Here is a 72,089-nt window from a genome sequence, read left to right on the forward strand (position 1 = left end):
TGATTGATTAAAACTAAAATTAACTAAATTAATTAACTACGATCGCGACAAAGAACAAATCAGGAAAATAACCGATTAACAACAAAGAAGCAAAACAATACCCAGGAAAGAATTCACCTTGACTCCATATGTTGTTATAAATCTAAATTACGCAATTTATTTTGTTAGTATCTTGATCTATAAAAATCCCTAAATTATGCTAATATCTCTTTCGAAAGTAAGAGCAACCGCCTCTAGGTTGATTAATTGAAATTCATTACTAATTAAAACCCCTATTATCGCATTAACTCGATTTATGGATTCCTCTATTAGATTTGACTATAATTCGGTAGATTTATGCCGTCCTATTTTTAGGATTGCATGCAACTTCCCTCAATTATGCAAGATCTATTCTTAAACAGGGTCTATTTCTCCTCTGATTTAAGCACATTAAATATGGATCAATAATCTAGAACTATTAAACCAAAAATTAGGCACACATAATTGAGAACAAGATCTAAGTATTTATTGTGTAAAATAAAAATCAAACAACAAAATCTATCATAGGGTTCATCTCCCTAGGTTTTTAGAAAATTAATTCATGCTTGAATATAAAAACTTCCAAAACACAGTATAACCGAAAGAAATAAAGAAACTTAATATAATGTACTAAAAATCAACTGGGAGTCTTTAATCTTGACGAAAATCTACTTCAGAATCAGCTTCAATGGTGTTTTCAAGTTATTTTCTCTAGTATTCTATGATGACTCTCTCATATCTCCTTATTTTTGTCATATATTCATCTTAGCATGCTTGAAAAACCTAAAAATCACGTTTTTTTTGCAGTTTAGAGTGCCAATTTACAAAATTGACACGACCTACCACATGGCTGTGTGGAATGGGTCAGCACATATAGTTCTTGTACCTTACTCTGATATTTTGGTTTTTGCTCATTTTTTTATTTCTTTTATGCTTAAATGCTCTCCTAAGTATAAAAACATGAATTTAAAGTATTATGAGTATAAAATTCACCATTAACATCGAATAATTACCCAAAAACACATTAAGAGTGAGATTAAAACATGTTACTTTTAGCACTTATTAGGGAAAAAGAGTTAAAAGAAAGCGTAAGTATGCAAAGTGGATAATGAGGAATCCGCCAAAAATGATGAAAGTGGTAAGGATAGATGTGAAATCCGACAAGGCATGGGCGAAGACCTGACAAAATGATTGATTAAGAACATGTGATATCTGAATATGTTAAATTGATTGGTACTCATTTTGATTTATAACCATGCATGTGACTTCATGGCAAATATGATATTATTTGTTAAGTTTTGATAAATCTGTTTATAACGCATGGACTCCTATGTCTATTGACTCTATTACTGTACGATAGCATGACTTACATGCTCATCACTCTGCTTTTATATATGCATGCCATGACACATTGCATGGGACTTGGGATGTTGTGAAAGAAGAAAGATTTTGACAATTTAATGGTCTGCATTATCAGGTGGTTTATCCACAGTTTTGTACTGGTAGCTTGGCTGCAAAATAGTGCCTTGACCACATATCTAATCTGGTAGTTTTAACTGCAAATATTCTGGTGGCATTGTCCACAATTATCTGTTGGTGTGATTTGGCTGGACGAGTTCTGGGGGAACTCTATTTTTGTGTGTAACAGAGTTGGGTAGGATGTTTTCTAATAAATCTGGATTCTGATCTATTTGAAAATTACCGCATCTGTATAAACATACATGCTCTACTTTGCTATGTTCTATTCTGTTATGTTCTACTTTGCCCTGTTCTGGTTTGTTTGTATTATTCTGTTATATTAGCATGATGGAAATCTCCACGATACCTTGGTCTGTTCCGTTTCGTTCTTATACTTGTTATTAAGTTCTCCGTGTTACTCTGATTTATGTATTATGTTTTGTTAATTGTAATTGATGTTGGTTATACACTGGGCTTTATAGCTCACCCATGGTTTATCTTTGTGTGTTCAGGTAAGTCTCTAACTTAGGACTGGACGGCGTGTGGGAGCTCAAATTATTTTGCAATAATGTAAAAATGTTCTTGATCTTTTGGGTTTGTAATCTATTTCTGAGCTTCTCTTAGTTTTTGCTAAATTTGTCAGTATTTAATAATTTTTAACGTGCAACTACAAAATCTCTCAAATCGACAAAACGAATTTTGATTGTCAACGTTAAACTCCGAAAAGATTTTCTGCCACAGATCAAGTAAAGTTTTGAATGTTTTCTGGATAAATACTGAATCAGTTTTTGATGTGTTGATGTAACCCCTCCAGATTTGGTCTTAACTTCTAGGCTGAGTTTGGGGTGTTACAGGCATGATTAGGCAAGATACTTATAACAATATATGGTTGTCGGATTTCCATTTTCAACTTTTTATATTAAAAATATATATTTTGTAAAAAATTATTTGAGATATCTAATAATAAAAAATGTATTGAATTTATTCTTATGACATAAGTAAATCTTTTTATTAAATTGCACCTCTTTAAAACAGTATAAATTTAGGTTGGTGAGTAAGGGTAAGCATTCGATCGAGTCGAGTGAAAAATTTTCTAATTAATTGAGTTAATGAGTCTTATTTTATCATCCTAATCCGATTTGATTTTTTTCGAATCGAGTCGAGTGAAATGAAATTTGAGTTAAGCTTAATCGAATCGAGTGAAATTGTTCAAGTTAAATTAAAAATTAAACGTGTCAAATTAAAATCTTGTTACAAAGATAAATAATTTCATATTAGAGCACATAAATTTGAAACCATATATATTTGAAAACTTTTCAAAGCAAAATAACAATAAAAAATAAGATACTTTAGTATGATAAACTTGAATCATTAATTAACTTATTTAGATCTCTAAAATTATTATTTTAGAAAAATTTTAAAATTTTAACTTTCTTTATATATTTTTCAAATTTTTTTAAAATTTAGAATTTTTGAAAAATATAAAATTTTAAATTTTCATAAATATTTTGAATTTTAAAAATATTATAATTTTTTAATTTTTGTTGAAAGAGATTAATTTGCTAATTTTTAAAATTGATGAAAGCAAATGAATATTTATACTAATCTATTATTTGAATTATTTGAATTGTAAAATTTAACTCAACTCAAACTTAAATTACTTCTTTAAGTTGACTCGAAGAAATTAATTCAATTAACTTAAAATTTTAATTTTTTAATTTTTTTAAATCAAATCTAAGTTTTATAGTAAGAGCCTTGAGGAGACCGCAAACGTGAAATGGACCGCTAGCATTCACATTTAGGACCCGCATTATTTTTCCGGTTTCCACACTACAGCCTATATAGCTGGAAACCCAAATTGATGATGATAAGGTGGTAGTTGGACTAAGTTTTAAGGCGCAGCATCGCAGCACTGCCTATGCCCACTAGCTTCAACATATGTTTTGACTATTTTGAGGTCATTGTTTGCGGCCATTATTCATTTCATAAATAACCCTAGTTCCAAAGTATGATTGACCATCCGAATGCTTATGAAAACCAGTCATGTAAACCAATCACAGAAAAAGCATATCTTTTTTTCCCTTGGACTTCGACCTTTTGGTGGCTGAAAATGAGGGTGAATTACTTTAAAGAGAACGGGTTTTTTCTAAATATCGGATTAGATCGATTTTGAAGAGAGAAGAAAATGCATTCAACTAGACGTATTTTCAACAGATTTAACTTGCTCAATTTGTAAACTTGTCACTCACCTGTTAGGTATTCGGAGAATCCCGGGATAATATTTTTTGAACATTTCGGGTCGACCTCCAGCTATCTTAAACTACGAGTGACCAAAACTCGATTTGATTTGAAAAAATTTGAAAAAAAATATGAATTTCGAGTTAATCAAATCAAGTAACTCGAGTTTCGATTTCGAATTGAGTTAAATTTTACAACTTGAATAACAAATTAGTATAAATATCTTTTTGGTACTTGTCAATTTTGAAAATTACCATTGGTCTAAAAATATTGACAAAATGTTTTGAATAATTTCAAAATTTTAAAATAATATTATTTTAAAACTCAAAATATTTATAACAATTCTAAAATTTATATTTTCCACCAAATATAAATATTATAAAAATTATAAAAATATTTAAAATTAAAAAAATTCCTTAAATAATAATTTGGGGACTTAAAACAAAAAACCTATACCCTAAACACCAAAAACCCTCACAAACCCTTAAAAGAACTCAAAACTCTAACCCTAAAAGAACCCTAAACAAAAACCCAAAAAATAGCTAAAAAAACCTTGGAGAGAGTGTGAAAACGCGTCCAGTTAAACGCACTTTGTTGACTAAGGAGGAAAGCACGTCTAGCCTACCAAATCCGTTTAAAATGCGTCCAACTCTATCCAAATCGGCCTGATCCGATAATTTTTGTAAAAAAAAATGTCCTTTTTAAGTAATTTACCTAAAAATGTAAAGAGTGAAACTGGAATTACTTAAGATAAAACTATTTGCTTAATAATATATATCAATAACTGACTTGAAACAAAATCTGAAGTAGATGAAAAATTCTGGTTTTTTTTTTATATAGATAATAAAAAGATAAATCTGAAAATGGTATGGAATAAAAATTAATTACGAAAATATGTTGTTTTGTTTGATTGGTTGGTGGCATCATTTACTTTTGGTGAATCATCATTCAATCATGTATTTTAAAAATGATTTTTAGTGGTGTCGTCTGACAAATTGACTGCACTAGTATAAATTTAAAAAATATTTATATTTTTGGTATATACTGAGAGAAAAATAAGAAAATAATAATTTTTTATTAGTGTTGTCTGAGACATCGATACTACAACACTTTTTTCTTTCCTTTTTCTTTTTCTTTTTCTATGCAGCAATTTTTTCTTTGTGTCAACCGATAATTTAAAAAAAAATTTAAAACGGTATCATTAATGTGTCAGGCGGCACCAAAAAAAATTATTTTTTTCCTCTTATGTACACCAGAAAATATGAGTATTTTTAAAAAAACGGTAGGCAACACCACTAAAATATTATTTTTAAACACATAAATGAATAATGGTTGGTAAAAAGTTAAGATGATACTGTGAATCAGTTAGGCTGATGAAAATATCCTCTTTTGGTAATTAATTTTTTTTTCATATATATATTGTAATATTTGGGGGAAATTACCAATAAAAGCCCCTTTATTTTTAAAATTACCGAAATAGGCCAAGTCCTAAATTAATTACTGGAATGGACCAATTTCCCCCAAAACACGTCCATGTCAGCGCGATGTTAGGGGATAAAGCAGGAAAACACTTCCTCAAAGAAGCGCTTTGTCCACGTGGACAGAAAATGCGTCCTTGAGGGCACGCTTTGTGTCTATATAGACAAAGCGCTTCCTTGAGGAAGCATTTTCCCCGTTTTTTAGGATTAGGGTTTTCTACAATTAGGGTTAGAGTTTTGAGGTTTTTGGATTTTTAGATTTTAGGGTTTTAAGGAAAAAATTAAATAAATAAGGGTTTAGGGTTTAGGTTAATTATAAATTTTAAAAAATTAGATTAGGGTTTAGTGTTTATGGTTTTAAGAAAAAATTAAATAAATTAGGGTTTAGGGTTACTTGAGTAAATTAATTATAAATTTTGAAAAAAAATTAGATTAGGGTTTAGTGTTTAGGGTTTTAAGAAAAAATCAAATAAATTAGGGTTTAGGGTTACTTGAGTAAATTAATTATAAATTTAAAAATAGATTAGGGTTTAGTGTTTAGGGTTTAGGGTTTTAAGGAAAAAATAAATAAATTAAGGTTTGTGATTACTTGAGTAAATTAATTATAAATTTAAAAAAAATTAGATTAGGGTTTAGGGTTTTAAAGAAAAATCAAATAAATTAGGGTTTGGGGTTTAGAGTTACTTAGTTAAATTATTTGTTAATTTAAAAAAACTCCCACGTGGACGCTCTTTTGCTACAGTAGTTCCTGAAAAATAATTTTGGGAAGAGGTTTATGAGAAATAGTGTCAAAAACGCTTTAAGTAGGATGCATTGTCAGCAAAAGTACTGAAAGAAACTCCCACGTGGATGCTCTTTTGCTACAGTAGTTTCTGAAAAAATAATTTTGAGAAGATGTGTCTAAGCAAATAGTGTAAAAAACGCTTTAAGCAGGATGCAATGTCAGCAAAAGTACTGAAAGAAGCTCCCATGTGGACGCTCTTTTACTATAGTAGTTCCTGAAAAAATAATTTTGATAAGATGTTTCTGAGCAAATAGTGTCAAAAACACTTCAAGCAGGATGCAATGTCAGCAAAAGTACTGAAAGAAGCTCTCACGTGGACGCTCTTTTGCTATAGTAGTTCCTATTTGGCCTGAGGCTATAAATGAGCCAAATTTATTTCTCAGGTTGTATAAGTTACAGCAAAAAAAATTAGAGAGGCTAAGAAGGATAGAAATTGAAGATGAGTGAACGTATTAGTGCTGTTTTTTACTATGATGGTGAAGTTCGTCACACCGAGAACGGTGTTGTTTTTTTATTAGAGAATACAGTGCGACTAGTTTTTAACTAGAACATAGATTTGACAGAACTTTGTAAAAGAATTAGGCGTAAAATATTCAGAACGATGCCAATGAAAGTTTTGTCTATTAGGTATCGATTTTGTGCTTCTGTTGATCCGGTGACATATGACTCGTTCGACATCAAAGGTGATCGTAGCTTGGAGGCAATGGTGTAGACTTATCTCACTAGTGAAGCACCCTATATTGAGTTATATGTACAATTTGCATCGCCAAATGACGCATTTGTGACTGTTGTTCAATAGGAATACACGACTCCTGCTCGACACTCCATTAGTGAGTTACAAAACACGAAACCGCCCGTGTTTGGTAGCGGTATAGAATACACAACCCTTGCACAACACTCCATCAGTGGATGAGACATGCACCTCGGTGGGTCGGTGTTTGATGCTGAAAATACGTACTGGGGAACGACATCAACTTCTAGTAGTTGGCAATCTACATCTAATTGGAGATGTTATGAAACGCCCAGAAGAAGGGATGATGTATTCCCTACAACGTCTACCGGTGAGGGGACCTCGTACGTTGCATATGATGGTGGGTTAGAATATGAGTCCGATGTGGATCCACCTCAAGAGCCCGAACCTGATGGTGCAGAAGTTACACAACACCTCGGTGGGTTGATGTTTGATGCTGAAAATACGTACTGGGGAACGACATCAACTTCTAGTGGTTGGCAATCTACGTCCAAATGGGGACGTTATGAAACGCCCAGAAGAAGGGATAATGTATTCCCTAGGACGTCCACCGGTGAGGGGACCTTGTACGTTACAGATGATGGTGGGTTAGAAGATGAGTTCGATGTGGATCCACCTCGAGAGCCCAGCCCCAATGGTGTAGAAGTTGCATTTTTTTGAACCGGAGTCTATTCCAACCGAACCTGAAGATGTTGAAGGGGGTTCAGATGAAGAAGAAGATCTACGATTCAGGGCATACTCGCCTTTAGCCCACATGTATAATGTCGATCTATATGCAGATGATGCGTTGGAGTTTCTAGATCTACCACATAGAATCTGTAATCGTACAAGTTCGTTATTGGATTCGGGTGAATTTGAGGTCGGTAAGGAGTATTCTAATAAGGATAGTTTTCTTGGTGCATTGAAACAACATAGCATCAATAATGGTGTTACCTACCACGTGGTTAAATCCAAATCTGATAAGTTTGAGGTGAAATGTGCAGTGCAAGACGGTACATGTTCATGGAAAATCTACGCCTCGTTGAGGAAAATGACAGGGTTGTGGGAGATAAAAAAGTACAAAGGTCCACATATATGTGCTGCATGTACAGTATTTAGGGTTTTTGAATAATACTGTTATTATGTAATGTTGCATTATTTAACGTACTTCATTGATAGGTATTTCACAAGATCATCCCAATATGGATTCAGCTATGTTAGCTAGCTTAATACTGCCCACGGTGAAGGCAGATCCCAGGACTTCAGTACCGGTCTTAATTGCCAATATTTGTAGCCAAACGGGGTACAGGCCCTCTTACCGTAAAGCTTAGATAGCTAAGCAAAAGGCATTGGAGAAGATGCATAGTGGGTGGGACGCTTCATATAATGAAATATGGCAGTGGTGTTAAGTGCTAGAGAGATACGTCACAGGTTGCATAACAAACCTTGAAACGAAACATGCGTACTACAACAACTGATTGATCTGTGGATGCCAAGTGTTCAAACGTCTATTCTGGACCTTTAAGCAATGCCGAGACATATTTCTATACTGCAAGCCATTGTTACAAATTGACCGTACCTTTATGTTTGGTAGATATACCCATCGGCTATTGCTAGCAGTGGCACAGGATGACAGTGGGAGAATTCTTCCAATTGCATTTGCAATAACACCGGGGGAGTCAGTTGATGATTGGGATTTCTTTCTATGCCCCTAACCTGATATCTGCGTTATTTTGGATCGGAGCACCGAAATACTAGCTGTAATTGAGCGACAGGGAAGCCTATAGCAGCGCACACACCATCGGTATTGCCTAAGGCATATTGCTTCCAACTACTATAGGCAATATCCATCTAAAAGTGAACGACGACAAGTGACCAACATGGGTATTTAGTCTCTATTAATATAATTTCGTTTGTCATTTTAAATTTATTATAAATAAAAGAGTGATATGTAATATTCGCTATGAACTTATATTGGCAGGGTATGAAATAAGTAAAGATCGTTTTCATGAGATGTTGGCAGTTTTGTGTTAAGTTAACGACAATGGCGCGGACTACCTCTGTAACATACCTTTCGAACAGTGGACACAAGCATACGACGGCCACCTACGATATGGTCATATGACCTCAAACCTGGCTGAATGCATAAATTCTGTTCTAAAAGGAATGCACCATTTACCGATAACATCGGTTATGTGAGAGACATGTTTTCGTTTAGTGGCACTATTTCCAAAGCGAGCAGTGAGTTATGCAGGCCAAATGTAGGGAGACCATGTATGGTGTAGGAAGGTATTGCAAAAAATTAACAAGGTGAAGGCGAGGGCGAACACCATGCACACAATGTGTCATGATCGAGACAATTTATGATTTCGTGTGATGATGTTTGACAGACCACACCAAAGGATTACTGGCGGACAATATCGTGTACACGTGAGAAATAAGACTTGGAACTATGGGATGTTTGACGCACTTCGTTATCCATACGCTCATGTAATTGCAGCTTGTCAGAATCTCTGCCTAGATCCCATGAGCTATGTCGAAGAAGTTTACAAATTAGAATACATGTACAACATTTGGAGACACGTATTCCCACCGGTCCTAGATGAACATAAGTGGTCGTTTGTATCGCTTGCTCCTTTTAAGCTGTTACCGGATAGAGAATTGCGTCGCAAACCAAAGGATCGACCTTGCTCGACTAGAATACGTAACAATATGGATATCCGAGAAACAGCCAATCAACAGAAGTTGTGCGGATGGTGTAGGAACTCAGGCCATACAAGTAAATCATGTCTAAATCGCACTAGTTGATAGTTGTTGTAAAAAACTATTTTGTATTATTTATATTTTATTAAATGAAATATTATAAAAATATTCAAAATATTACCTTTTATTTTATTACATGAAATAATATAAAAATATTTAAAATGTTTATACAAATATATTAAAATAAAAATCAATGTCTCTGGCCGCCGGATTCAGTGCCACATGGAGGTCGTTGACTGTTACGCACTGGATTCCTCTTTTGTCCAGCTTTCGATGAGGGTTGTGGTTGCTCCGGTGAGGATTCTGGTTCCTCCGGTAGGGGATTTGGTTATCAATGTTGAGAGGATGACCCGCTTTGATAGAATACTGACTGCGAAGGTATTTGCATCACCAATGACGAAGGTGTTTGAAACCCATAAGGTGATGGGGATTGGTAAAAAAGAAGAGCTCCCCAACGGCCCCTTGTGCGATCCCTCGTGCGACGGCAGCCTATTGATCGATGGTCCACTCAGAGTAATCGAAAATGAATATGAACCGGGCCATGCATTCTAACCAGCCATAGGACTAGAAAAAGGAAACATATAAGGGTTAGGATACATAAAAGGGATAGGATACGCACTTGGCATCATCTGAAAAGGCTGTGCTGTGGGTGTCATCGGTTGAAGTGTTGGGCCTTGTGACTGTGCGAGTGATGTTGCTGGGCCTAGTGATAGGCTGGATGATTGTGTGGGCACTATTGATGGGCCTACATCGTCATCCCTTTTTCTTAGATTTAAAAGGCCACGTCGTTCCCTTTGGGCACGCAATTGTCGCCGCCTCTCCTCTTCCGAAAGTAAATATGGCTTGCCATGGATCCTAAACCATGGCATATATTTCGGCACACACGCTAACTCTGGAACGATGATCAGTTCCCGAGTAAGTATATAATCATACCGATCTTCCCACATTTGGATATAGTGTAACCAGAATCTCAGCTAATCTGTATGCAATTGCCATAAGTCGATTCTATGGTGATCATCCAACACCTCAGGTGCCACGAAAATTGGTTGGTGAAATCTAAATTGCCGTAATACTCTGTCTGACTAGTGCATCTCCACGATAGCATAGTTGACCAATGGGACCTTCACATGTCAAATGTTCAAATTTTGAAAGAATTCATCTGGAATTACTGCCCGAATTGTTAGATTCTCGTATGGTGTCCATTGAAACTATATGAACATGATGGAAATATTAGTTATATACATAATACTAAATACTAAATACTAAATACTAAATACGAATCGACTATCTCATTATGTACATCTATCTTATTTAATATTTACTTGTGCTTCTGATCGTTGGTCTAATTAGAGCCGTATATCTTCAAGAGAGGTAGGTAATCCAACATAACTTGCCGAATGGCTCTACCTAATTAAAATAAATTTTTAGCATACGATTATATTTTAAATCTACATAATAATTGTAAAATCTAATATAAAATTTACCTCGTTATGTGTGGGAATGTATAAGGGTGGTTCATTCGATGACATAAAAATAGAAAGCGAAACCATGCCCATGATTGCAGTAATGATAGGCAACCTCCGATTTTCACTTTATTCAGTCGCGTCGCCCCGCACATCTCCCAGTACAATGTTGCCAACATGGCAGACCCCCAACTAAATTCACCAGCTGCTTTAAAATCAACGAGTTTCAGCAGCCATCTCAAATGTGCAAGGTTTCGTGACAAGTCTGGCATCAGATAACCTCCAATTATCTTAAGAATGTATGCCTGAGTATATCGTATTCTTTCTAGTTCGGTAGAATCATCATCCGACTCCGGGAATGTGTCTCGTAACCAGTCCATCTCGATCTGACCTTCGTTAATATTATCCGAAATAGCACCCAAAAGCTCGTAGCATGCCGCTCCTCAATCACCAGATTGAACGGACCCATTGACTGCGTACCCGTCCACCAGTAATCCTAATTGCAAATTCACGTTTTCCAAAGTGATAGTACATTCTCCACATGGAAGATGAAATGCGTGCGTCTTGGGTCTCCACCTCTCTATCAACGCACTAATGAGTTTCGGGTCCAACTTGCACCCTCCGGCCTATCGTCGCCACGTGCCAAAAACCCGCTTCCCACAGCTAATTCTCTATCAATAGTGATGGAGGACCAGACATATTACGGATATAGTATTGCAATATCCGATCTACAGACTTTTATAAGAAATAATAAAATAAAAATTATTTAAAATTGCATAAATGAAAAAAATCTTAAATAATATTTAAAAATTAAATCTAACACTTACTATTTTCATTTGTTCGACGAATATGTGTTTATTATCGAGACGAATTAATTCTTCGGTCATTGCTAACACGATCAATTTTTTTTATTTAAAAAATAAATTCAAAAAAAATAAAATTAGAGCTTTTTTTGAAAAAAATTAAAGAGAGCTTTGAGAGAATATTGAAAGATTGAAGATGGAAAGGATTTAAGTGTGAAAAAAATGAAAGGGGGGTTTTATAGTTTTTTTTTTTTTTACCGTTGGAGGGGTTACCAATGGTCAAAAAAATAGCCGTTGGTACCGTTCATACATGGGGAAAACGCTTCCTTATCCCCTGATATTGCGCTGATGTAGAAGCGTTTTGGGGGAAATTGGTCCATTTCGGTAATTAATTTAGGACCTGACCCATTTCGATAATTTTAAAAATAAAGGGGATTTTATTGGTAATTTGCCCTAATATTTGTATAAAAGGGGGAAAATTCTAGAGTGTTTTGCTTGTTGGTAAACCAAGGAAATGGTTGAATCCAAAGTAAACTGGAAAGCCGTGGCGAGTTGAACAAATTTAGGTAAAAAAAAGTGCATTGTCATTTCTGTTGTTTTAGTTTTTGTGTTTCTGATTTGAGAAAAGAAAGATGGATGAGTGGAAGCAGGATTTGAGGGATTGTGGATTAAAGTGAAAGGGTTGTAGTTGGGGATTTTGACTGCAAACAAAAACAGAAATTGATTAATTTTATGGCGGACACTTACCAAGGGCTGCTGGAACCTTATAGGCCAGCTTTGGGAATGCTGTTGAAATCGAAAGCGATCAACTAGGTTCAAACTACATCAAGTCGCACCTGGCAACATGTTATTTGATTCGCCTTGCGGTGATGTTCCATTTGAGTACGTTTTTAAACCTAATATCGTATCAATTAAGTTGTTTTGTGAGCCTACTCATCATCTTAAATATTGTGTACTTATAGTATACATCAATTGTATTAAACGTATAAAAAAGATTACTAAAGATATGAAATAGTTATTGTTTGAAACTTTAATTTCCCCTCTCATTTTGTGTTTGCTAGGTGTTGGTATATTTTATTTTTAATATTTGTTGATAGATTCATATATATCTTTATCCGAGGTTTATTTGAGTATTTTTAAGATAATTAATGACATAATTTCGAGAGTTGAAAGTTTATTAAAATATTGTTGAATGATGATTTGAAGAGGCCTATAAATAGGTTGTTGGTCCACTTCTACTTCTACTTCAGCTGTTTAGACTTTCTTTGTTTAAGGATTTTTTATGGAGTAATGTGAGGTATTTGAGAAGCTTTATTTGTAACAATAACCTTAATGAGGTTTAGTGTAAATATACTTACTCAATTGTTTAGAAAATACCCACTTTTCATTTTTGGATTTCAAGAATCTCATCAAACCCCTACATTAATTTGATTAGTGTGTTTTTTTGATAAATCATTGATATTTTTAATATTTAATTTTTTAAATTAATACAAAATTTTCAAAAAATGTTAAATAAGATAAGTAGGTAGATAATTATTTATTACTTAATGTTGAAATTAAAACCTATTTTCATCCCAATAACTGGACATCCAAGTTGGCATTTAGTCACTTTGTAACAAAACAATAAGACTAAAATGTAACATTTCAAACATAAGTGACTAAAATGTAATTTAAGATAAACAAAATAATTATTTTTATAATTTACCCTAAAAGAAATAATATCTCAAAATTAATATATAATTGAGTGAAAATTAATTTAAAAATACTTAACATGTATCTACACGAGAAATCATTAAAAAAATTAAAGAGGGACAAAAAGAAAATAAAAGGAAATATAGTTTTCACTCATAAGATGTTTTTTAAAAGAAAAGGCTTACATATATATATATATATAACATAAAATTTTAAAATTAAAGATATGTTGACATTGAAATATGGTATAATTTTTAATTAAAAGATGTTGAATAAAAAATGAAAATAATAATTAACTAATAAATATTATAAAATAAAAAAGACAGAAAGTAAGAAAGTAAAAGAGGGTGTCAATCCTTTAATTAATAAAAAAATGATAGTATTTTTTATTAAATATGAGCAGAGATATTAGTGGGGGTAAATGAGAAATGAAAAAGTATTGAATCAGATAAGGATGGTTAGGGTATTATCAGTAAATAATTCAAGTTTAATTGGGAGTCAGAAATGAAATGAAGAAGAACAATGACGTTTAACTGATGCTACAACACGCAATCTCTTCACCCCCATTTTCTTAGATTTTAAGTGATTCATTCATAAATAAAATCAGACTAATGTTTTTTTTCATGTGAAAAATAAAATAGGAAAAAATGGTGAGACGAAAACGTCGACGGTTCCAATGTCTAGGGCAGATAGCGATGCAAGTTATAGGTAAGGTCTTGCATCAAATCTCTCACCTTTCCTTTATGAATATCCATGCCCCTCTATCATTTTTCATTTCTTAAATTCCATCTAAACTTTAATCAATGTATGTGATTATGAGACATTTAATTTATTTTTATGATTAAGGTATGTTGTATAGTTTATAAAAATTAATCTTTTTAAGATTTATAGCTACCCTTTTCAATAATATCGTGTTCAAGATTTAAATTTATATTATTTTCTTACTCATCTAAAATGTCTCTAATCCTCATTCATCCAAAGGCTCTTTTTTTTTTTTAAATAATTCCAGCAAAGAAGTTAAGCAGTCCCCATTCTGAAATGAATTATAATGTGATAAAATCATAAGAACCAGGTGGGGTGTTATGGGAGTAATAATTGTAGGTCTTCTTTTTACCATTCATAAGATTTAAATTGTATCGATATTAAATGAAAAATATGTTAGTATTGTTAATTCATTTGCACTCCTACATATATGTAATGAGTGAAGAAAAATTTAGTCATTCATCCATTTTGAGATTTTTATCAAATTTAAACTATAAAACTATTGATATAATAAAATTTATTATTTTAAAAATGTAGGGAGGGTTTACTCTAAGATGATCCATAACAGCATTTTATTATATTCAAAAAAGTATTTTGACTTCTCTCAAACATTAAAAATACAATTTATCGCACAGCCCCGAAGAATAAATCCAATGTTTGGTTTTGAAATGACATGTGCACAAATTGGATACGCATGTTTATAAGAACCATATATACAAAATTATGTACTTCCAAATTTTTAGTATTAATTCCCCATATGGTTATGTATACATATATATGGATCTTAATAAGATTAACTCTTTTTTCTTAAAACAAGGTGAATTATTATTTCATGTTGCCACCTTTTTACTTATTTTCTTACAAGCCAAGTCTTTACTTTCACGTGCAAATCACAACATATTTATATTGAAAAAATAAATACATAAATAATTGAGCTAGCCAATCACCAATGTGCATGTGCATATACAATAAATATTATATATTTCCTACAAGAACATGCTCCAAAACCTGTATAAAACCCCCCTTAATATCTGACAAAAAAACTAGCATATTTTGTGAACACCCACACCCACATTTTCGTGTCTCTAAAACAAGCCATGGATTTTTCTTTGATACAAACCATGGAACCATTGCCTATGGCCCTTCTTTTCGTTATACCTTTCCTTCTCTTATTAGGCCTCATCTCTCGGCTCCGTCGAAAACCATTTCCTCCAGGACCCAAAGGGTTGCCAATTATCGGCAACATGATGATGATGGACCAGTTAACTCACCGTGGACTCGCCAAGCTCGCTCACAAATACGGCGGCATATTTCACCTCAAGATGGGGTTCCTACACATGGTGGCCATTTCAAACCCCGAGATGGCTCGCCAGGTCCTTCAGGTTCAGGACAATATATTCTCCAACAGGCCAGCCACCATAGCCATCAGTTACCTGACGTACGATAGAGCCGATATGGCTTTCGCTCATTACGGGCCGTTCTGGAGGCAGATGAGGAAGCTCAGCGTCATGAAGCTTTTCAGTAGGAAAAGAGCCGAGTCATGGGAGTCGATACGGGACGAAGTGGACTCGCTTGTGAAAGCTGTTGCAGCCAACACGGGGAAAGCCATTAATATGGGTGAGTTGATATTTAACCTTACGAAGAACATCATTTACAGGGCAGCTTTTGGTTCTATCTCCCAAGAAGGGCAAGACGAGTTCATTAGGATCTTGCAAGAGTTCTCCAAGCTCTTTGGTGCTTTCAATATCGCGGATTTTATTCCTTGGCTCGGTTGGGCTGATCCTCAAGGCCTCAACACACGGCTAGAGAATGCTCGTTGTGCATTGGACAAGTTCATTGACACCATCATAGACGATCACATCGAGAAGAAGAAAAGGAACGGTGACGGTCCCGATGATGGTGACACCGACATGGTTGATGATTTGCTCACTTTTTACAGTGAAGACGCCAAAGTAAACGAATCAGAAGATCTACAGAATTCAATCAAATTAACCAGGGACAACATCAAAGCCATTATCATGGTATATATGATTCCTTTGAATTTTATATTAGGGTATTAAATTACAACTTTACAATTTTGAAGGGATTAAAATATAATTTATTTTTTTGGGACCAAGGCTGCTGTCCCTTTGGTGCCCCCCTCCCCTGCTACGTAATATACATCAAAATGCATGTCATTGTCAGTTTCTTTATACGAATATAAACACATATACATATATGTATAGTTCTGAGTGAGGAGATGGATTTTCAGGATGTGATGTTCGGCGGGACAGAGACGGTGGCATCGGCGATCGAGTGGGCCTTGTCGGAGCTAATGAGAAACCCAGAAGAAATGAAGAGAGTCCAACAGGAGCTGGCGGAGGTGGTGGGGCTCGACCGCCTTGTGGAAGAATCCGATTTCGATAAACTAACCTACCTGAAGTGCACCCTGAAAGAAACCCTAAGGCTCCACCCTCCGATCCCCCTCTTGCTCCATGAAACGGCGGAGGACGCCGTGGTGGCGGGGTACCAAATCCCGGCGAAGTCACGCGTGATGATCAACGCTTGGGCCATTGGCAGGGACAGAAACTCATGGGAGGATCCTGATAGTTTCAAGCCATCCAGATTCTTGAGGGAAGGAGTCCCGGACTTCAAAGGCAGCAACTTCGAGTTCATCCCGTTCGGGTCGGGCCGCAGGTCGTGTCCGGGTATGCAACTCGGGTTATATGCTCTTGATATGGCGGTGGCTCATTTGCTCCACTGTTTTACGTGGGAATTGCCTGATGGAATGAAACCGAGTGAATTGGACATGAGCGATATTTTCGGACTCACTGCACCTCGGGCGAACCGACTGTATGCGGTGCCAAAGAAACGCCTCGTTGGTCCACTCTTTTAATGGAAAACTCTAAAAAATCAAAACAATTCCATTGAGTCTTGAATTGCAACTTATGCAGAGTAATCCCGAGGAATGCCGAAGAAGAAGGTGACAGAGGTGGCTTTTACAAGTTGGAATTTTGTTTTTCTTTTATCATCATCATATAATCAGTATTATTATTACTATGGGAAAGATTTTAGAAAAAGGAAAATGTCCTGTGGATAAGATTCTGCTGCTCATTTGAATTGTGTTGAAATTTGTCTATTATTTTTGTTCTCAATAAACAATGTGAAAAACCATTTGATTTGGATCAAAGCATGAGAAAAATGGAATGCTATTTGGACTAGTGTAGATATGCAAGCACAAGTGTTTCTTTTATCTTCTGTAGGAAAGCTTTCAGTTATTTATGTTGATGCAGGGGTTAGGTAAACAAATATTGTCACCACCTTTTTAATCTAAACATTTTCAACATTATTTTATGACTCTTTTAAATTGTATGTTTTTTTAAATTTTACATAAAAATATAAAATAATAAAAATCCCCTCATAATAATATCCATAAATCAATTGGGGAAAAAATATACGAATTTAGTAACCTAAAAGAGCAAGTACTTTAAAACCCAAGATTTAATTATTTGGTAATCCCAACATATTTTTATTCATATTCCTCGTAGTTCTTTTTTATGTAAGTTTATTTAATAGATAATAGATGATAGTTATGTGTATGTATTACATAAAAATCCTTTTAATTATTTATGGAATATAGGTAAAAACATGTGAAAACTCCATTAATTCAAAAGTTGAGAAGGCATGAAATTGATGGTAGGTAGGCTGGTAGATATTAAAACCAGGGTATCATCTACCAAAATTGGAGATGCCAAGCGGAATTCTGTTTCTTACGACTGGGACTCACCAATGCCTCCACCTTCATATTTTGCTCCTTCTTTGCTTTATATCCACACGATTGTACTATTTTTAGGTGACGCGGAAGTGGACGACGAAAATACTCTTATCTCTCACCATTTTCATCTTTTATATATTTTTTACAAAAGTATGGCATTTCTTTAGACGGGTTGATTACGTTGATTTTAAACAAAAATTAGGATTATAGGTCATTTTTGAAAAGAGAAGACAAAAACGCTCCAGCAAAAGGCGTGAGGTGGCAACATGGAGGCTGAAAGTGCGCCCTTATCAACTCCCAGATTGAATCATTATTGATTTTAGATCCCTCTTCGTTATCAACCACAGTTGCATGTCCATGATTGGATGTCCCTTCGTTTATGTAGGTTGTAGGGAGTACATCATTCGTTCTTGTAAATCCTACGTTAAAACTAATACTACTTGTGAATTGTTACCAATGTAATTTGATGGCATACCCACATAAGTGTTTCCAGCATAGAACATTGACGTTTGGAAGTTGAAATCAAAAGCACTCACGAAATGTCATGTCGGGATCTCCGAGTTCGGGCTACCAACTAACCCAACTGTACGCCAAAGTTGAAATCGATGGCTGAAACCGAGGAATGCCTTCCCATTGATGATTCCGGTATTTCTTGATAGAAGTTTTGTAACAACGATGTGAAACCACCACACAACCATGTGGTTGGACTTTTTGCTTCTTGTTCCCGAAACAAATGTACTGAAACTATTGTCGAACTCGGACCACTTTCCTCAACATCGACAAAGTGGGCATATAACTCTAGTATAACATTTCCACTAGAGCAACGCCTATCGAGTACCGCCTCGACATCCATGTCGTCTTTGACCTCAAATATATCATATCTAATAAGGTTTAGTGACATTAAATATCTATATTTCAATCTCGTAATTCTCATCTAGCTTGAAGTCGACACTTTCCTTCTAGTTCTTGACTAAAGCTCGTACAATTTTATGCTCCGGTTGAAAGTCAATTATGTAGATTGGGCTGATACAAAAATGACCCTAATAACGATGTCACAAATTTAACTATCGAAATAAATAACAACTTTAATTCGTTTACTAATCTTTGCCCAAATAATTTGTTTCACATGTTTAAAATAAAAATATTATACAGAAAAATAAATACTCATTGTCCAAATTAAAACAACGGCACTTACTTGAACTAATTTACTTTGTTGGGTCGATTTTTAAACTCTAGATTTTTAACATCAACAATGGTCTCCTTATGCAAACCTCCTTATGAAAATAATCTGCTCGAAATTTAACTATGAAAGCCTCTGCACAAAATATTTTTATTTTATAGGAAATTCTATCACTGAATATTAAACATAATTTCAAAATGTTGAAAAAATTTTGACATGACAAGTAAAAAAAAACGCTTCTAATAAGAAGTATTTTTTTTCTTTTTCATTTTTTTTGAAAAATTTTTAAAGATAACATTATTATCCGCCACGAAAAAGACTGGATGAGATATGTGAATTTTATCCTAGTTTTAAAATCTTAATTTTTATTTAAAATAAATATATTTACCTAATTAACCCATTTTTAGATTGTACACAAAAGTAAAATAAAATAAAAGTAAGACATGTAATAGTTGTCTAAATTATATTAAAAGAATTTATAGTGGACAATAGTTTATTTGTATTAATCAAAGAGGGTTAATATCTCACTTAGATCTCTTCACCATTATGAATCTCAAAACCACCTTTCTTTCTTTTTGTTATAAGACTATACCATATGGTTGGGAAGGGCTAGATCTAATCATTCATTTATTTGTTTTATTTTTCTTAGTATAATATTGATGTTATGGTTGGTAGGACATCATTAATTAACTTCAATTCATAATAATTTGTTTTCGATTAAGAGAAAGGACTTCTTTTTAAATGTTTTATTTTTTACTCATCATTTTAAATTTGTATTAATTATTTTTATTTTTTAACACATGTATTAATTAAATTTTTTCCTTATATTATTATATTAGTAATCAAACGAAACATTAACACTATATATAATAATACTCCAAAATTGCTATGTTCATCCGTAGCTTAACTCAAATTATCATATCAAGCTCAAAGATCCATTTAATATTTGAGAAAGTTTTAACATAAATATTAATTTTAAAAATGAGGTTGAGAAATAAAATTAAGCTCATTTAAGCTAGTATAATATTGCAATTTTAAAATCTAAATTGACTATTTTTCAAGTTTATAATATGATTTTTTCCTTTATTATTATGTGATTTGTATTATACGTGAATTACATATTAAAAACTATATTAAGTTGTTTATATTTATAAATTTAATAAAAATATAATGATAATAAAAGAAATATATTATATATATTACTAATTATTAAAAAATATAAATAGATTTTAATAAACTTAAATTAACCACAAAATAAAATTTGGAATTTGTATTCGGATTGAGCAACCATGTTTAATACTGATACAATACACGACCCTGCTCGACATAATCCATCCCATCAATCAAACTTAATGAAAAAGGACAAACTTGAGGCTACTAATGGCAGAGTGGAATGATTAAAATGCAGAATTGCAACACATTACAAGGGAAAATGACAGTTGAGCACAAAAGGTCTGCAGCTTCTTTTACCTTAAATTTATACCCAAAAAAAAAAAAAAAAGTAGATGAAGTTATAAAGATAGAAACACTGGATTTTGGCGTACAACTGCGATTTCTTACACTTCTGTTTCTACCGATATGCATTTGAAGGAATTTGGTATATAGATCCTTCTATTTAACCAAATTAATCACTGCATAATTTGTAATACAAGGGGTGGGGGGGACAAAACAGCTCATGTCTTGACAAATCAACAACTCCCTATTTCAGTGAAAGTAACTTGTGTGGGGTAAAGTTAAGTTAGCAAGAAATAGACACCTATGTGTTGCCCTTTCCCCTACTATCCCTTTGTACTTTAATTGATTGTACCGGAAAGAAAACAAATTACTTGAGTATTCAATATGAATATATGTGGTGTATGTGTCAAACATTGTTGTTTTATGAAAAATGAGAGTTTACATAAATGTTCTGTGTATACATATATATATATATAAGTGATCCTATTGATCATCATATCATATCATAATATAAAAGGAAGACTATAGTATTGAAGATGCTTGTTTTTTTTTGTTAATAGCGATTCTATCCATAGCAGTTCCAAGAAATATCATTCTCTACAAAAGTATTTTTAAGAATATCATCATATTAGAATAACATCATGTTGAGAATAACCTTGGAAGGTTAACAAGATTTTTGGGTTGTAATACTTTTAGGATGTCTTGAAGAGCATGACTTGGAGATTCAGAATATGGATAACTCTTACCTTGAAATACAAGTGCTTATCTTTCTGGTTAAACAGAAACAACCCTTGTATCCTAACATATAAGTAACACTTTGCTTACTAGAAATTCATTTTAACCGCACTCTAAAAACTTCCTACCTAAGACTTATAAATAAGGGTTTGAACGTTTCATTTGCAATTTTTTAAAATCTTTTGGTAAACTTGAGCACACTAAATCTCTCTACAACTTTTTCCTACAATCACAACAACCATTATAGTTCTCGCCTTTCTCATCCCCTATTGCTTCCATCACCACCATCTACCACCACACTTGTTTCTAAAGTTTGCTCCGATTTCCCTCTCCGCCATCTTTTTGCAACATTTCCGTTTACTAATTTGCAATATTTCCTCGCTTAACCGAAAGGACCTCTACAAGTAACTTAGTATCATCTATCTGCCTAAGTTGTGGAGCATGTGAAACTTCAATGCGGTTAGAAATCTAGAATTGGTAGGAAATATACCAGGAAGATTATATACTAAAGTGCAAGGAATTGTTTGAATTTCACTCAGAAAGTTGAAAATGCTCAAAGCATGCAACATGTTTCATAAGGTAATTGCATTATTTTCTTTCTGTGACACAACACAAATGTGCAAATTAACCAGGCTAAGATCACAGCAAATTAAGACTTCAAAGCAGCTAGTAATAAATCATGATTGAACTTTCCTTCATTTGCCTTTTCAAAAGTTTAAACAAACAACAACATCGGTGTATATATATACACATTTGTACAATATGAGAGCTTTAAGACCCAAACCCGAATCCTAGCTATACCAATCAATCGAGCTAATTAATAGCCAAAAGTCGCAGAAGCAATAGCTTCATAAAAAAAAACAGCGATTGTATATTAAAATAATAATAATAATAATAATAATAATAAAAGAGCTATTTCTTCCCTCTTTTGGGGTTATGTTGACATTATTACATGTTTACAACAGTACACGAACTACAGCAAGACCAACAGCAGATATGGAAACCAGTGTACCAATGCAGTATTTTATCAAGTCATATTTTGCAGCTTCCAAATGAGCCTTTAACGCATGAATTTCCTGAAAATTTGTAGAAAAGGATATGGAAGAGAACAAACGTCAGAATTTTAATCAACTAAAGCAAACCATTTCTCGTACTCTTATGATGCTAACCCGATCGAGTTTGTTAGTCAGGTTAGATGTTCCAGCACTCTGATTTGAAAGCTCATCTCTTATTCTCCTGCAAATTGTCATAAATCACACATTTATTTTACTGTTCCAAGGGAGGAGTATGGTGCAAAGAGCAAACAAGGAATTGCATACTTCAATTTCTTACCCTCTTTCAAGATTCAAATCTAATCGTTGCCCCGCTGTGACTTTGTCAATTTCATGTCTGCATCATAACAGATATCCTTAGAATAGCAAATCATAATAGAAAATATGGTTTTAGGGATGAATGATAACTCAGAATCCAGACCTTAATTCACTGCGCATCTTCTCTATATCATTTCGAAGTTTCTCATTCTCATGTTGCAGCACAGAAAAATGTAGCTCCTGCATAAGTTATAGTTTATAAAAATAACCCATTTGAACAAAAAACAGAGGCACAAACTGAGATCCAATTGTTAGTCTGCATCGTATTAACTGCGTGTTTAATATATTCAAAATCTGAGCTAGTAATTTTTCCTCTTTCCCTAAAATGCAGTAGTCCTGAGTTCTGATCAGCTGTATGCACAATCCTCTCCGTTAATCAACCTACTGAAGCAATTTCATCTAATCTAAAAGTAAATATCAAAGTCCATTGATGGTTTCTTGGATCATAGCCAATCATTCAATACTGTTTCCCTTGTCAAGCAATCAACTGTTATATTGTTTAAAAATAAGTTTAGGAGTCTCAAATCGACTTACTACAGCGTGAAGAAGGGCCTAGACATGTTCACACTGTCTCTATAGCAATTTGCAATGGGCCAAATGTTAAGCTTTCTTCCATTAATAAGAACAAACCCAACTAAAAGGGACTTCATTAATACCAAAAGTCGAAAACACATAAAAAGGAGACTAAAATCGATAAGTTCGCAAAGTCCATTTACAAAAAAGTAAATACCTGAGAGCTTTGAACTTCTGATTTGAGCTTCGACAGATTGGATTCTTGAGTCATTTCACTCTATCAAGACAAAAATTAAGTTTCCATAGTGAATACAACGTATGGAAGCATTAAAAAAAAAAAAAAGAGCTTACTTTCTGCATCTCAAACTTGGAAACAACTGAAAGAGACACATTTTCTAAGCTGTCATTCAAAACTTCAGTCATGGCTGCTGTTATTGCCTCGGCTTGCTTCGAAGGCAGACCTTCCGCCTCTAATCTCCTAACCTATAAGTATAATGCACCATGTCTTCAGATATTTTCAAGATTCCAAAACTCAAACAAAAATACAGTTTCTAAAACAAAAGAAGGAATCATTGTAATTTACCAAAGCTAAAGTGTCGATGAGAAACAGTCGCTTTCCATTAGATTTAACGAGCTGAGAACAGTGCCTCCACTGTGAAAATAGAGTGGGAGAAGCTAACAATCGAATCGCAGAGGGAGGAATGGTGGGGGACACAACAAGTCCTTCAAATCTGGAAACTCCTCCTCCTATCATCCAGGAATACGAATTGGGTCCAAATTGACCCACGCGTTTACAAGCGGCCATTACGGCCATTAAATACCAAAATTTGATTGAAAACAAAAAATTCAAATCGAAATACCAAAAGAACCCACCAATCTTCTACAAATCTGAAGAGAATGCTTTGAGAGGAAATAGAAAAGATTGGCTAGTCTGAAGAACATTTGAATTGTAATGAGTCAATGCTGCGTTGGAGAGAATAAAATGGATTTGATGGGGGGAATGAGCGTTGCAGAATGGGTAATGGGAAGGGCATTGGCAACAGCCTTTCTCTCGGGAAATGGAAGGAGAGTATTGTACGGTAATATTAGTAAATAACCAAAATTGGAACACAATATTTGTCTTGTACGCTAAAATGGCGGCTAAATGTTTTTTCTCAATTGTATTGTGATTGTCTTCTTAATTTCTTGAAAATATATTATAGCTTTGAATCAACACTTCATCCATAGTTCTGTTAATAAATAATTCTATTTATAATTTTTAAAATGCTTTTAATAAATTATTTAAAAGTTTCTAATATAAATAATAATATTATTACTTTCAAAAAATAAAATAATTATTATTTGTGTACTTATTTTATTTATTTATGACATAGTTGCTTCGTTTTTATTTTTAAAAAAGGATATATGTTTATTTATTTGTTGTTTGTTTATTAGTTATGAACATTGTTTCGTGAATATGTATGCGAATGTGTTCTTTTAATTTAAATATAAACAAATATAAACATACATAATATTAAATAAACGAACAAGAAAAAGAATTTTAAAATTCTTAAACAACACAAATAAGTTCAAAAATAAACAAACAAAGGTATGCTCTTCCAAGCTCTGTTCATTTACAGAGACTGGAATCAATATTCTTCAAACTCAAATTAATTGAGCACCAAGGGAAGAAATCTGAGCCTTGTTTTTTAACACAAAATCAACAAGAAGAAGGACCATTCTAAGATCAGAAAGCCTCCAATGCTACATAACAGTGCTTTTAAGTTCTGCGGTTCTTTCTTTATTTTATACCCATCTGGACTAAAACATGGGGACAAAGAATGAAATTTCAGACCAGAAATGGGGTGAGGGGTTGAATGTTCTAAGATTTAAAAAAATGACAACGATTCAGACAACTACAAGCTTGTTCTACCATGAACAAAATAAACTACCCTATTCTTTATGGATCACAGTTATGCATGAAAAACAACTCTTATCTCTCTCACAGTGAGACAACTATTTTTATTGCCAAAAGAATAGAAATAGTGACTTCTGAACAGTGTCGATTCTGAATGAAGTCCAAGCCCATTACTGTTTAGCTATTTGTTCCTCAGGAATTCAGGGAAGATAGATTACTTTGGTGGCCTTCTGCTTGAGAATAGAATATCCTCTACATTGTTTTTAATGTTGTTCCCCACTCTACACATGTCCCTAGCTACCCTCGAGGCAATGAGGTTCGCTTTCCTTGTAAACCTGCATTCAGAATTTAACAATTAGTCCATCATCATAAGATAATGTTGTTCTAACAAAACCCAAACAGAAAAGGCTTATCTATTAGCAAGTCAAATCATTGGCTTGCCTGTTCAAAAAGTCATCTTCTACTGCATAAGTGGATTTGCGAGTTTGATGCTGATGAACACCATGATCTTCAGAGAAAAGAAAAAGCCAGAAGTTAGTAAGTACAAATAAGGGAACAACTACAGGGAATTGACTTCTCAAAGGTTCGACGGTTCTTGACAATTAACCTTTTTGCATCAAGTTCATGAAAGTTGAAACTCATGAGTCATGACATCCGTGATCAATGTAAACAAACTTTCAAAAGCAATTTTATGGATGCAAGAAGGCAGTTGCAACTATACTTGCGAGTGCATCCGAACACTTTGTTCTATAGTTTAAGCATTCTTCCCCGTGCTCTCCAGTATAAAATTTTAAGAAAATACATAGTTGGGGACATGATGGATTTGTTATATAGTGGTAAGTGGTATCCGAAAAGGGCCAGAAGTAGCAGAAGTGGAGAGTTTCCAAATGAAGCCCAAAGCACATAGAGATGTACAATTTCGATTGCTACTTATTTCAATCACATGTTATATCCCTAATTTGTCAATAAATTCATTCACATGAATGAATAAAAGAATGATGACAACAGCCAGACCATTGCTAACATACATAAATTAATCAAGTAGGTATTTCCTAGAGACCTTGACTAATGAAAGTCATGACATAACAAGAACCTTACCGATAAATAATGCAACAAAAATTTTTACTCACCTCCTTTGCTATGAACATGAGCAGGAGCTGAAGCGGGATTGGGATTAGGAGGCGCTAAATGCTGCAGATACTGAAACCATTGTAATGTCAGTTTGTGCTAATCATAAAACAAATTGAATCAGAACCAGAATGAATAACAAGTTTATCAACAGTGCCCAAAGAGATGAATTTGTCACTTGGAATTGAAGCCACAACCAGATAACCCCATTACTTCATTTGCATCAAAGTTCATGATTTCTTTAAATAATTGTAACAAAATTTGATGCTTCAAATCAAGAAAACACTAGATACAAACATTTTTGGACCACCAACCCAAGCTTGCATAGCGAATCAAAACTACCTAAACTCCGGATGCATGAACAAAGAGGCATTGTGGATGAATTAAGTGCAAATTTCATTGAAAAGGGAGAAAGAGAGATTGCCACCGCTAGGCCACGACAATGAGGTAATTGAGGTTTGGTGCCATCCTTAGTAATTGAACCTTCATTCTTGCTCATAAACAAAGAGTATCCAGCGCAAACAAATGAAAAATCTTCAACAACAGCGGAATTTCTATTAGCTTTTACCTCAGCTAGTCCAACATTATGGCTTTTTACTGTTCAAAATCCAAAAATTAAAAGGGAAAAAAAAGTAATCACAATATTCAATAATAAGAATTGGGTCTTAGAATTTGATCAGAAATCACGGGAACAACAAATGAAGATTAACGAATCAAAGCACTGTAAATATATTCTTTTCGAGACACTATGTAAATATAAAACTGGAAAATAATGAAAGTAGAGAGAAAAAGAGACCTTGAGGAAGAGATCGAGGAATGCCGATGCAAAGAGGGTCGCGATTGTGGGATTTTAGAGCAGAAGAGTAAAACAGGAATCCTTTACATGATTTTACTGTTCCATTTTCATTTTCATTTCCTTCTTTATTTTCTTTTTCAAGATTTTGTTTCCTCTCCTCTTCTCTGTTTCTCTCCATTTTTTTTATTTTTTTTTTACACTCTAATCGGAATCGCTCAGCTTTTTCTTAACTTTTTTCACTCAAAGGATCAGCGAAATGCAAAGCAGAGCAGAGGAAGAAATGGTACCACGCAACGCCTCGTCGTTATGTGACGAATGGAATGATGAGCAAAATGCAGGCATTGAGAAACTCGATCATTATTATTATTATTATATACATTGGTGTTTGACTTAAACATGGGTCAACTTAGAGGTGCTCATGGGCCGGGCGGCCCGGCCCGACAGTCCGCCCGAAATATGGGAGGGTTTGGGTAAAAATATAGGCCCGAAATATGGGCTTGGGCAAAAAAAAGCCCGATTAAAAAGCGGGCGGGTCTCGCACCACTTTTTGGCCATTGCCTGCCCTTGCCCTACCGAATATAATAAATTTTTTAATTTTTTAATTTTAAAATACTTTTTTAATTTTTTAATTTTAAAATATTTTTAAAATACTTTTTTAATTTTTTTATTTTAAAATACTTTTTTTAATTTTTGTTTTAATTTTTAAAATAAATTTTTGGTATTTATTTAAAAAAGGGCCGGGCCGGGCTTATGATTTTTTTCCCGGGCCGGGCCTGAGCAAAATTCTAGGCCCATATTTCGGGCCAGGCCCGGGCCTAGGACCAGGGCCGAAATTTTTTTTCTGGGCCCGGCCCATGAGCACCTCTAGGTCAACTACACCATTAGTCATTAAATTATAAATATATTTTCATTTTGGTCACGTAATTAAAAAATGTTACAATTTGTGTCACTAAAGTTTTCGAAATTATTTTTTGGTCACTCCACTCTTAAGTGGCACCTTTTTAGTTGGTATAATAACAATTTTAATCTTTAGTTTTAAACTTCCCATCAATTTAACATTGATTATATATACAATGATAAAAAAATTAAAATTTTATAAAATTCTAAAATTAAAATTAAAATAAAAGTAGAAAAATTCAAAAATAGATAAAGTGAGAGAAAATGGAAGAATTTTTTAAACCCTCTAAAATTCTCTCTATGTTACCTATATGGAAATATCTAATGCTCATTCTTCACAAAATATATATAAAAACCATTAAGCGAAAATTATTGGTTCTTTGTTTTCATCTCTTCTATTTTTGGCATAGCTTTTTGTCATAAGAAAAAAATATAATATAATTTATAGCTTTTTCATTATAAAAAATATATATAATTTATTTTTATCATTTGGGTTTTCATAAATTAAATGAATTGAAATTTTGAATTAAGTTTGCAAAAGGAAATTGTGTGGTATATTTTGGTGAAAAATGGTATCAGAGTCGATTTCAGAAGCCTATATATCTTCTTCAAGGGCATGGAACTTGACTTGAAAATATTACTAATTTGGTTTTAAGAAACACTGAGGAAGCATGTAATTATCTAACTTTTTTTGTTTTTAATTTGTTATTAGATCCTATTGAATGATAATTTTGTTTATTTCACATGAATATTAGTTCTTCAACAACATTTTATTTTTTTGAATTTTATGTAGAATTTTCATTTTAGATAATTTTGAGGGTTTTTATAATTTTTTATATAGAATCAAGGTCAAATTAACATGAAATATAAAAGCTAAGGACTAAAATTGTTATTATACCAACTAAAACAATTGGGTGAGCAAAAATAATTTTGAAAACTTTAGTAACCAAATTATAATTTTTTTTAGTTAAGTGACCCAAACGAAAACTTACTCATAATTTAGTAACTAATATTTAAAAACTTGCTCATAGTTTCTTTTTCTTTTCATGTATCTATAAGAAGTTATAAAATAGTTACCTAACTAATTGAGTTTCTCATTTTTTTTGCCCGTAGTTGTAACACCCTTAACCCATATTCGTTGCTGGAATAGGGATTCGGAGCATTACCGAATAAACGTTACCTAAATTATTCATTTCAAAACATTTCAATAATCACAACATAATCCGTCATTAAGCATGCATATCGTCCCTTATTCAAGCCCTCGAGGCTTTAGAATCACTTTAAAAACGATTTGGGACTAAATTAGAAACATTTAAAAATTTTGAGGAAAAGTTAGAAAAATTCAGCTGCAAGGGTCATACTGCCGTGTGACTCACACGGCTGAGACACACGCCCGTGTCTTAGGCGTAACTTTTGAAATAGGGAGACATGGCCGTGTCCCAGCCCGTGTCCATGCTGGTGTAACTCACTGACTTGGGTTACACAGCCAAGCCACACGCCCGTGTGCCAGGCCATGTAACACTTGAAATGGCCTCACACACCCGGTGTGAACCTAAATTGTACTTTAAAAAATAAGTTTACCATTTCCTATTTGCTTGGGCATTAAGCAACTCAAAAAAACATTCATTTAAACCATTCAAAACACGATCAAACATACTCAAAACACGTCAAAACAATCATCCTAGGTGCCTAACCAATGTACCCTTATTGGTACCACATTTATATCATCAAAACCTATCAACAATGCATCATTCAAATCAAAGTTTAAAACATACCAAAATCACTCAATTTAGCCTAGCTTATAATCACCTAATCATCAAGTTTAAATTCACATACACCTAACAAGCCTTGGCTCAAAAAAAATGCCAAATTATGGCTTCAAACACAAACATAAGTTTATATATACCAAACCAACATTATACTTAAACTCAATTACATCTCATATACCAAATTCACTAACAACCAAACACATCATAGGTACATGTCATTACAAAAGGTAAACATCACCACATTTGAGATTGGGATCGTTGTTGGATGCTGAGTCGGCGATCAAAAGAGAAGTACCTAACCTGCGCACAGAAAACAAAATCGTATGCTGAGTAAAACTTAGCGATATTTCTATAATCCAAACAATTAAAGACATAATGATACAAGAATGCATAATTTGAATTATACGAACATACTATTTTCTAAGCTCACAACTATCATATACCATCATTTCAAATCCAAGCATATTACCATATCATTTGATACTATACTCAATTTTCACATGCTATCATACTTGATTTGTTTAACAAATATCTCAATTCATATCACTTGTTATATAAATAGCTTTTCACTTATCATTCCACATTTGTTTATACAATGGCATTATCCATTCTAATTTTCAATTCATGAGTACATAACTCATGTATTTCATTTAATCACAACATATCTCATTTTTCATATTTTAATTCACTATCTCATTTCCATTTCACATATCATGCCATTCAATATCAACCATAGAACTTTATTATTTAATTACCCCTATTAACATGACTCGGACTCGAACGGATACACGGATCCAACCAACACACCAGTTTGGCACCAGTGCCTCATCGGATAAATCCGAAGTAATAATTGCGTCCAGCGTTATATAAATTGACACTCAGTGTCTCATCAGTTAAATCGAAGCAAATTGGCACCCAGTGCCTCATCGACTCGAAGTCGAAGAAATCCTTGAACTTTTCCTATCCCATGGCATGCCATCTATATACGACTCAGCCTGGTACAGTTAATAGAGTTTCATTTCACTTTTCAATTACAACCAATATCCAATTCTCATATTTGCACATTATCACATTTACACATATATTCATTTCAATTCAAATAATCAATACATTCATAATGTATATACCAATTCAATCCATTTCAATCAGGTATAATTTCAATTCACTATCAAAGTGCCAAAATACTCACCTCAACCACTTAACATATGCATTAAATCAAAATAAAACAATTAACAACTAGGTTCAGATTATAGAAATACAAACTGTGGATTCCGAGCAATTCGACGTCGATTTTATCCTTTCCCCTTTTAGTCGAGGATTCTAGCCCTTTTAGTCAAGGATTCTAGTATGACGTTAGCTACGGAATTAAAATAATTAAAATACATCAATACAACACAATTCAATTTCACATTAAATATTTCAATTTTTACTCAATATTTGCTTAAATTCCAATTTAGTCTCTAAACCGAGACTAATTTTTATTCTTCACATTTAATCCTATATTTTATACTAATTTCACTTTAAGCTAAATTTAGATCCCTATTTTCAATTAAACCCTAAATTTACAATTTGTTTTACAATTTAATCCATTTCCATTTCTAGCTTAAAAATCTATCAATTTAATCCCTAATACCAAAACTATTCAACATTAACAACATTTAAAATCTTAATCAATGCTAAAATTTCAACATGGGTCGGCTGGCCCTCAGTATCGAGATTCCAAAAATATAAAAATTACAAGAAAATGAACTAAATTGACTAACCAATTTTAAATTTAAACGTAAAAGCCATTAGGTTTGCTTCAACTTCTTCTCCCTTTTCTATCTTTCTTTTTCTTTCTTCTTTTTACTTTAATTTGCATGCCACCACTACTTTTTATTATCTTTTATTTTGTTTTAATTATAATATAACATATATGTATATACATTTCATAATAATAATAAAACATATGTATACATATACATCAATGGCGTCCACTAACCTTAGATAAATGGGGTAATTGCTACTTTAGTCCCTCTATTACTTTTAAATCTATAATACAACTTTTAATCCTTTACGTGAGATTTAGTCTTTATACTATAATAACTCTTAATTCATGCAAATTCACTTAACCGAAATCTAATTAATTACACAACTAACTTAGTAAATATTTTTAATAAATATTTACGAGTTCGATTTACGGGAACAGAGTCCCGGAAATGCACTTTCAAACACCCCTGACTATAGGATCATTACAGTAGCTATTAATTGAGAATGAAAAGATGATATGACAATTATAAAAATTAACATAATAATAAATTTAATCCTTAATGTTTATATATACATTTGATGATAAGGTTTTACCTGTTTTATAAAAAAAAAATTAAGAAATAAATATAAATCTCAAAATTTCAAAACTTAAAACTTTAAGAAAATATATTTCCTTCTCCCTCTCCTTTTTCCATTTTCTTTTCCTTCTTTTCTCTCCCTTTTATATTTTCTCTCTATTGTTATTGAGCTAAACCCATAACTCAAAATTCTATTTTTTTTAAAACTAGGTTAGTTGTCGAATTGGTCAAGCTACTGATTTATTAGTCCAATCGATCAGATTAAAAAAATTATTAAAAATGCTAAATAAATTAGAAATCCTTGTTCAACCACTGATTCAACCAGTTTGTACCAATGCCCGATTTAATCGGTTCAAAGCCACTCTCATGACCAGTACCTCGACCGATTCTCGGTCCAACCAGTCGGAACGACTGATCCAATCCGATTCCGACAACATTGCAACTTTCAACAACCAAGATTTGCGCCAGCCACCATTTGCCAATCACTGACCTCCGGTAATTGGTAGCAACTTAAGCCTAAAAAACATCCTTAAACTTGTTTTTCCTTTTTCCTAATCAACCTCCATTTCATCAAAATCCGCTTTGATTTTCCTAAGATCTACACTCAAAGTATCAAACTCTCTTTCTTCAATCTCTAAATTTGATTGTCAGATTGTCCTAGAAGTTATATTGTTCCTACACCGTATGCTTGTTTTCATTGTTTGGATCTTCCAAAAAAAAAAAAGCATCGAACACCCCTTTTAAAATTAGGATCAAATCAAATTACATAATGAGTAAACTTTGAGAATAGAATTAAGACCAAATTAACATAAATGTGTGAACATTGAGAACTAAATTTGTTATTATGTCAATTTTTGTAATTGTCACGTCATCTTTCTATTATTAAATTAACGATTGGTGACAAAAAAAATGCAATAAATTGGATGACTGTTTTGCAACCTTTTGCAATTGAATGACCAAAAAGAAACGTAAATATAATTGAGTGACGTATAATATAGTTTACCCTAAAATAATTTATATACATTTATTTAACTTTATTTCTTTTAAAAAAATTCACCACCAACAACATACTGAATATTTATCTTAATAATAAACTATCATTCAAAAATGAGATCCTATTATCTTTCAATTCAACCTAATTTAATTATAAAAAATCAACAAGATCAATTTAAAATAATTCAACCAAAATTAATCCAAAATCAAAATGACATAAATCGAGATGACTCAATTAAAATTCAATTGATAGTTACAAACTAAAATGAACTAAATTTAAAATAATTCAAACTTAAAATTTACTTGAATCTAAAATAATTCAAATAAAAGAAATTCATCATTTCAAAATTCAAATTCAACAAATTCATCAAAATCTAGGTATTCAATTGATAACTCTAGTTTTAAACATCTTTATATTACCTTAAAAAACTCAAATAATGAAGAAAAGAATTGAACTTCTGTTAACATATTTACGAGAAGCTCGAAAAATAAAATTCATCCAAACAAAATTTAACAGTAAAGTTAAATATAGAAATGATTTGATCTAGTACAAATATAAAGGCATAATGGCAAATTTTAATTTTAATGTTTACCTCTTTTATTATTTTGATTCGAATCATATTGACCTTAAACCTTTAAAATTTAATCTACTTTTTATTAATTAAAAATTTTAATTGATAATTCACATAAAATTAATAACTACTGTAAGATAATTTGTTTGTTTTTTTTTAATTTTTCTAAATTTTCATATCAATGTCATTAAAATTTTAACAGTTCAAATTGAGGGTCAAAATGATCTAAAAAAATTAAAACCATAATGATAAAAAAAAACAGAAAGAAAGAAGAGTAGAACATTTATTATTATGCCCGTATATTTTATGTAATACAGTTTTTGGGTGATATCTTAAATTTATTAAAGCGGCCAGCAAAGTAAACTATCAACATTCGTCTTGCTTGCTTGCTTTTTTAAGTTGCAAGCAAGCGCCTGCTTATATATATACAGAGAGCAATTAGCAAAATATGAACAGAAAATACAGTTGCCTCACCCTGCTGCTATTTGACTTCAGATTTCATTTGACGTTGAAAGAATGAAAGAGATAAAGCTAACTGAAGCAGCCGCCAAAGTTGAGTAGTACTATTCTTCCTTTTCTTTGCTCTTGAAAACGGGATAGCAAACTTCTAGTTCAAGCCGCTCCAAAATCTTCCTTGTAGACCACAGATAGGATGAGTGACCTTCGATCGTATCTGTTACGTCAACCTGAAGAGAATTTTAAGGAATTAGCACGATGAACAGCTAGGTGGAAAAACTTATAACTGGCATGACTTACATTCTCAATCCCTTGCACATCAACTGGTTGTAATCCGGCTAATCCATTTGTCAATAAACTGTTTTCAAGTTACCATTAGTTTGCATCAGTAAAAGGATGTTGCTCAATTGATATTTCTCGTCAAGGCTGATGAACAGTAATGACATTCATTGTGCATACCTTGCACGGAAAGCAACTCCAAGCATCCAATCTTTCGTAGAGTAAGCATTTATAAACCTTCCAGCCACCATCTGCAAAAGACACTAGGAATTAATCTGTATGTTCTAATAATGAAAAGCACAGTAATTGTAAGGGAAAAATACCTTTCTGGCAGCTTCCCAGTTCTCGTCTTTAATTGCAATGGGTGCTCCAAGAAGAACAACTCGTTCTACAAGTTCAGCTGCCAACATAGTAGAATAGCCTTAGGAAACTCCAACCACTACAGCAAAATAAAAAAGCCTATGAGGATAGTAGTTACCATTTCGTTCAGTCTCAGACAAAGCCTGAAGACAACTGAAAATCACTCGTGCTCCAAGTGAGTAGCCAATGAGTGTCACAGGTCTGAAAAATTCATGGAATCCCAAAGATGAACAATGGCAAGATCATTTTGCCGAAGTTTATGTTTTAATGAATAACAAACATTCCTCTAAATGCCACATGTATACCTGTTACCTTGGTAACCTTTCAATAAAACTTCAGCTAACAACCTTCCTGCTTTATCAGACCTAGGCAATAGAAGAAGATAAAGACATAATTAGACTTGGGTAGTGTCCTACAGTAGTTCCCAAACGTTCAAATAAGATTTAAATGTCTTAACTCGGTGAAAATCCAATATCAGCTACATCCAGCACATACAGTTAATACATTAAGCTAACCTGCTTATAAGGAATTTAATTTGTAGACAATTTTGGGTTCATAAAGATAAAACTGTTGTGACAATTCACCAAAAGAAACTTTTAGACAAATCAGGTAATATGAAAATTTCTCTACAGCATTAGCCACCTTGATATTCTATTTTGAGACACTCGAAAGTTAAAGCTTGTCCCTACGAAGATTTGAGTTTTGGACAAGCCTAACAAATTTGATGTCAAACCACAAACTAGTAATATTTACATTCTATAGTAGAAAATTTTAAGCAAAGAATGCCCCTCATAAGAGCCACAAGATAAACCTAATAAACACAGCATGATATAAAACAATAAAATGAAACTGGAAGATTGTTCTTCCCTTTTACAAAGCCAAGTACTCTGCTAAACCTCTAAGCAAATCAAACCTGTCCACAGCAATTGACCATTTGCTATCTATAAAGTTAGTAGCCGAAAGTAATACTGCTGGCAATGCCAATGCTGCTACAAGCGAGCTTAAAACCGTCATCATTGCACCCTGTCTCATTAACTCCAAAGCAATACCTGCAGCAAGCAGAAGCAATGTTCAAATATAGACAATTCATATGATTAAGATGCTATTTTAAAAATCAGACATAAACCCATTACTTGAAGTTAGCCAATCCTGAATTGCGGTACTCACTGCAATCAGATTCCGGGACTCCCACAGCAGCGCAAACCTATAATTTTCCTTTTATCCATCAAAAGTGTTTTAAAAAAACCAAAGGTTCCACATACAGTGGGTAATGGTATCAAAATTCTGTACCTTTCCATGTTGTCAATTTGTCCTTCCCAGGGCCTTACATAATCTTCCTTACTGAAAACAAATCCAGAGATCAAAATCTCAACTGCTAGTCGCTGAAATAAAAAGTTAAATCAGAACTAAAATTTCCAGACCACTAATAAGGTCCAGACACCATAGTTTTCTAAGTCCCCGGAAACAGAAAAGAAAGAAGTCTATAAGAACTTACGCCCTGGTTATGATAGTCTCCAATAGCTATAAATTCAAATTCATCAATGTTACCAGTTCTCCTAGCCATTTTAGAACCTGTAAGCCCAGCTCCAGCAGCTGGGTAGAACAGCGTGTAAAAATAGATATTAATATGGTATTGAAAGACTTCTTGAGAGCAGTATGTACCAAGTGTATCTTGGATACGTTTAACATATATTAGTATAAAATTTCTGAAATAGAACTATAAGTATAACAAACAAAAACTATACAGTGAATCCCGCAGTACGGAAAATGACATGATAAGAATGGTAACTTAGGAGATTCATGATTAGTCATACACCTCCAAATGATGCGGCAACAGCAACAGAACCTGCAACAGTTCCAGCAGCACTTGCAGCAGCAGCAAACCCACTTGCTCCAATGACAGGGACTAAAGTGCCTAATGTTGGAGCCAGGGCACCAAATCCTGCAGCAATTGCTGGAGCAGCTAACCCTGTTTAATAGTAAAATGGTGAACCAAAAAGGTCAAAAACATTAAAGTCATGAGAGTTGAAACTTTAGTTTCTAAAAGAGTATTGAAAGGGACTGAAAAATGAGATGACTTTATTCCACACGTGCTGGAGTTTATAGTGGTAAATTAACTAAATACAAGATAATAACAAATTTGAAACAAAAAGATAAAATGATAAAACCAACTATTTGAACTAACCAACTCCTAGATAAGAAAAAACAAAAAACCAACTCCTAAATAACAGGAACAGAGTAACTCAGAGCTAATCATGTACAAGACCATCACATCCGCTTTTAATGCTTAATTTAGAATAACCACTTACAATCACCCACGTTCTTTAAAGAGTAATAAGGCACCAAATCCCATGTTTGATTTAAAACAAAAGCATCAAATTCACTTTGCAGTGCAGATTTCCATAATGGGTAGGTGAGAGCCTGGTTTGGATTTCGGGGAATTTGGGAAAGGACTTGATTACTCTTGGATGGGGTTGGTCCATGGATTTTCCTTCCTTTTGCTGCATTTCGCTCAAAGGGTTGAAAGGAGATAGTGCATCAAGCTGTTCAGAAGGGCCAACTTGATCCTATTCCCAAGGGATCCCAAATGGGGGAACCTAGGGGAGCCGCCGACTCCAACTACCATCCATGTACGATCCATACTAGATCTGACCCGGCTTCATGCAGGCGAGTTGCAGCCTGCAATCTGAACTGAGGACGGGTTTTTGGAGTTAGCTCACCCTTGCGGGATCGCGACCCTTTGTGTAGATGAGGGTTTGTTTGACACGGACAAGGGAAGAGGGTCTACAGGTTGGGACAAGGCATTGGTGGAAGACATGATGGACAAGTGGGATGCAGATGTAGGCTTAGGATGGGATTGGGTTTTTCATCTTTGGTAAGTCATAAGGAGCTATTATTAGTAGTTGAAGGAAGGAGGGAAGCCGATTGTATAGGGTCTGGTTGGGAGGATGACAACACCAAGACTTAAAGTTTGTGAGTTACTTGAGTTGGTGTGACAACTTCTATTTGGAGCACAACTGTTTCCCATTGCAACCCCTTCGAGACCATAGTCGTCATGTAAAGTGGTTAATCTTCAAGCATATGATGCACTATGATGTGTTGCATCAGTGTCAACAACCCAGGATTCCTGTTGGTAGAGTAGTTGGCCAGCAAAGTTGACTCGAGCCTGAAGGTGATTATGTGACCGTGAGCTACAAACCCTTGCAGAATGACCAGGTAAGTCACAAAGCAGTCAATGGAGGGTGTTATCAGTAGGTGGTGGTTGTTGATTTCTTCTTTGGCTGCCATGGTTGAGAATGCCAAGATTGATTATTGGCATCATTGTAGTTTAAACGAAAGTTGTTGTTCCAAGGAGTAGTTGAGCTATGGCAACAGTAGTGGAGGTCAAATGTGATGTTCAAGTCTCATTATGTTTCAAGAAGAGTTCATCGTCAAGCAGCTTTGATCTCTTGCATAGACGACAGCTAAAAGTTCACAAAAGTCAGATCCAAGTCTAGTGATGATTTTGACTGAGTTATGAATTAGACACAACAGTCACGGTGGTTTTAAGTTTTTCATAGAGGGAATAAGCTTGGAATAGATAATTAGTGATACGAAGGGTGTGTTTGGAAAGATGAGCCAAACGATCGAGCAAACTGAAGATTCTCTCATTTTAGACTTGTTTGAATATGCAGTGTGGAGAGCACCCCAAGCAGCTTTGGTGGTTGTTGCTGCTGCTGCAACTATGGTGGCAAGGGTTGGATCAGCAAAGGTTCAGATAGCATTTTGAATTAACTGATCTTGGCCGAACCAAGCAAGGAACTTGAGATTAGCAACATCCCAATAGTTTTGAGACATGGTGGGAGCCGTTATAGGACTAGATCCATCAAGATGAACTAGGGGTTGTGACCATGCAAGAGCCTGAACACGTGAGTTTTCCAAAGGGAGAAGTTGTGACTCTCAGCTAATTGAACAAAAAAGGTGTTGTTGGTAGTAGAGTTGGAGTTGACGACAAAAACATAGGTGGCCTTTTGAGGGTAGAGATGGATGGGTTACCGGAGGATCTAACTCGTTAGAGTTTAGAAGGCTCGTGATATCATAAAAAAAGTATGAAAGGGGATAAAAAATGAGATGCTTTTTATTCCATACATTCTGGGTATTTATAGTGATAAATACCTAAACAAATACAAGATGATAACAAATTTGAAACAAAAAATGATAAAACCAACTATTTGAACCTAACCAATTCCTAGATGAGAGAAAATAGAAATCAATTCTAAATAACAAGAACATGGTAACTAAGAGCTAATTATGTGGATGACCATCACATCCACTTTTAGTTTCCAAGAAATTAATTGCCCAATAAAATGGTTTAGACAATCACATACCTCCAGTAATGGCCATCAAAGTTCCTCCAGCCACTGCAGCAGCACCAATGATACCACGACGCTTCCATTTCGCCCATGTGCTCCCTGACGACTGGGATTCTTCTTCTTGTGCTTCTTTCTCTTTTACTAAAGCCATTGCAGAGAAAGCAACTATCATCTCAATGCTTTCCTGCAAACACAAAGGTTCACTAATAGGGAGAATATATATGTATATATAAAGAAAATCTATGAACAGTTACACTGGAAAGGGTTAGTTTCTTGACAAAATACCACATTCCATACCTTAACATGTGCTATTATATTAGACAAGTCCCAAAGATCTTCTCTGACAATGAAGGACAATCCCGAAAAGGAATCTTAAGGGTCTTATTAACAGTACACAGAACTTTAGATAAACATCTATCTAGTAGGTACTCAATAATACAGAGAAATCGACATCAATTCATATCTATTTAGTTATTTCTCCTACTAAAATGACATTGTATACTGCAAGCCCTGAGTTTGAAAGATGGCAAAGGGACAAAAGCTTGAGTTTACAAACCATTTTTATCCACTCAATGTCAAACCAACTTGTCAGCAACCGCAAAGCCACACGATGACGAGCATCATAGCCTTTTCTTCGTCGGGTATATTTTTTGCTATCTTCACGAGTATCCGCAGCTGCAAGGCAAGCTGAAAGAAGCTCATAAAGAACCATCACTTTCCTCTGATAAGTAAGCATCCCAACCTCTTCAGTAGGTTTCTCATTCAAACTATCACACATTAGATGATGGTTATCAGTCCCACAAAGCACGTTAGAATCGCTCTCTGGTGGAGTCACTATAGGTTGGTTTTCCATTACAGAATTTGGTGGAACCTCAGGAGTGGAATATTTCTCACGATATTCCTGTTCATATTTACGAGACTTCTCTTTCTTAACCTGAGAAGATTCAGAATTTGTTTCCATGCTAAATGCCATAGCATCAACAGCTTTAGACAGAGCAATCTCCTGCTCCAATCTTTCAGAAGAACCTTCCTCACTTTGTTCAGCTATTAACCTCATGAACTGTATAAATACGAAGTAACAAAAACATGTTTATAACCTGAAAAATAATCATTGAAACATTGCGCACATTTCTTCTTCAAGTGATCATAAACATGACCATTAGAGAAAGGAAACAACATACAGCGCCCACATGATTGGTGGCTCGCGAAGTCCCAGCAGTTTCTTCTAGTCCAAGCCATGCTGCGGAGTCGATATCTAGAAACCTGAGAGAGAGAGAGAGAGAGAAATTTATTAAATTTTCTGAAATTTGGAATGTCAAGAGAAAGAATTCGAGATCCTAAAATTGATCGTGTCCGAATTCAAGAAATTCAAATAAAACAGAAAAGGCAACTCCGGCAGATAAAATCCTTTCATGAAATCAATTTCGGCTATCAATCAAAAGGAAAAGAAAAATGAAGTGACTACCTGAAAACAGGTCGAAGCAGACCCGATCTTTCGTTGACCCAAAGATCGGGATCGTCAGAGACTGACTCGTTGCTACTACTGCTACTTGTTCGCTCCCCAGTGGAATGATGATCGTCCTCAAAGGGAAGTCCAAGAGGACGAGTCTGATGGATCTGAGCCTGGTTAACAGCAAAGGCGAACAACGCACCCGCCCCATATCTCTGCGTCGGCGTTAGAAATGACTTCCTTTCTCCCGCCATGCTTCACAATTTTGTTTTCAACTTATTAGAGCTTCTAAGGCTAATTCCCGATCTTCCACAGTCAATATTTCTGTTTGCAATTAGAAAATTATTGGATTTTCTTTTCCATTTTCGAGGCTTTGAAAATATTCTTTGTCTTGCTGGCAATTCTTTGAAGTTAACTCCGTTCATAACAATAATCAATATTTTATTATTTTAACCGTGAAAAATATTTTTATTGGACCGGAATCATTTTAAATTACTTGCACATTTTAATTTTCTACCCTTCTTTTAAACTAATATTTTACACTTTTTAATTTAAATAAATATAACCATTCAGTATAAGTAGGTTTTAAAAAATTCAAGTGGCAAATCACTTTTAATTTAGATAAAAAAAAATTTAGTCTGCTACGTCTATGATCTGCTACTCTAGCATGGTTTGATTTTTTTAGGTTTTTGTTTTTGGTTTGTTTTGTTTGGGGCGCATTGGTGATTAGATAGGGGTGGTTCTAATCAGTTTGGTAAATTTCTCGACAATGGAGAATAATTTAACAGATCTATCATTGGAAGATCGGGAAGAGGAGGTTCTACAGGTACATAATGAACCCGATACTACGAAAGTGATTTATGATTCTTGTCTAGTAGGATGCTTTCTTACGGCAAGTATGATCCATTTCCCGGAAATGAGAAGTACAATGGCGAATCTATGGCTGTAACAACCCGTTTTCAATAGAATTGGAACAGTGGTTTCGAGACCACAAATCTGACAAGTAAATATTTGTTTTATTATTATTTTAATGTCTGTGGAACGTTATAAGGGTTGTATAAAATTTTTGTTAAGAAATTTTGACGTTTGCATGTTTAATTAAGTAAAAAAGGACTAAATTGTAAAAGGTGCAAAAGTAGAGTTCTAGTAGCTAAATGCATCAAATGGCTATAGAACTTTAATGTAAGAGGACTTAGATGGCAATTAGACCATTTATGTTGTTAGTGGATGTTTATGAACATGTTTTTTTTGAAGTTATTAATGTTTTTAAAGAGCAAAACAGTAAAATAGTAATTAAATGATAAAAACATACAAGTAAAATGGCATCATCTTCTTCCATTTGTTTTTCTTCAATCGAATATTCAAAAGGAGAATAGCTAGGGTTCGGCCATTTCATTTTCTTGCATGGTATGTATTTTGATTCCATTTTTAATGATTTTTATGTTTTCGGGATCATTGTAGCTTAATCTAGCTAGCCCAGGGACTAATTTGCAAAACTGTTAAAGGTTTAGGGTTTTCCATAAACATATTTGCATGATTCTTGAAAGTTAATGAAATATTATGAGTCATTGTTGTTAAATAAACAAGTTTTGTAAAGTAATTTTTGGTGAAATTATTATTTAGGGACTTATTTATAAAAGTAGTAAAATATCATGGTAAAATTATGAAATGATTATTTGTATGGGTTGATATAAGTCCCTATGTAATTCAGCTAGCATGAAATGTGGATGAAATTGCATAAATTTTAATTCTGAGCTTAAGGACTAAATTGTAAAGAAGTTAAAATATTAAGGGCAAACATGTAATTTTGTAAAAGTATGAATTTTGTACTAAATTGAATAGTATAAGTATTAAATGGATTGAAATTGTTTATTTAGATCAAGATAAACTTTGTATGGATCTAAATCGAATAAAAGCTGAAGCCTCGGATTAGTTTATCTTGTTTCGACATCTTTGTTATCGAGGTAAGTTCGTATGTTTAAATAACATTTTAATGTTATTTTGATATATATATATATATATATATATATATATATATATATATGTTATGTGCTATTTATCATGTAAGTAAATATTGAAATCCAACGACGTTACGACGATTATCGAGCCCCATTTGAACATTAGGAATATATAGGATACAAACGATATGTCATTAAGGTTACCATGTTTCGGGTGCTGGTCCTAAATGTCCTACCGATGACTGAGGTCAGACATTTTTTGCGGATACTCATCAGCTTGTGTGAGCAGTATCGTGTAGCTTACATTCCAACTATCAGCTTATGTGAGCAGACCCATTTTACGGCTCGAGTGAGCAATAATGTAAAGGAAAAAGAAAGGAAAGGTTATATGTTTAGCACACTTCGTATGAGCTTTCCCGCGTATTCGATGTTATTCTAAATGGTTCAACGAGCATAAAATGGGAAGAAACGGTAAGTGTTCCAATCGACTATGATATAAACCTATGGAAATGTATGAAATGATAATGATAATGATTAATGAATGTATATATATGAAATGTATGTAAATCTACCTTACTATGTAATAATTCAATTGAGTTATGTGTTAAAGCACTAACATGTGTTGTTGATGATGCTTAGGCTTATGCCAGGTTATGTTGGATTGAATCATGTTTAGATTATAAGGTTATGCATTGAAATGGTAAGTTGTATTTGTGATTTACGAACTTACTAAGCATTATATGCTTACGTAGTTTTCTTTCTTATGTTTTATAGATTATCGGAAGCTCGATTGATTTGGAAGCTCGTCGGAGACCTATCACACTATCCAACGATTATATCGGTAGTTTCTGATGTTTTGGTCAATGTTATAATGACATGTATAAGTGGACTTGTGGTTTATGTTAGTTGATAAGTTTGACATGTATATGTATTGTTATGGTTGGTACACTTTTGGTACTTATGGCATCTTGTTAATGTTGTTAATATGGTTAAGTTGATACATGTTTTCAATAGCCAATTTGGTATGTGATGAAGTAGTTGCAATGTGGTTAAGTATGGTATGTTTGAGATGGAAGTGAGCTAGATGTGTTTGAATGAAATATGACCAATTATGCATAAGTTTAGGTATGTTAGTTTGATCGTGATTGAGGTGCCTATATGGCATATTGGTTGGATGGAATTTGGTCATTTGAATTAGTCATTTTATACATGTTTTGATTCCTTGGTCAAGGGTGCAAATGGCTTGTAGGTACATGCTTGAAATGGGTGCAGGAAATGACTTGATTTTGGTTAATTTTTTGTCCACACGGCCTAAGACACAGGCGTGCGTCTCAGCCGTGTGTGACATACGATCGTACAACATGGCCGTGTGTCTCCTGTAGGTTTTAAATGTTACAAGTCAAGCAGTTACACGGCTTAGCACACGGTCTGGCACACGGACGTGTGGCTTGGCCGTGTGACCCAACTCAGAGAGTTTCACGGACACGGACACGAGCTAGGACACGGCCGTATGTCCCTATTTTGATTGTTACACAACCTGAGACACGGGCGTTTGTCTCAGCCATGTGAGTCACACGGCCGTGTGACCTCTGCAGTTCAATTTTTCTAATTTTTTTCTTAAATATTTCAAATGTTTCTAATTTAGTCTCGGATCGTTTCTAAGGTGTTTCTTAGGCCTCGAGGGCTCGATTAAAGGATAATATGCATGTATATGAATGGATTATGCTATGTTTATTTTAATGTTTGGAAATGTATGTTTTTATGTCACGTTTATACGATAATGTTTCGTAACCCTATTTCAACGACGGTACGGGTTAGGGGTGTTATAACGGCACCTTTTAATAAGGGTTCAGATATCAAATCTGGGGGAGAAGAGGTTTTTGTTTAGATTTTTTTTCATAAAATGGATCAATCGGGTGTTAAATAGGGCTCCATAGACTTTTAATAATCATCTTTTGGTGATTCATCATTTGGAGGATGGCGAGGATCCGTTGAAGGTATTGTTAATTTATGCGACCTTTTGGGTGCAAGTGCATGATTTCCTTCCTAAGGTTTTTTTTTCTGAATCTATAGCAAAATAATTAGGTGATTTTATTGGTAAGTTCTTGGAATACGATGACAAGAGTTTGGGTAGGGGATTGAGGGATTACTTATGTATACGGGTCTAGATGAATATCAAACGATCTCTGAAGCAGAAGAAGACGATTATGTTCTCACCTGACAAGTGCTCTTATGTCAGTTTTAAATACGAAAGATTGACATTGTTTTGTTTTTTCTATGGTTGTTTGGGACACAATGGTTCTTTCTGTCAGGTTAGAATGGCTAAAGGATTAGAAGTTGCAGACATGGCATGGGGTTTGTCGTTAAAGGCCCAGTCAAAGAGAGCTATTGCAATGAATAGTGTACAGTTGAGAGAGAAAGGTGAAATGGAGATAAAGGGAACTAGCCTAGGATGTTTTGATTTGGGGTGGGGATTTTGGGAGGGTGAAGAAAAGAATCAGGGAGATGCATAGACCTTGTTTTGGGGTTAAACTTGGAGGGTGATTCAAAATATATGTCAGGTATAAAAGGGGACTCTTCAAATATATAGGGTCAAATGGATATGGAACATGACTCAGAGGGATGCCCTATAGAAGGTGGTGATAGAAAGAAAAGGATAATGGGAATTATTGTGTTTCAAATGTGATAGATTCACTGGTGGTTGGAGATGGAGATTGTTGGAACGAGCTCACTTTTTACCGGCGACTACCAAAGGGCAAGTCGACCGATCAGAATGAAAATAATATGTTGGAACATCCGTGGTTTTGGGAATACATGGGTTATAAAAAGACTTCGACATATGCTGAAGGTGTATAATCCCTGATTGGTCTTCTTTATGGAGACTAAAATAGGTAATGTGTGAATGGCAAAAAGTGCGTAGAAGGTGTAGGTTCTTAAATAGGATTGATGTTTCAGCTGATGGTTTATAAGGTCTTTGTTTGGCTTGGAAGAAGAATATTACAATTAATCTGAGGAGTTTCTCTAGGAGTCATATAGACGTTACTTTTCAAGAGACTGATGAGGGGAAACAATGGAGGTTTACTAGTTTCTATGGGCCTCATTTGTAGGCAGTAGACATGGTTCTTAGAATTTTCTAAGAAATCTTAGATGCTCTTAAGAATTACCTTGGCTAGTGTGTAGTGATTTTAATGAGATCATGTATTCTTTGAGAAGGTTGAGAGAGTGGCAAAGGAAGAAATGAGAATGGAGGGTTTCCAAGGAGTTTTAGAAGAATGCCGGTTAATGGATGTTGAGTACTTTGAAACTTGGTTTACATGGGAAAAGGGTAATTTACCGGAAACAAATATCAGAGAGTGACTGGATAGATGAGTGGTGAATGTTGAATGGATGAACACATTTCTGAATGTAGTGATTCAACACTTGCCATATTCTTTTTCGTATCATTGTCCGCTTCTCATTCATATGGAACATGAGAGGAATAGACTGAGGATGAAAATGTTTCAATTTGAGACATTGTGGGTATTGGAAGAATCGTTTGAGGGGGAGGTAAAGCGAATCTGGGAGTCTACTTTAGGATATATTTTTGCTAAGCTGGAAAGTTTAATGAATGATTTTGAGAGATTAGTTGGTTTTGTTATAAGTAAAAGGGAAGACTTTTAGAGGGATTTGATCAGAAAACTAGAAGAGATGATGGAAAAGGAAATAGATGACGAAAATCTAGCAGAACTTATCGATACTAAAATCCAGCTTAATTTAAAGATCAACAAGGATGAAGTGTATTAAGAGCAAAGAGCGCATGCTAACTGGCTGAGGTTGAGGGATAAAAATATGGCTTTTTTCCACAACTTTGCTTCTCAACATAGAAGAATGAACATAATTATATGCTTGAAACATTATGATGGGAGGGAAACTATGGATGAGGGTGAAATGGAGGAAATTGCCTAGAGTTATTTTCAAAACCTATTATCGATAAGTGGGTTGAAGATATGGACCATATTTTATCGGGGGTAGAGTGTTGTATTCCGAATGATGCAAATTTGATGCTAATGGCGAAGTATACGGAGGAAGAGGTCTATGTGGCATTGAAAGACATGAGACCAACAAAGACGCCTAAAGCAGATGGATTCCCGACTTTATTTTTTCAAAAATGCTGGCATATAGTGGGAAGATACATCAATTCTTGCTGCTTGGGAGTCTTGAATGAAGGTATGAGGATAAACTCTATGAACGCTACCAATATTGTTCTAACTCCTAAAATTTCCCATCCTATGATTTAGTGAATATTAGGCCAATTAGCTTGTGCAATGTTCTTTATAAGGTGGTAGCAAATATGGTAGCTAATTGTTTCCAAAAAAATCTTGGATGTTTGTATTGATAGCGTTTAGAGTGCTTTTGTGTTGGGCAGGTAGATATCTGATAATGTGTTGTTAGCTTATGAGATTTTGCATACTTTTCGACAAAAGAGAATAGGGAAAAAAAGGTTTAATAGCGTTAAAATTAGATATGGGTAAGGTTTATAACCGAGTTGAATGGTAATTTTTAAGGGTGATGATGGAACGTTTAGGGTTTGATAGGTCATAGGTGGATATTGTTGTGAAATGCATCATTTTTGTCTCGTATTCCATAATTGTGAATAGGAAAGCTAAGGAGATATTTAGACCTGCTAGAGGACTTCGGCAAGGGGATCCGTTGAATCCATTTTTTTTTCTGATCTGTAGTGAGGGACTATCGAATCTTATGAGACTTGCTTTGAAAGATGGCTTGATAAAGGGGCAAAGGCTAGTAGAAGGAGCCCTCAGATATCACATCTGTTATTTGCAGACGATTGTGTTATTTTCAAAGAAATAAATGATAGGGGAGTACAGACTTTAAAAGTGATCTTGATGGAGTATAAGGTATGTTCAGGGCAATGCGTTAATTATGACAAATCCCTCGTTTTCTGTAGTTCTAGTACTTCTGAAGGAGATAGAGAAATGGTTTCATGTATTTTGGGGGTTAGATACTCGAATGATCCTGTGAGGTATTTAGGCTAACTAATATGGTGGGGAGAAAGAAAAAGGTATCATTTCAGATATTAAAGGATCAATTCAAGAAAAGGATTGATAGTAGGAGTACGAGATTTTTGTCACAATGAGGAAATGAGATCTTTATAAAATTTATTTTACAAGCCATTACCACCCCTAGCCTGACCACGACCTCTAGGCGGCTATTGAACTACCCCCGGTGGCTGTGCAGTACCAGAACCCACAGCTTGTACCTGATTGGCCCTCAGTGGACACTCTCGAACACGGTGCTCAGTAGACCCACATCTTAAATAATCCCCAGTTGTCCTCCAACATTCGCTCGGATGGCGTCTTCCACAATGCCTACAAGGCGTGATCCCAGTAGGTGCAACAAGGGCCCCAACTCTAACTGGCCCACAAGATCTAACAGTTTTCTTAGGCCTCATCGCAGAACTCGAAGGCTCCGAATCCCTCTTATTCTTGCCTCTCTTCTTATCCTGGTTTTAGAGTTCAGCGCTCTTCACCTCCTCGGCGATGTTCGCGTTCTATACCAATGATGAAAAGTCACGCTCCCTTTGCAGAGCTATCAAAACTCTCAAACTGTCCTTGAGTCCATCATCGAAGTGGACACAATACTCATATTCAGTCGCCACTATGCCTCGCGCATAACGGCTCAATCTCAGAAACTCGGCCTCATACTCGGGCACTGAACGATCCCCTTGCGTGAGATTCAGAAACTCACGTCTTCTAGAGTCAATGTAGCTTGCCTCCACATATTTACCTTAAAAAGCAGATTTATAGAAATCCCAAGTCAGTTGTTCGGGTTGAGTGCTCTCCTTAACAGTCAGCCACCATTGGTATGCTTCAACTCGAAGTAAGGAAATAACCCATTTCAATTTCTGTTCAGGGGTAAAGTCTAGATCATCCATGATTCTTTCCGTGGCCTCCATCCAGTACTCGACCACGCTAGGGGCGACTCCAGTGACACCCCTGAATAGCTCAGCCTTATTGGACCGGAGTCATTCCGTAACTGACTCTCGGCCTCCAGATCCAGTGTTGGGCCCAGCGACCCTCTCTAATATCCTCAGTATAGCCTGGGACAAGGCGTCGTCCCCGACCATGTGATCATGAGACCCAGTCTCTGTAGCAGGTGAAACCGATGTCTCGCTCGTATCCAGATTCTGCATGCTGCCTAACGACGAGGGCTCAGCTCGAGCCCCCCTACAGCCTCTACCTTGGCCTTTAGTACGCTATCCGTGAATACCTCGTGCACTCATTGTAGAATTCGTAGCTTATCTGGGTTAACAGTTTTATGAATCAATTACAGTTTCGATATCTATTAGTAGATATTTTATGTAAAATAGTATTAGAAGTTTAGAGTTTGTTATCACGAATCGCAATCCTACTACAGTTTTCAGTTTCGCTACTATTTTCAGTATACATTATCTACAGTGTTCATTATGACTGAATCTAGCGATGTCACATGAAAAGGGATTTGAAGACAAGATTATCGAGTTTAAAAACCGTTACAGTAAGTTAGCTTTTATTTAACTTGAAAAAAAAACTAGTTGATTTGCTTTAAAACTTGTCTCTTAGCGGAAGCTTTTGTAACTAATTAATTTAGGGAGAATCGTTTCTATTTACGAAAAACCTTAAGGCACGTTTGGTTCGCTGTAATGGAATAGAGCTGTAATGGAATAGAGGCGTAATAGTAATTCAATTGTTTGGTTGAATGTAATGGAATAGAGGCGTAATAGTATTCTTGTGTTTGGTTGAATGGAATGATATTGTAATAGCATAAGAAAAAAACTAAAATGACTAGAATACCCTTAGTAGAATTTTTTTTAGGTAGATGATTATTGTTATTGTTATTAAATTTTAATAAGATTATTAATATAAATAATATATAATTTAATCATATTTTAACATAATTATTATTAAATATAATTTAATAAAATATATAATTTAATAAAATTCTTAATATTAAATATTCTTATATGAATTTTCTTAAATCATAATATATAATACTATAAAATATAATTTAACATAATTATTATTAAATATAATTTCATAAAACATATAATTTAATAAAATTCTTAATATTAAATATTCTTATATGAATTTAATAAAATCATAATATATAATACTATAAAATATAATTTAAAATAATTATTATTAAATATAATTTAATAAAAATATATAATTTAATAAAATTCTTAATATTAAATATTCTTAAATGAATTTACTAAAATCATAATATATAATACTATAAAATATAATTTAAAATAATAATTATTAAAAATATAATTTAGTAAAACTATATAATTTAATAAAATTCTTAATATTAAATATTCTTAGAATTTACTAAAATCATAATATATAATACTATAAAATATAATTTAAATTAATTATTTTTAAATATAATTTAATAAAATATATAATTTAATAAAATTCTTAAGATTAAATATTCTTAAATGAATTTACTAAAATCATAATATATAACACTATAAAATATAATTTAAAATAACAATTATTAAAAATATAATTTAGTAAAATATATAATTTAATAAAATTCTTAATATTAAATATTCTTAGAATTTACTAAAATCATAATATATAATACTATAAAATATAATTTAAATTAATTATTTTTAAATATAATTTAATAAAAGATATAATTTAATAAAATTCTTAATATTAAATATTCTTATATGAATTTACTAAAATCATAATATATAATACTATAAAATATAATTTAAAATAATTATTATTAAATATAATTTATTAAAAGTATATAATTTAATAAAATTCTTAATATTAAATATTCTTACATGAATTTACTATAATCATGATATATAATATTATAAAATATAATCTAAAATAATTATTATTAAATATAATTTAATAAAATATATAATTTAATAAAATTCTTAATATTAAATATTCTTATATGAATTTACTAAAATCTTAATATATGGTACTATAAAATATAATTTATAATCTACTTTATTATTTTTAAATTGCAATACATATTTAATGTGCTAAAATATCATTAGTGAAACAAATAGTTTAATTATTCTACAATAAAAAAATTAGAAGTAATAAATAACTTGAGAATTATATTTTGCATAAACATAATATTCATATATTAACAAAAGGTTACATGAAATTCATGAAATTCTATGTCATAATCCATATGTTATACAGTTTTACAACATCAAAAAGTTAGAAAATTGTAATGACATACCATCCCAAATATTACAAATAGAAAAAGTTACGAAAATATCATCAACAGAACCATGATTTTTAATGGTTAGCAAGAAATCTTCTGACCCGTTCCAACTGCACATCAGAAGGTAAACTAAAGAAAACGAGCATTTGAGTTGGATGATCTGGAATTTTGCTCAATGCTCGATAGCGCTCATCCACAGTTAAACATTCTATTTCACACAAGGTTGGATATAAATTTGTTGCTTTTTCTTGGATGATCTGGAATTCTTCTGACTTTTGTTGAACTATCACATCGGAGGCAATACTCCTACTGATTTGTTCGCCAATGGCCCGCATGTTTTCCGCCAATAAAGTGGCAGCATCATGAAATGAAAAAGAAAAATGATCACTTGCATCATAATTCTTTTTTTTCTTCTTTGAAGATGTGGAACCCCCTTGGTTTCTATCTGGTTGCGGTTCCGTAGCAGAAACATCCATGTCATCCAAAGAGACATCAACTTCGCAGTCGTAGAATTCGTTTATTTCTTCATTAATATCTGTAGTAGGTACATCCTGAACATTTATTTCTTCAATAACATCAGCGGCTGTTTGAGCATCTTTCCCAGTCGCTCGATCTCTTGCGTATATGGCAGTAAGTTGGTCGTAGTAAGGGAAACTACGATGTTTGAATTGACCGGCTTCTTTATGACTCTATAAAAATGAGGAAATCATATTAGTTATAAGTTTGGTAAAAATAAGATAATATAGACTTGAAATAATTCTTACATCTAAATAAGAGTTCCAAACCGCATCTTCAGCAACAACGAGCTGCCTATACTCATCCCAACCAAAACCGCTATTGTTTTGGCCATTAAGCATGTCATACACGATTGACCAATCCCTTTTTAGTAACCTAATCCCTGATGCAATATTAGGTCTAGCCTTCAACATTGTATTGGGTAAAGCCTTTTCTAACATTTTTTCCAACTCGTTTAAATAACCGGCTTTGAACCCCTTATTAGCATTAAAGGTTCCAACATTGTGCAAGTCCATCATACAGGAAACCAATGTTGCATCTTCTTCTGAAACCCATTTCCTTTTGGTTCCTCAAGAAGCTTGGGAAGAAACATTTGATTCTGAAACACCTGACATAATTATCTTAAGAAAAAAAACAAATTAAAATTAAGTTTAATATCATGAATCAAAAGGTGAACACTTTATAAAATTAAAATTAAGTTCAATATCATGAATCAAAAGCTCAACACTGTATAAAATTATAACACATGATGAATGAAAAGAAATTAAATTATAATTCAATAAGTTTAGTACAATACAAAAAACAATTCAAACACCACCAAAGTTTCACAAACTAGATACATAAAATCACATAAACAAATTAACTCAAACTCATTTTGTCCCTAAACCTAACTAATTTCTAGATGCTTGCCATTCATCGAACATTTGGTTGGCTAGTTCCATCCTCCAAGTAGCCCATGCATCTGATGGATGAATATTTATGATATTCGGTTCATCGTCACCTACCACATTACTAGGTAATCCTTCTCCCACCTCCGCTTCAATAGGATCAATACTCATATGGGTTCGAATAAAATTATGGAGCAAACAACATGCAATAATGATTCTATTGTGCACCCTTATAGGATAGAATGATGGACTCCTAAGTATTCCCCATCTAAGTTTTAATAACCCAAAGCATCTTTCAATAACATTACGTGCTGAGGCATGTTACATATTAAAAAATTCTTGCGGAGTACTTGGCTGATAACCCTGACGCCACTCATTCAAATATATCGTTGTCCTCTAAAAGGTGCAAGAAATCCCTCACAATTTATGTATCCAGCATCAACTAGATAATAATAACCTATAATTTTTTTTTAAAATGATTAATTCCCCAAAAAAAGTTTGATATTAATGAATAATTCAAAGTCCTTTAACTATCCACTTTACCATGAGGAACTTTTAGTCCATGTCTCCTACTAATGACATCTCGAAGAACCCGTCCATCAACAACAGAACCTTCCCAACCAGGAATAACATAAACAAATTGCATATCAGGTGTACAAACACCTAGCATATTTGTTGCTATGTCACCTTTTCGCGTTCGATATCTAGGTTTATCAACTGTTGGAACCCTAATCTTGATGTGGGTTCCATCAAGAGCACCTAAGCAATTCTATATCACATGTGATAAAACCTTGAGTTAGGATACTAAATTTAAATCTAAATCAACTAAATTACGTACAAGCTATATATAAAACTCAGTCAAATACCTTAAACCATTTCCACCTTGTGTCTGAAAAATTAGCTGTAATTGGCTCTGCCTTTTTAAATAACACATCTTGTAAGCGTATGACAACATTTAAAACCCTATGAAATGATCTGCTAACAGTTTCCCCGGACCTATTAAAGTGATGCTTGATAACTCAATTTTTAAGGTGATGGGAAATGATATGTAAAAACATTGCCACTTGCTCATCAACAAGCATGTTCCTTGACGACTTCAATCCCCCTAACGTTTGTAACATCTCACATAGTTTAAAAAAGACAAATCTATTCATCCTAACTTGTTCAATACAGGTCTCGTCACTAGCATATATAAGCCTTTTCACATAATCCCGTTTTGCATAAAAATCTAAAATATAGGACCTAATCCTTGGTCTATAAGTATGTAGGCTATGACTGACACCCAATGTAGGTAAGAACCAACTCGTAATTCTACAGATTTGCAACCATATTGTCAATGCAATGCTAATTCTTTTACGCCTCACACTTTGTGCAATTAAAGGCAGACGAGCCATTACTGCAAGATATTAATGTGTTCCATAGTGTCAAATCATAGTAAAAGGGTCATATTTCTCCAATCATAATTTCAATAACAGTAAAATAAAATTAAATAATTTAATTGCCAAAAAACTTACAGTGATTGTGTGAATACAAGATGCTCAACTGTGGGTGGAGGAAGCAATCAAACAAGCTGCTTCAATAGGAAACAATAACACACTATCAAAGAAAAATGAACAACACAAATTTAGAATTTTTACGAAGCAAAAAATAGAAATTAAAATTATCTTTGCAACTTGAAAATCATTTCTTTATCAAATTAGTTGTCATGAACTAAAAGCACTTTAGGCCTCGATAATACAATCACAGATGACATGCCTTAGTCTATTAACCGAAACCTTATGTAGAAGTAGACTATCCTTGTGAGGTGAACAAATTTTGAAAATAGCGAGGAAGCAATTTGCATAAATTCTTCGTCTTCAAAATCTTTGATCATGTTATCATGTTGATGCTTTGTAGGTATTGTATAATTGAGCTAAAATTAAAATTTCATCTATATATTGAATTAAAATTAAATTTATATTTATACAATTGCACCAAAATAACCTTTTTAAATCACATTCGCATTAAATTAAAATTTAATGTAATTTTAAGATTTATTTGAAATTTTGTTGTCACTAGCATTTAATATTCATTACGATTAATTATGTACAAGATTTTGTTAATTAAAACAATTAAAGACTTTATAATTATTAAACGGTATTTAATAATTAAATATATAATTTAATTATTTTTATTTTAATAAATTGCAATATTAAAAATAAAAATATTAAAAATAAAAAAATTTAATTTAATTTAATTAATTTGTAAATATATAATTTAATTAGTTTTATGAATTTAATTATTTTTATTTTAACAGATGCATTATTTAATAAATTGGAATATTAAAAATAAAAATATTAAAAATAAAAAATATATAATATAATTTAATTAATTTGTAAATATATAATTTGATTAGTTTTATGCATTTAATTATTTTTATTTTAACAGATGCATTATTTAATAAATTGGAATATTAAAATAAAAAATATCCAAACTTTACTTAAATTACAAAAATAAACAAATGCATTATTTAGTAAATTGAAAAATAATTGCATAAAACCAATCCATAACAATAAAATTAAAACTTGAATAATAATTGAAAATAATAGTTAAAATTAAAAATAATAAAAATAAATTGTTTTGCACTAACTATTACAATAGTCACTCAAAACTGATTTGCACTAACTATTACAACCACCTTAGTCAACAACTAAAGAAATAATCGAACAAGAAATGAAACAAACAAGCTAGTTGAAACACTAGTTGCGCATGTTCTCAGTAGAAATCAACTCTTAAAACTTGATCAATGCCAATTAATCATCTGCTAAAAGTTTGATTCCCCAATAATGCTTATCAAACAGTTAACTACTATTTTGCACATACATATTTAACATTATAAAGAGAACAATATAGCTCATGGTGAATAAATAAAACACAAGGCAAGTAGCATATATTAGGCACAAGGTGAGTAGATTCATGATATAAAAAAAAGAACAAGGTGAGCAGATTCAGTAGGCACCCTAAACCACAACTCATAACTAAATTTTCATATTCAGTCACAAATCAGGACACCCTATTGAATTTCTTCACAAACAAGGGATAAGCAGATTAACTTGTTCAATACGAATGTGTGTGATTAACAATCCCTCACAATTTCTTATACCTATGTTGCTCTAACTCATCTTTTTTTTTTGTGTGTGAATTGTCCATGTTTGCCATACATCCGAACAAGGGTATGGGAAAACATCAAATTAATACAGAAAAACATCAACTTAACAGAAACCAAAACATAACCAAAACAATAGAGATAATCCATAAACAGAAACAGAAAACATCAACTTAATACAGAAAAACATCAACTTAACAGAAACCAAAACATGAACCAAAACATAAACCAAAACATGAACTTAACAGAAACATGAACATTATAACACATAAACCTAAACATGAACTTAACAGAAACCAAAACATGAACTTAACAGAAACATGAACATTATAACACATAAACCAAAACATGAACTTAACAGAAACCAAAACATGAACATTATAACACAAGACCTTCTTTATTTAATAGTTTTAATATATTATTTGCAACTTTTTTGGTTAATTTAGATTCCTGGTGCATGTATATATGAATCATACACAAAAAGTCAGAATCCAAAACAGGGCGTACAAAGTTACACTTTTTTTTATTTCATTTTACACTATTGGATCAAACCTTCTTGTGTGGTATCTCAATTTTAAAAAAATAAAAATAAAATGAGATAATAATATGAATTACAACTTACCGTCTTTTATAGTGTGGACGAGAAAAGGCAGGACCTTCTTACATGCAATGTCACTGGTTAACAGGACTGGAATGCTAGCCTGTTTGTCCTGGTGGAAATCAAACTATAAAACATAGTTAACATTTCTCAGCATAAATTTTTATGTATCATCATAGCATTTCTTTGCGTGATAAAGAACCAAAAAGTTGGAAAAATAATTACAAGGTAGCACGAAGAAATGGACCATTCAAATAAAATTTTCACATCACAACAAGAAGAGAAGAAAAAGAGAATGGAGACTCAGAACTCAAGAAAGAGAAAAACTTTTCAACTCTCAAGAGACAAGCATGGCTCTCAAAAGATGTAAAACAGCTCAAATTCCCAAGATATCTCACTATCTCCTTCTACAAAAAATTGGCTTTTTTTCTCTGTTTTATCTCTTGCCATATAAAAAAATTGGAAATTTCACGGAGGAAAAACACACTAATCATGTTATCTTCAAAGAGTGAGAGTGTTGTTTTAGTTTCAGACTCGAAAGACAAAGATGAGTACGTTCACTGTATTTCCCCTATATTAAAATCACATTCTGCAGATTGACCAGAAAACACTCACTCACTCTCATAGAAAAGCACAACAAGGCAAAGACCAAATACATTCAAACCCAAAAAATAAAGAACAAAAAAAGTAAAAGGCTTCATCTTTTGTGCAAACAAAATTTAAATTAACAGGCCTGGTTTGCAGTACTGGATCCTTGAAAGCCAGCAAGGTTTTATACAATCCAACGTTGCAGATCAATACACATATAGGTATTATTCTCGACCCAGAACAACAATAGTCAAAATCACAAGCCATTCGGAAAATAATAAAATCAGACAAACATGCAATAGAATAAACAAATAATAGAACCACATTGAAAAAAATTTCATCTGTTCAATCGAACGTGCAATACAAAGAAAAACCGAATGGAAAATGCTAGAAACGAATCAAAATTAGGAGAACAAAAACAAATATTCCAGATTTGAGCAAAAACAAAACAAAATCAAAATTGATTTTACAGAAAAGAAAAGAAAAGAAAAGAAAAACAAGGAAAGAGTGCGAGCATTTTTCGTTGTTGATAAAATGGAGAAAAGAAAAGAAACGTGAGAAGAAAAGAAGCGTACGAGAAGAAGAAGCAGAAATCGATGGAAGGGAAAAAAATTACCTTGCAATATGGAAGGGAAACGTCGGAGAGGATGAGGGCAGAAAATGGAAAAGAAAATTCAGAATTGGGGGGAACCCCTAATCGGCGCTTAAACATTAGAATGGCTATTACAACCAATATGGGTAATAGGGGCGAAAGGGAATCGGGGTGTAATAACATTACACCCAACCAAACGCCCGTTTGGTGGTGGGCCCAGGGAATAGGGGGAATGCATACCGATTCCCCCAACCAAACATACCGTTAGTTTTTAGAAAAAATCGTGTTTTGTGGAGTTGCTGTTTTAAAAAAAATCCATAAAAACAGTATAAAGTCCTAAATTTAAAGCTAACCAATCCATAGTCCAAAAGATACATCAAAAACCCCAAATAAGTAATAAATTCTAGGCATTAACAGAAAACAGTCTAAAATTTACGTGTGGCCATCGTCGAGTCCTCCGCTGCACCGACCGGTTAAGTCTGGAGATTACCTGTACAGATAAAATAGAGAACGGGTGAGTTTTCGCAAACTCAGTTTATAGTCCCCACAGAAAACATACATACAGATAATCAACAGATTTAGTTAGATACAGTCTGGGGTCCGTGCCCATCACAGAATTAGTTTGGGCCTTATCCTATTCAGATATAGTCTCAGAAATACATTAGGCCCTTGGCCCATATCAGATACAGAATACAGATATAGTAAACCAAAATCCTACCCACTAGCCTCTACACACCATCTCTGTCCAACCCTAAACACCATCTTTGCATCAAATGCAAAGACATAATCGAAGGTTGCAATTGGTGCCAGATAATGAGCTTAATAGCCTTTCAGACACTTCCTCCAAATATCATCAACCCACCCCGATGCAATGCAACATACAAAATATGTCATGCCATTATGCAATTAATAGTACATACATTCAGATATCATAAGTCATGTTCGGTATAGAAATCAGACAGACAGATCACACATATAGGGGTCTAAGTAAAGCTTGCCGACCCTACAGTAGGTCCACAGTCGACTTGGGAGACCCGTGCAATCTTATAGAACTTTTTAGAAAAATGGGCTCACACGCCCATGTGGCCCACTCGACCCAAATTGGCCTTAGCCACGTGATCCATTTTTAATGTAATCCGTGCTAGTTAATTATTCATATATATTTTCACTATTTACTTATATATTCCTTCAAAGTTGTCTACCTGAGTCACTGTTACTAAATTATTTATATCTTGAGCTACAAAATTTCGAATTAAGATCCGCTTGATGTCTTTGAAACTAGACTCATATACCTTTATACCATAAAATTTTCAGAATTTTTGGTTTAGCCAATAAGTACAGTAAAATTTTCAAACTTACCCCTGTTCTGCTGTCTGACAGCTTCGTCACTTCTTTACTAAAAATTAATTATCTCTTAGTAGAAAATTTGGATGATATTTTCATTTGTTTCTATTGAAAATAGACTCAATAATTTAAACATGTAAACTTTAACCACTAATTATTTTTTCTCATTAATAATTTAAACATGTAAATTTTAACCACTAATTATTTTTCTCCAATTTTTGATAATTTTCCAAAGTCAGAATAGGGGAACTCGAATTCAATTTGACCTTGTCCCACAAAGCTTTAATTCCATATTTTTTCTTCCTCTAATTCTATTTCCACAATTTATGGCGATTTTTCAAAGTTCGCCTACTGTTGCTATACAAACAACAAGAAATTTTGAGTTTTCATCGAATCCCTTTTTTTGTTTGCGTTCCGGGTACACACCTGGTTTTGTTTGATGCTAAAATAGTCCCCGAGCACTCCAAAACCTCTAATCAAGACACTCAACATCAATTTAACGGATTTACAAGTGAATTGACAACCAAGAATGAACAGAAACCCAACTTACCACCAAGGATAACCCTTCATTTAACTATTGTTAAGACGAGAACACTTAATTCACCAGTCCAAGCCTCCCCCTACACCCAAATCGCCGAGAAAAAATATTACCACTTCAGTCATTAAGAGATTCATGACAGAAACGAAAAGAAACACTTACTAAAACTAAGAGAGCACTAACCGCGTGCGAAAATGAAAAAAAATAAATGGAAAGGAAAATCAAAAAGAAGAAAAAGAAGAGAAAGATGGAAAAACTCAGAGAATTTTGGCAAGAGGAGAGGGAGAAGAATAGACGGTAGAATTTTTTTGGAAAAGAGAGTCAAAATTCGGTTATAATGAACAAATAAAATAAAATTCTAATAACCCCAAAATCCCTTAATCTTCTCCCCTAATTCCCACTACACATCCACTATTCAGATTCCCCCCATCACACAACTCTATCCCGAAATCTGAGCAAAAATAATAATACTCTTGCCTGCTTAGGGATTCGAACACAAGACCTCCACCATAATAACACGCCATTTAACCACCAAACTAGCAGGCTCATTCTGATGTAATTTACCAAGCAATCAAATAAAAGCCTACTAAACAAAAGTAAGGCGTAATTCATTCAAAATACCAAAATTTGCCCAAGCGAAGGCTTGAACTTTAGACCTCCCAAACACTCTCAGAACAAATAACCACTAAAGTTGACAGATATTTGTGTCATATTTTCACAATAACGAAATTAAAAATTTTGGGGTGTTACAACTCTACCCCCTAAAAGAAAATTTCATCCCCAAAATTTTACCTGATCAGAACAGATAAGGATATTGCTGACGCATTGCATCCTCAGGCTCCCACGTGGCCTCCTTAGTGCTATGATTACGCCACAGAACCTTCACTAAGGGAATAGACTTTTTTTGAAGGACCTTTACATCACGCTCTAGAATTTGAACCGGCTCCTCCTCGAAAGTCAAGTCTGGCCTAACCTTAATCTCTTCAACAGAAACATCCGTGGGATCAGAGCGGTAGCGCCTCAACATGGAGACGTGAAAAACATCATGAATACGATCCAACTCTAGAAGTAAATCCAACTGATAAGCGACAGGTCCCACACATTTCAGAATGTGGTAAGGTCCAATAAACCGAGGGCTCAGCTTGCCCTTGCGATCGAACATCAGAACCTTTTTCCATGGCGAGAAATTGAGAAAAACTAAGTCCCCCATAGAATACTCGATCTCGTGCCTCTTCAAATCTATATACGATTTATTCCTATCATAAGCCACTTTCAAACGATCTCGAATCAATCTAACCTTATCCTCTGTCTCAGAGACCAACTCAGGACCCAGTTTAACATAAAAGAGTGCAACACTTACGATCGTACAGTGCCTCGTAAGGTGCCATCTGGATGCTAAACTGGAAGCTATTATTGTAGGCAAACTCCGCTAACGACAAGTACTCATCCCAACTGCCTCAGAAATCAATAACACAGTTCCTCAACATGTCCTCTAGTATCTGAATCACCCTCTTCGACTGACCATCTGTCTGAGGATGAAAAGCAGTACTAAAGTCTAATCTTGAACCCAGAGCCTCATGAAGCTTCTTCCAAAACCAAGATGTGAAATTAGGATCCCGATCGGAAATGATCGAGACAGGTACCCCATGCAGTCTCACTATTTCTGATACGTAGAACTTAGCTAATTTCTGAAGAGAAAATTCTGTCCTTACAGGGATAAAGTGAGCAGACTTGGTCAATCAATCCACGATGACCCAAACAGAATCCTTTTTAGTGGGAGTTAGAGGTAACCCACTAACGAAGTCCATCGTTACTCTCTCCCATTTCCATAACGGTATCTTAATCGGTTGCAGCAAACCCGAAGCTAACGGTGCTCAGCCTTAACCTACTGACAAGTTAAACAACGAGCAACTAAGTCGGTAACCTCACACTTCAACCCTGGCCACCAGTACAATTCCCGAAGATTTCGATACATCTTGTTCCTGCCGGGATGCATAGTATAGGGACTACTATGCGCCTCTCTCAGAATCGACTACCTTAAATCCTCATCATTCAGTACACAAATCTGACCGTGGAAACAAAGTACCCCATCATTATTTATTTCAAAATCAGTAGTGCCACCATTCTAAACCTAACGAAAACGTAACCTGAGAGACTTATCCCCCAATTGTTTACCTCGAATCTGTTCAATCCATGTTGGTTTGACCTAAAGTTCTGTAAACAGACTGCCATCATCGAATAGGCTAAGTCGAGAGAACATCACTCTCAGATCGGTCATAGCCCTACGGCTCATCGCATCAGCCACCACATTGGCCTTACCGAAATGGTACTCAATAGTACAATCATAATCCTTAAGCAACTCAACCCATCTACGCTGCCTAAGATTTAACTCCTTCTGAGTGAGGAGATACTTGAGGCTTTTATGATCAGTGTAGACAATACACTTTTCACCATACAGATAATGCCTCCAGATTTTTAATACAAAGACTACAGCGGCCAACTCCAAATTGTGCGTCGGATAGTTCGCCTTGTGTGTCTTAAGCTGAGGAGACGCATATGCAACCACCTTACCATCATTCATCAACACACATCCCAAACTGATATGTGATGCATCACTATAAATCGTGAACTTCTTTCTAGGTTCAGGCTGTACCAAAACATGTGCCTCAGTCAGTACAGTCTTAAGCTTCTCAAAGCTCTATTGCTACGCATTAGTCCAGTCAAACGGTACATCTTTACGTAACAACTTAGTTAAGGGTGCTGTGATCAATGAAAATCCTTCCACAAATCGTTGGTAATAACCTACCAACCCCAAAAAGTTGCGAACCTCAAACACATTCTTGGGCTGCTTTTAGTCCAATATAGCCTCAATTTTTCAAGGATCGACTCAAATCCCCTCAGCAGACACCACATGACCCAAAAATGTTACTTCACGTAACCAGAACTCGTACTTGCTGAACTTAGCATAAATCTACTTTTCCCTCAAAATCTGAAAAACAATCCTAAGGTACTCGTCATGCTCATCCTCAGTCGTCGAATAAACCAATATGTCATTGATGAACACCACTACAAACTGATCCAGGTAAGGCTAAAACACTCGGTTCATCAAATCCATGAAAGTTACCGATGCATTAGTCAGTCCAAATGGCATCACTAGGAACTCGTAGTGACCAGAACGAGTCCTAAATGCTGTCTTATGGACATTAGCCTTCTTAACCCTCAACTGATGATACCCAAAACGTAAGTAAAATTTGGAGAACACAGACGCCCCTCAAAACTGATCAAACAAATCATCAATCCTCGGAAGTGGATACTTATTCTTAATAGTCAACTTATTTAATTATCGGTGGTCAATACATATCCTCATGGATCCATCGTTTTTCTTAAAAAACAGTACCAATGCTCCCCACAGGGATACACTAGGGCGGATGAACCCATGATCCAATAACTCCTAAATTTGAGCCTTGAGCTCCGTAAGCTCCTTCGGTGCCATTCGATAGGGAGTGATAGACACCGAAGCTATACCAGGGAGAAGTTCAATCCCAAACTCCACTTCTCGATTCAGAGGTAAACCCGATAGCTCATCAGGAAAGACGTCTGGAAAGTCTTTCATAGTTCTGATGTCCTTAACAGTAGAGTCCCCAGAAACGGAAACACTTACGTAGGCCAAATATGCCTCACATCCTTTGCGAACTAGTTTCTCAACTACCCGTGTAGAGATCACGTTAGCCAAGTAATTCTGATGTTCCCCAATCACAACTACTTCATTACCCCCTTTAGTTCTCAATACGACTCTCTTAGTTGTACAGTCCAAACTGACACGATGCTTTACCAACCAGTCCATCCCCAATATCATATCGAACTCCTTAAACGTAAAATCTATCAAATCAGCCAGAAATACCATCCATTGAACCTCTAAAGAAACATCTCTGTACAGTTTGCTAACTCTAACATATTGCCCCAGCGGGCTCAGCACAGCCACCTCACTAGAACAGGTAACATAGGAATTCCTATGTTAACATTGGAATGCGTAGATCCTATATCTATCAACGTAGTGTAAGGCACATCAAAAATAAGAAACGTACCCGTGATGACGTCCGGAGCATCTCTATCCTCTCGCCACAGCCTGTCCAACACCTCTGCACGATGCTCTTTGCCTTCGACCCATACCATTACCACGCCTAACCTGACCACGACCCCTAGGCGGCGACTGAACTACCCCCGGTGGCTGTGCAGTACCAGAATCTGCAGCTTCCACCTAATCGGCCCTCAACGGACACTCTCGAACATGATGCTTAGTAGACCCACATCTTAAACAAGCTCCAATCGTCCTCTAACATTCGCCCAGATGGCGTTTTTCTTAGTCTTCATCATGAAACTCGAGGGCTCTGAATCCCTTTTATATTTGCCTCTCTCCTTATCCTGATTTTGGCGCTCAGCGTACTTCATCTCCCCAACGATCTTCATCTTCTCTACCAGTGTTGAACAGCCACGCTCTTTCTGCAGAGCTATCAGAACTCTCAAACTATCATTGAGTCCATCCTCGAAGCGAACACAATGCTCAAATTCAGTCACCACCATTCTTCGCGCATAGCGGCTCATTCTTAAAAACTCGGCCTCATACTCGGCCACTGAACGATCCCCTTGCGTGAGATTTAGAAACTCACGTCTTCTAGCGTCAATGTAGCTTACCCCCACATATTTAGCTTGAAAAACAAACTTATAGAAACCCCAAGTCAGACGTTCGGGCTGTGTGCCCCTTAACAGTCAGCCACTATTGGTATGCTTAATCGCGAAGCAATGAAACAGACCCTTTCAATTTTTGTTCAGGGGTAAAGTCCAGATCGTCCATGATTCTTTACATGGCCTTCACCCAGCACTCAGCCACGCTAGGGGCGACTCTAGTGACACCCTGAATAACTCAGCCCCATTAGACCAGAGTCGTTCCGTAACCGACCCTCGACCCTCTAATCCAGTGTTGGGCCCAGCGACCCTCTCTAATATCCTCAGCATAGCCTGGGACAAGACGTTGTCCTCGGCCATGCGATCATTAGACCCAGTCTCTGTAGCAGGTGAAACCGACGTCTCACTTGTATTCAGATTCGGTATGCTGCTTAACGACGAAGACTCAGCTCGACCCCTCTACGGCCTCTACCTTGTCCTCCAGTACCCCGTCCGCGAATACCTCGTGCACGCATCGTAGAATTCGTAGCTTATCTGTTTTAACAGTTTTATGAATTCGTTACAGTTTCGATATCTATTAGTAGATATTTTATGCAAAATAGTATCAGAAGTTTAGAGTTTGATAACAGGAATCGCAGTCTTACTACAGTTTTCATTTTCGCTACTTTTTTTAGTATACACTATCTACTGTGTTCTCAGTACAGTGTACTACCTATAGTAGTTTCAGAATATGCTACTCATATTTTTAAAATCTTATCAGAGTTTTTAGAACACTTACAAAATCGGTGCCGGAGACTCGATGTACCACATACTTAGTTAAAAATATTTCAAACCATTTAAAAATCATCTGTTTAAAACCAAGTTTTAAAACCCAAATCCACATCCAAGTTTTGTAACTTGGCTCTGATACCACTAAACGTAACACCCCAATCCCGGCCTAAACGTTATGGTCGAATCTGGCGATGTCACATGGAAAGAGATTTGAAGATAAAATTGTCGCGTTCAAAAATCGTTACAGTAAGTTAGCTTTTATTTAATTAAAAAAACTAGTTGATTTGCTTTAAAACTTGTCTCTTAGCGGAAGCTTTTGTAACCAATTAATTTAGGAAAAATCATTTCTATTTACGAAAAACCTTAGTTTTTAGAAAAAAAATCATATTTTGTGGAGTTGCAGTTTTAAAAAAATCCATAAAAACAGTATAAAGTTCCAAATTTAAAGCCAACCAGTCCAAATTAATTCTAGCCAATAATGGAAACAGTCTAAAATTTACATGCAGCCATCGTCGAGTCCTCTGTTGCACCTACCCGTTAAGTTTGGGGATTACTTGTACAAATTAAACAGAGAAAGGGTGAGTTTTCGTAAACTCAGTGTGTAGTCCCCACAGAAAACATACATACAGATAATCAACAGAATTCAGTTAGATACAGTCTGGGGCCAGTGCCTATCATAAAATTAGTTTGGGCCTTATCCCATTCAGATATAGTCTTAGAAATATATTAGGGCCTTGGCCTATATTAGATGTAAAATGCAGATACAGTAAATCAGAATCCTACCCACCAGCCTCTACACACCATCTCCATCTAACCCTACACACTATGTGGGCATTAAATCAACCCACCTATCCCTATACACCATGCTGTACCGAAATGCGACACATAATCAGAAGGTTACAGTTAAGTTGTCAGATAACAGGCTTAATAGCCTTTCAGACACTTCCTCCAAATATCATCAACCCACCTCCGATGCAATGCAACATACAAAATATGTCATGCCATTATAAAATTAATAGTAAATACATTCAGATATCATAAGTCATGCTCGTTATAGAAATCAGACAGACAGATCACACATATAGGGGGTCTAAGTAAAGCTTACCGACCCTGCAGTAGGTCCACAGTCGTCTTGGACGACCCATGTAACCTTACAGAACTTTTCAAAAAAATGGGCTTACACGCTCATATGTCCCACTCGGACCAAATTTTCCTTAGCCACGTGATTCATTTTTAATGTAACCCGTGCTAGTTAATTATTTATATATGTTTTCACTATTTACTTATATGTTCCTTCAAAGCTGTCTACTTGAGTCATTTTTACTAAATTATTTATATCTTGAGCTACAGAATTTTGAACTAAGATCCGCTTGATGTCTTTAAAACTAGACTCAAATACTTTCTACCATAAAATTTTTAGAATTTTTGGTTCCGCAAATAAGTACAGTAGAATCTTCAAACTTAACATTATTCTGCTTTTTGACAGCTTCGTCCCTTCCTTGATAAAAATTAATTATCTCTTAGTAAAAAATTTGTATGATGTTTCCATTTGTTTCTATTGAAAATATACTCATTAATAATTTAAACATGTAAATTTTAACCCTTAATTATTTTTATCCAATTTTTGATGATTTTCCAAAGTCAGAACAGGGGAACCCAAATTCAATCTGACCTTGTCTCACAAAGTTCATTATACCTCACGATTTACAATTCCATTACTTACACCGTTTCTTCTATGAGAAACTAGACTCCATAAGCTTTAATTCCATATTTTGTTCATCCTCTAATTCGATTTCCACAATTTATGGCGATTTTTCAAAATTCGCCTACTGTTGATGTCCAAACAGCAAGCAATTTTGACTTTTTGCCGAATCTCTTTTTTTGTTTGCGTGTCGGGTACACACCTGGTTTGGTTTGATGTTGAAATAGTCCCCGAGCACTCCAAAGCCTATAATCAAGACACTCGACATCAATTTAACAGATTTACAAGCGAATTGACAACCAAGAATGAACAGAAACCCAACTTACCACCAACAATAACCCTCCGTTTAATTATTTTTAAGATGAGAACACTGAATTCACCAGTCCGAACCTCTCCCTACGTCTAAATCATAGAGAAAAAATATTATCACTTTAGTCGTTAAGAGATTCATGATAGAAACGAAGAGAAACACTTACCGAAACTAAGCGATCACTAATCGCGTGGGAAAACGAAGGAAAGATGGAAAAACTCAGAGAATTTCGGCCAGAAGAGAGGGAGAAGAATAGACGACAAAATTTTTTTAGAAAAGAGAGTCAAAATTTGGTTATGGGAAAAATTAAAATAAAATCTCGATAACCCCCAAAATCCCTTAATCTTTTCCCCTAATTTCCACTACACATTCACTACTCAGAATCCCCTATTACACAACTCTATCCCGAAATCTGAGCAAAAAAATAATACCTTTACCTGCATATGAATTCGAACACAAGACCTCCACTATAATAACACACTATTTAACCACCAGACCAACAGACCCATTCTGATATAATTTACCCAACAATCAAATAAAAGCCTACTAAATAAGAGTAAGGCCTAATTCATTCAAAATACCAAAATTTACCCAAGTGAAAGCTTGAACTTGGGACTTCCCAAACACTCCCAGAACACATAACCACTAAAGTTGATAGATATTTATGTCATATTTTCACAATAACGAAATTAGAAATTTTAGGGCGTTACATGTTTTCTACTCCCAAATACACTTTGTGGGGAATTAGAAAGCTTTATGGCGAGATTTTGGTGGCAAAAAAGCCATGGAAGAAAGGGAACAATTGGTGCAAATGGAGTCATTTATGTGAGTTGAAAGAAAATGAGGGTTTGGGTTTTCAAAGCTTAGCAAAGTTTAATTAGCTTTATTAGCAAAACAGGTATGACGTCTTGTTAATTATCCAAATTCTTTGTTAGCTTATGTTTTAAAAGCTAAATACTAACCAAATTTAGATTTTCTAAATGTCAGATTAAGGAATCTACCTTTTTTTTACCTAGAAGAACGTGTGGGCAGCGAGGGGTCTTCTACAAAGCGGATTTTGTTAGAAGGTTGGCACTAGTGAGAAAAATTCAGTAGTTGAAGATGCATGGTTACTTGGGGCAACTAGCTACAAGTTAAGCAATAGTATTAGTAACCCTGGTATATCTTTGGTTTCAGACTTAATAGATAATAATTCTAGAGAGTGGAAAAGAAAGGTTATTGAAAATACTTTCTCGGGAGATGATGTGGCTAGAATCCTACGTATTCCTTTGGTGAAGAAGGACTACGATGATTTTCAAGTGTGGAGAGGTGAGTCATTAAGGGAGTTCTCGGTGAGAAGTGCCTATAAACTATTACAAGCAGGTATTGTTGATTCCACTGCTAGTGACATTCAAAGCGACTTCAAAGATTCTTAGAGAAAACTTTGGAATCTACAACTCTTTACTAAAATTAAAATTACAATTTGGAGAATTTCTTTGAATTTTATCCCTACTCTCGTTAATCTGCATTACAAAAGACTACTGGCTGATGCTCTATGTCCTAGATGTGGAGGGGTTATTGAGAATCTTGATCATGTGTTTTGTAAGTGTCTTGTAAAAATAGATGTGTAGATAATTTAAAATCTCACATGGCTAATATCAAAATCAAATATGGATACAAGAGAGTGGATTACATGGGTTTTCAAAAGGGGTTCAATAACCCAAAGGCGTCTATTCTGTTATGCGATGTGGGTATTATGGACAGAAAATAATAAACGAATACACGGGGGGAAATAAAATTCTAGAAGAGAGATTTCTAAGTTGATTTTTAGATACATTTAGGAATTAGAATATTCAAAGGAAAAGGTACTTACCAGGGGTTGTGTAATTGCAAAATGGAATCCTCCAACTAGGTTGAGCATCAAGATAAATTCTGACATAGCTTTCGATTACAATCAGTCTAGACCGAGATCGGGATTGTTATAAGGAGTGTTGCTGGAGAAGTTTTGGTCTCGAAATTAGTCCTACATAAGGGTGTTGCATCCGCGTTTGCAGCGGAGGCTCTTGCATGTTTACAGGCGGTGCAAATGGGGGTGGATATAGGTTTGTTGGTGGTAATAATCGAAGGAGATGCATTGTCAATCATTAAGAAATGCCAATTAGATATTCTGGATAAATTAGAGGTAGGGGTGTACATTAGAGATATTCAATAGACTAAGAATCAATTTCAAAGTATAAGGTTCAAACATATTCATCGAACAACAAATTGACTATCCCATACGCTAGCAACTGAGAGCTTGAAGAAAGGAAAGCATATTTACCTCGAAGGGGGTGTGCCTGATTTTTCTATACAATCAATGGAGGCTAAACAATAGAGGGAGCTGAATTGAGATAGATCTCGTGAAGGATACTCATTTAGGGGAGAAGAATAGCAGCAATAGTGATTTGCATATAGGGGAGGTTGAGTTTTATGGGAACTGGAATCGACAAAAATGGAACGTGAAGAAACAATAATGAGATTGGGTGATAGTTTGTAGATATGACTGGACAAGTGTTTTGTGTTTTTACTTTAATGGACTAGGGCCAGTGTTTTGTGTTTTGGGCCGAACTTATGGTTTTTTTGGATCTTCCTGTTTTTATTCAATAAAAGTTCACTATGATATTTCAAAAATATATAGTATAACTAAAACGAAAAAATTCATAAAATTTTTTATTCAATCTTAGCTCGATTGATAGTGTTATTGTTATAACAATCTAAAGAACTTGAATTTGAACTTGCTTAAGCGCCTAATATCCTCTACTTTGACATGAACGCAACAAACTCATCTTTAAAGATATAAACCCTTGATGCAGTGAGTCTCTGTGGAAATTTAATAGACAAAGTCACTAATGACTCTAAAAATTGAGTCACCATAAGACTTAAGTGTGACGACCATATCACAAGACACAAAAACAAAATCGACACCATAGCCAAAATAAGGTTATTATTTTGATGATTCGTCCACTCTCTATAAAAAAATGGTCAGATTACAACTTTAAGGACATGGCTAGAAGTTGTATGGGTATGGTGACTAGCTATTCAACGACTATATAGTTAGGTACCATAGTCCAGTAGAGTCCTTTAAGGCTAAATCGTAAACTTTGCCACTCAAATCTTTCAATTGAAGATTCGAATGATCAATCACCTTGGCTTAACAAGAGAGGCCAACGTTTGAGGGGTGTCAACACAGTAAGTGTTGGTTAGTTGGTGTGTAGAGACAACCTAGTTCCAATTGTTGTTTTGGACAATTGATACGATGGGAGGGTGGTCATTAACAAGAAGAGTCACATCTCAAATACAATGTGATCTAACAACAACAGTGGAGATCTAGAAGAAGTCTAAAAGTTGAGATTTATTTTTGAGGATTTTTTGTGATTTTTGAAGCAAACCATTCATAAAAGACAATCAAAGGTGAGTAGATGAGCAAACCAATATTGATATTTTCTAGAGAAGACCACCTACAACACGATTAGCGGCAACGATGACAAAAAAGGCTAAAGTTCTTTTCAAAAGTAGGTTCAAACACGAAGATTATTTTGAAAGTGCTCAAATTCTCCTACTTTTCCCTTGCTTAAGTTAAAAAATCAATCTAAACAAGGGGGAAAATCTAATAAGAGTGGTAGAACTTGAACTTAATGCGTTAGATTTCTTAAAGTATCGATTTCGCTATTTCAACTAAAATTTCATTAAGTTTTTAGTTAAAATATGTTTTAAGTCCATGTACTGTTTGTGCTCTTTTACTTTCAAGAATTTAGCTCTGGCTTAACATTTTCCTATGTTTGTTTCAAGAAAAACAACTTGGTTAATGGAAAATGACTTATAAGTCAACGAAAAATAAGTCCATTTTCCTATAAATTGACTTACCTTTTTGAAAAGCATAGTCATTTTTCGAAAAAGAGCTTCTTTATGAGTAATTTTACTTTAATATAAAAATTAACTTGAATCAAGCCTAATATTGTTATATTAAGAACATTTTTACTTGGGTTGAATATAAAATTAGTACCTGAACTTGTTCACTTCTCCCAAATTGGTACTTATAGTTTTTTTGTCCCAAATTAGTACTCGAATTTTTTTCCTATAAACTAAATAGGTACTTGAGTCTAACACCATTAAATTTAGAACATGTGGCAAAAAAATATTGTGACACATGGCGTAAATGACATCATGGTGATGTTATAATCTAAAAAAATCAATAAAAATATTTTTAAAACTATTTCCTTTTTTGTCTTTCTTTTTCTTGGTGATGTTTTTCCTTCCCTATTTCCTTCTTTTTTTTTTTCTTTTTCATGGTGATGTTTCTTCTTCCCAATTTCCTTTGCTCTTCTTTTTTCTACTAAACATGTTTGCTTTCAATGGCTGATTTCAATTCCTCTCCTTCACCTTCTACTACTGCTTCTGCTTCTTTGTTTAGCGTAGGAGGTACTGGGTTTAATTCTCAAGCATGGAGGAAGTAGGTTCAAGTTTAGGCTACAAAGATCCAGATTACCCAATAAAGTTTCTAGGTAGTTAGTTTTTTTTCTTTTTGTTTCCTAAGAAAATATGAGAAAGAAATAAAAAGAGGTACAAGAGGATGCCACGTCAATAAAAAATTAACGGCTTCTTCTTTCTTTCTCATATCAACGAGCCAGAAACTTTATTGGGTAATCTGGATCTTTGTAGCCCGAATTTGAACCCATTTCCACTATGCCCAAGAATCAAACCCAGTACCTTTTACGTCAAACAAAGAAGCAGCAATAGTAGCAAAAGGTGAAAGAGAGGAATTGAAATCAGCCATTAAAAGCAAACATGTTTAGCAGAGAAGAGAAGAGAAAATGAAATTGGGAAAAAGAAAAAAAAGAACAAAATAGGGAAAAAGAAACATCACCAGGAAAAAGAAAGAAAAAAAAACGGAAATATGGAAGAGGAAATGTCACCCTTTAACAATATTTTTTATTTTTTATTTTTTCGATTATGACATCACCATGATGTCATTTATGCCACATGTCACAATTTTTTTGCCACATGTCCTAAATTTAACGGCATTAGACTCAGGTATTGATTTGGTTGACCGAAAAAAAAGTTCTGGTACCAATTTGAGACAAAAAAACTATAAATACCAATCTGGGAGAAATGAATAAGTTCATGTATTTTATATTTAACCCAAAATTTTAAAAAAAAATTGAAACAGTATAAAATAAAAAATACAAATATGCTTAGAAAATGTATTGAAGTTGAGACTTAAAGATGAAATAACTACTATTTAACCATCTAACCAAGAATCTAATGTAACAAAAATATTAATTAAAAATATAAAAAAAAAGCTTAAAACAACATGAAATAAAAAATAAAAATATGAGTAAAAGAGGAATCAAACTCGAAAGTCAAGGACAAACCTATTAATATTTAACCATCTAACTAAAGGAGCTGATATGTTAAAAATGTTAGAAAATGTGCTTTGTAAGACGCGCTTTCAGCAGAGATAGCTAAAAGTGCGTCCAGTAGGACGCGTTTTCACATTCTCTCTCCAAAATCGACTTATTTCCCTAAATATCACATAAACTGGTCTAAATCTTTTTCTTTTCTTTTATTTTTTCATTTTCAGCAAATTTATTTAATATTTTATGTAATCTATCATAATTATTTGAGTGTACTATTTAGATAAAATATTAAAATAATAATGATTTAATATAATTAAAATAAATTTACAACTAATTCTTTAAATTAACGTGTCAAGAGTATAAATCATAAAAACA

At 34.2% G+C, this 72,089-nt stretch overlaps 5 protein-coding genes across 47 annotated transcripts; 1 reads left to right on the top strand and 4 right to left on the bottom strand.

Moving 5' to 3' along the window:
* The first annotated feature begins 15,206 nt into the window (after window positions 1-15,206).
* Window positions 15,207-17,358, top strand: LOC105803747 (cytochrome P450 84A1). The gene is made up of 2 exons (XM_012636137.2): window positions 15,207-16,210; window positions 16,441-17,358. Exons 1-2 carry the CDS (start codon window positions 15,287-15,289, stop codon window positions 17,062-17,064), a joined length of 1,548 nt encoding a protein of 515 aa, XP_012491591.1. The 5' UTR covers window positions 15,207-15,286; the 3' UTR covers window positions 17,065-17,358.
* A 4,622-nt stretch (window positions 17,359-21,980) lies between these two features.
* LOC105803745 (protein FMP32, mitochondrial) lies at window positions 21,981-24,274 on the bottom strand. The gene is made up of 7 exons (XM_012636135.2): window positions 23,780-24,274; window positions 23,548-23,679; window positions 23,414-23,473; window positions 22,787-22,863; window positions 22,646-22,702; window positions 22,483-22,549; window positions 21,981-22,389 (listed from the first exon to the last, which is right to left on the bottom strand). The coding sequence occupies exons 1-7, from the start codon at window positions 24,008-24,010 to the stop codon at window positions 22,270-22,272; spliced, it is 744 nt and encodes a 247-aa protein (XP_012491589.1). The 5' UTR covers window positions 24,011-24,274; the 3' UTR covers window positions 21,981-22,269.
* Window positions 24,275-24,862: 588 nt separating this feature from the next.
* LOC105803746 (uncharacterized) lies at window positions 24,863-27,354 on the bottom strand. The gene is made up of 5 exons (XM_012636136.2): window positions 27,018-27,354; window positions 26,649-26,818; window positions 26,224-26,293; window positions 25,535-25,601; window positions 24,863-25,428 (listed from the first exon to the last, which is right to left on the bottom strand). Exons 1-5 carry the CDS (start codon window positions 27,193-27,195, stop codon window positions 25,308-25,310), a joined length of 606 nt encoding a protein of 201 aa, XP_012491590.1. The 5' UTR covers window positions 27,196-27,354; the 3' UTR covers window positions 24,863-25,307.
* Window positions 27,355-33,840: 6,486 nt separating this feature from the next.
* Window positions 33,841-40,881, bottom strand: LOC105803744 (uncharacterized). Of its 4 annotated transcripts, XM_012636133.2 has the most exons (15): window positions 40,488-40,878; window positions 40,204-40,285; window positions 39,579-40,082; window positions 39,038-39,206; window positions 36,487-36,639; window positions 36,166-36,263; window positions 35,961-36,052; window positions 35,804-35,874; window positions 35,584-35,719; window positions 34,976-35,035; window positions 34,789-34,871; window positions 34,634-34,710; window positions 34,491-34,561; window positions 34,332-34,389; window positions 33,841-34,261 (listed from the first exon to the last, which is right to left on the bottom strand). In XM_012636133.2, exons 1-15 carry the CDS (start codon window positions 40,724-40,726, stop codon window positions 34,139-34,141), a joined length of 2,016 nt encoding a protein of 671 aa, XP_012491587.1. In that variant the 5' UTR covers window positions 40,727-40,878; the 3' UTR covers window positions 33,841-34,138. The 4 variants fall into 4 exon arrangements, 3 of the variants coding, with proteins under 3 accessions (XP_012491587.1, XP_052479899.1, XP_012491588.1); XR_008190982.1 differs by lacking the exons at window positions 33,841-34,261; window positions 34,332-34,389; window positions 34,491-34,561 and having other exon boundaries at window positions 34,644-34,710; window positions 34,983-35,035; window positions 40,488-40,881; XM_052623939.1 differs by lacking the exons at window positions 33,841-34,261; window positions 34,332-34,389; window positions 34,491-34,561; window positions 34,789-34,871 and having other exon boundaries at window positions 34,628-34,749; window positions 40,488-40,881.
* A 9,698-nt stretch (window positions 40,882-50,579) lies between these two features.
* Window positions 50,580-68,835, bottom strand: LOC105803743 (uncharacterized protein At2g29880-like). Of its 40 annotated transcripts, XR_008190895.1 has the most exons (12): window positions 68,639-68,835; window positions 68,192-68,485; window positions 67,341-67,465; window positions 66,356-66,431; window positions 66,232-66,275; window positions 59,666-64,090; window positions 58,886-58,955; window positions 57,428-57,481; window positions 55,836-55,923; window positions 53,583-53,664; window positions 51,430-51,801; window positions 50,580-51,354 (listed from the first exon to the last, which is right to left on the bottom strand). XR_008190895.1 is itself a non-coding variant. In XM_052623730.1 (9 exons), exons 8-9 carry the CDS (start codon window positions 51,697-51,699, stop codon window positions 50,740-50,742), a joined length of 885 nt encoding a protein of 294 aa, XP_052479690.1. In that variant the 5' UTR covers window positions 51,700-51,801; window positions 53,583-53,664; window positions 55,836-55,923; window positions 57,428-57,481; window positions 58,886-58,955; window positions 66,232-66,275; window positions 66,356-66,431; window positions 68,639-68,832; the 3' UTR covers window positions 50,580-50,739. The 40 variants fall into 40 exon arrangements, 21 of the variants coding, with proteins under 21 accessions (XP_052479690.1, XP_052479689.1, XP_052479698.1 ...); XR_008190898.1 differs by lacking the exons at window positions 67,341-67,465; window positions 68,192-68,485 and adding an exon at window positions 58,762-58,807; XR_008190904.1 differs by lacking the exons at window positions 67,341-67,465; window positions 68,192-68,485 and adding an exon at window positions 58,762-58,807 and having other exon boundaries at window positions 55,836-55,938.
* Between the last annotated feature and the right edge of the window lie 3,254 nt (window positions 68,836-72,089).

This window comes from Gossypium raimondii, chromosome 11, assembly GCF_025698545.1.
Source record: "Gossypium raimondii isolate GPD5lz chromosome 11, ASM2569854v1, whole genome shotgun sequence".
Taxonomy (NCBI): Eukaryota; Viridiplantae; Streptophyta; class Magnoliopsida; order Malvales; family Malvaceae; genus Gossypium; species Gossypium raimondii.

Coding starts and splice junctions, on each gene's coding strand:
- LOC105803747 (XM_012636137.2), top strand. CDS start 15,287: ATGGATTTTTCTTTGATACAAACCATGGAACCATTGCCTATGGCCCTT. Junction 16,211..16,440: donor ACATCAAAGCCATTATCATG/GTATATATGATT, acceptor ATGGATTTTCAG/GATGTGATGTTCGGCGGGAC.
- LOC105803745 (XM_012636135.2), bottom strand. CDS start 24,010: ATGGCCGTAATGGCCGCTTGTAAACGCGTGGGTCAATTTGGACCCAAT. Junction 23,680..23,779: donor TCATCGACACTTTAGCTTTG/GTAAATTACAAT, acceptor TTATACTTATAG/GTTAGGAGATTAGAGGCGGA. Junction 23,474..23,547: donor CCAAGTTTGAGATGCAGAAA/GTAAGCTCTTTT, acceptor TTGTCTTGATAG/AGTGAAATGACTCAAGAATC.
- LOC105803746 (XM_012636136.2), bottom strand. CDS start 27,195: ATGGAGAGAAACAGAGAAGAGGAGAGGAAACAAAATCTTGAAAAAGAA. Junction 26,294..26,648: donor CTCATTGTCGTGGCCTAGCG/GTGGCAATCTCT, acceptor CAATGGTTTCAG/TATCTGCAGCATTTAGCGCC. Junction 25,602..26,223: donor TCATGTTCATAGCAAAGGAG/GTGAGTAAAAAT, acceptor TTTTCTCTGAAG/ATCATGGTGTTCATCAGCAT.
- LOC105803744 (XM_012636133.2), bottom strand. CDS start 40,726: ATGGCGGGAGAAAGGAAGTCATTTCTAACGCCGACGCAGAGATATGGG. Junction 40,083..40,203: donor CCACCAATCATGTGGGCGCT/GTATGTTGTTTC, acceptor GTATTTATACAG/TTCATGAGGTTAATAGCTGA. Junction 35,036..35,583: donor TGGTCAATTGCTGTGGACAG/GTTTGATTTGCT, acceptor TCTATTGCCTAG/GTCTGATAAAGCAGGAAGGT.
- LOC105803743 (XM_052623748.1), bottom strand. CDS start 51,699: ATGATGGACTTGCACAATGTTGGAACCTTTAATGCTAATAAGGGGTTC. Junction 51,355..51,429: donor TTTGGAACTCTTATTTAGAT/GTAAGAATTATT, acceptor TCATTTTTATAG/AGTCATAAAGAAGCCGGTCA.